The 72,089-nt window shown below is 32.9% G+C and overlaps 5 protein-coding genes across 11 annotated transcripts; 3 read left to right on the top strand and 2 right to left on the bottom strand.

Annotated features, from left to right (window-relative positions):
• The first annotated feature begins 12,758 nt into the window (after positions 1–12,758).
• LOC131606408 (pectinesterase inhibitor 9-like) lies at positions 12,759–13,512 on the top strand. The gene has a single exon (XM_058878639.1). It carries the CDS (start codon positions 12,815–12,817, stop codon positions 13,451–13,453), a length of 639 nt encoding a protein of 212 aa, XP_058734622.1. The 5' UTR covers positions 12,759–12,814; the 3' UTR covers positions 13,454–13,512.
• Positions 13,513–30,290: 16,778 nt separating this feature from the next.
• Positions 30,291–31,152, top strand: LOC131601467 (pectinesterase inhibitor 9-like). The gene has a single exon (XM_058873293.1). The coding sequence runs from the start codon at positions 30,345–30,347 to the stop codon at positions 30,981–30,983; it is 639 nt and encodes a 212-aa protein (XP_058729276.1). The 5' UTR covers positions 30,291–30,344; the 3' UTR covers positions 30,984–31,152.
• A 69-nt stretch (positions 31,153–31,221) lies between these two features.
• Positions 31,222–38,485, bottom strand: LOC131601466 (methionine aminopeptidase 1A-like). Its single transcript, XM_058873292.1, has 16 exons — positions 38,328–38,485; positions 38,104–38,154; positions 36,777–36,947; positions 35,703–35,778; positions 35,478–35,525; positions 35,322–35,366; positions 33,938–34,037; positions 33,541–33,592; positions 33,415–33,456; positions 32,941–33,002; positions 32,659–32,757; positions 32,466–32,539; positions 32,296–32,365; positions 31,874–31,939; positions 31,702–31,790; positions 31,222–31,584 (listed from the first exon to the last, which is right to left on the bottom strand). Exons 1-16 carry the CDS (start codon positions 38,396–38,398, stop codon positions 31,507–31,509), a joined length of 1,194 nt encoding a protein of 397 aa, XP_058729275.1. The 5' UTR covers positions 38,399–38,485; the 3' UTR covers positions 31,222–31,506.
• A 12,569-nt stretch (positions 38,486–51,054) lies between these two features.
• LOC131601464 (uncharacterized) lies at positions 51,055–63,461 on the top strand. 7 transcript variants are annotated; one of them, XM_058873286.1, is made up of 15 exons: positions 51,055–51,293; positions 51,659–51,757; positions 54,768–54,893; positions 55,069–55,141; positions 55,309–55,703; positions 56,214–56,289; positions 56,455–56,897; positions 57,388–57,645; positions 60,096–60,356; positions 60,765–61,009; positions 61,087–61,290; positions 61,377–61,469; positions 61,839–61,946; positions 62,025–62,441; positions 62,995–63,461. In XM_058873286.1, exons 3-15 carry the CDS (start codon positions 54,785–54,787, stop codon positions 63,172–63,174), a joined length of 2,862 nt encoding a protein of 953 aa, XP_058729269.1. In that variant the 5' UTR covers positions 51,055–51,293; positions 51,659–51,757; positions 54,768–54,784; the 3' UTR covers positions 63,175–63,461. The 7 variants fall into 7 exon arrangements, with proteins under 7 accessions (XP_058729269.1, XP_058729267.1, XP_058729268.1 ...); XM_058873284.1 differs by having other exon boundaries at positions 51,637–51,757; XM_058873285.1 differs by having other exon boundaries at positions 51,629–51,757.
• A 258-nt stretch (positions 63,462–63,719) lies between these two features.
• Positions 63,720–68,014, bottom strand: LOC131601465 (probable pectinesterase/pectinesterase inhibitor 36). Its single transcript, XM_058873291.1, has 3 exons — positions 67,522–68,014; positions 65,154–65,486; positions 63,720–64,812 (listed from the first exon to the last, which is right to left on the bottom strand). Exons 1-3 carry the CDS (start codon positions 67,970–67,972, stop codon positions 64,121–64,123), a joined length of 1,476 nt encoding a protein of 491 aa, XP_058729274.1. The 5' UTR covers positions 67,973–68,014; the 3' UTR covers positions 63,720–64,120.
• Positions 68,015–72,089: the final 4,075 nt, after the last annotated feature.

Below are 72,089 nucleotides of genomic sequence, written 5' to 3'. Positions count from 1 at the left end.
AGAAGCAATAAACACTGCGTGTTATATTCAGAATAGAATCTCTATCAGACCTATTCTAAATAAGACTCCTTATGAATTGTGGAAGAACAGAAAGCCCAACATTTCATATTTCCATCCTTTTGGATGTGTATGTTTTATTCTGAATACTAAAGATTATTTTGGTAAGTTTGATTCTAAAGCACAAAAGTGTTTCCTTCTTGGATATTCTGAACGCTCTAAAGGCTACAGAGTATACAATACTGAAACATTGATTGTAGAAGAATCAATCAATATCAGGTTTGATGATAAGCTTGGTCTTGAAAAACCAAAGCAGTTTGAGAATTTTGCAGATTGTGATATTGATATATCAGAAGCAGTAGAACCAAGAAGCAAAGCTGCAGAAGTTGGCAGTCTCAGAAGCAATGGATCAGAAGATCAAGTTGCTGCATCTTTAGAGAATCTCAGGATTTCTGAAGAGCCAACAGTCAGAAGATCACCTAGACTTGCCTCAGCTCATTCAGAAGATGTGATCCTTGGAAAGAAAGACGATCCCATCAGAACAAGGGCATTCCTTAAGAACAATGCAGAATGTCAATTAGGTCTTGTTTCTTTGATCGAGCCAACTTCTGTTGATCAAGCTCTAGAAGATCCAGACTGGATAATTGCCATGCAAGAAGAACTAAATCAGTTTACAAGGAATGATGTATGGGACTTGGTTCCTAGACCAAAAGGATTTAACATCATTGGCACTAAGTGGGTATTCAGAAACAAGCTAAGCGAGAAAGGTGAAGTGGTAAGAAACAAAGCCAGACTGGTGGCTCAGGGTTACAGTCAGCAAGAACAGATTGACTATACAGAAACCTTTGCACCAGTGGCCAGGTTAGAATCTATTCGTCTATTAATTTCTTTTGCCACTCAACACAACATCACTCTTTATCAGATGGATGTTAAGAGTGCCTTCTTAAATGGTTATATAGATGAAGAAGTTTATGTCCATCAACCTCCTGGTTTTGAAGACTCCATGTCTCCAAATCATGTTTTTAAATTAAAGAAATCATTATACGGATTGAAACAAGCTCCTAGAGCTTGGTATGAACGTTTGAGTTCTTTCCTTCTGGAAAATGGTTTCACTAGAGGAAAAGTGGACACTAATCTCTTTTGTAAAACATTTAAAAAGGATATTTTAATTTGTCAAATATATGTTGATGATATTATCTTTGGAACATCTAATGCTACACTTGGAAAGGAGTTTGCTGAGTCCATGCAGGCTGAATTTGAAATGAGCATGATGGGAGAACTCAAGTATTTCCTTGGGATTCAAATCAACCAAACTTCTGATGGAACATATGTTCATCAAACGAAGTATGTGAAAGAACTTCTGAAGAAGTTTAATCTTTCTGAAAGTAAAGAAGCCAAAACTCCTATGCATCCAACATGTGTCCTAGGTAAGGATGAGGTAAGTAAGAAGGTAGATCAGAAGTTGTACAGAGGTATGATAGGATCTCTTCTATACCTAACTGCTTCTAGACCTGACATTCTCTTTAGTGTTTGTTTGTGTGCTAGATTCCAATCAGATCCAAGAGAATCTCATTTAACTGCGGTTAAGAGAATTCTGAGGTATCTGAAAGGTACTACTAATGTTGGTTTAGTTTACAGAAGATCCAAAGATTACAACTTAGTAGGATTCTGTGATGCTGACTATGCTGGAGATAGAATTGAAAGGAAGAGCACTTCTGGAAGTTGTCAATTTCTTGGAAGTCATCTGATCTCATGGTACAACAAGAAGCAAGCTACAATTGCCCTCTCAACAACAGAAGCAGAATATATTGTTGCTGCAGGTTGTAGCACACAAATGCTCTGGATGAGAAGTCAGCTAGAAGATTATCAGATATATGAGAGTAACATTCCTATCTTCTGTGATAATACTTCTGCTATATGTTTATCTAAGAATCCTATCTTACACTCAAAAGCTAAACATATTGAGATTAAACATCATTTCATAAGGGACTATGTTCAGAAGGGTGTTATATCTTTAAACTTTGTGGATACAGACCATCAATGGGCTGATATCTTTACAAAACCCCTTGCTGAAGATAGGTTTAAGTTCATTCTGAAGAATATCAGTATGGATTTATGCCCAGAATGAGAAGATGAGAAGATCTTATGTATGAGTATCTTCTGAAATGAGATTGGATTAGTCTTTTATAATAAGTTCTGATTGTAATCAATTAGAAGTAGTGATTCAGTTATTACTAACGTTTCATTGTCTAAGTTGACTCAGAATCTCTTTAAAAGTAAAACAGATGTAACTGGCTATCCAGATGGTAAACACGTGTTCACTATTTCTGGACAAACGTGCGTGCAGTTGAGGGGACGCCTACTTAGGTAACTGTGCTAATCACTTCTTTTGTCATTATTATCTCTCCTCACGTCATGTAACATTTAATGCCATTCATCATTTCTTTTATTGTCCTTTTCGTTTTTATATCCGTCAAACGTTTCCCTTCCCTAGAACGTTTCCTTCCCCACATTTCTTCTATTTATTTCTCCATTTCTTTGCATTCTTCAATCAATCTTTGCGCTCTCTCTCTCTTTCTCTCACTTTTCTATGAATATTTTTTGCATAAACCTTAGTTTATTCATCTTCAACCTAGCATTCACCATGAATCCGTCTTCAAGTTTCTCTCAAGAGGTTTCTCCATTGAAAACTTGCCTCAGTCCTCCATCAGTAATGGAAGTTTTGTGCAAATCTCATGTGGACGCTGATGATTTGGGTGCTTATGGCTTCAACCAAGATGCAAAGGCAAAGGCTCAAGGGTGGTCGATATATATGAATAGAACAGTTGGAAGGGTTGTCTGGTTCCAGATTGAGAAACAAATCTCGGGGATCGCTGACATTGATCTCAAGACGGATCTCTCAAGATTTCAAGAAGTCTCAAGTCAGATCTCTTCTATGATGCTGTTATCAACATTTATCCAAAGGAAGAAGACTTTCTTGAGATATTGGATGATGTTAAGGATCATGTTCTTGACTTCTATGTTAAGGGAAAGCCCCGTTTGAGACATTAGCTCTCTTCCTGTGAACTGTCTCTCACTTCCTCCTTGAATTCATGCATCTCTCCTACAGTGGAGGTTCTAGTCTGGACAGGCATGCAGAGTTTCAAGCTTTCATGGCTGAACAAACTGAGAAGACCGCAGGGATTCATGATATGTTAGCTAAGATTATGTCTAAGCTAGGGTTGTAGTCCTTAAGTCTTTGTAGTTTTCTTTCCTTGTTGCATCTGCTTTTTCTGCATACATCTTTTGTAATCCTGCTTGTTTAAATCAATGAAAAGTTTGATTCTGTTTCTTTCCTTTGTCGTTTTCTACATCTGAATCTTTTATATTCTTTTTTGATGTTATGACAAAAAGGGGGAGAAAATATATGATAAATGATCTGATTAAATATTATCAGTTACCGGGTAAAAAGGCCCCACATTACTAACAGAACTTGCAAAGTTCTATTCTTTAAGTTGTGTTGTTGCAGGAATTGAAGATTCTCTTTAAAGAGCAACATAAGAAGCAACAAGATGAATCAAGTTCCTGGATTCTTGAAGCAAGCTGAGTGCTATGAAGCTTCAGAATCAGAAGCAAGAAGGAAGAATATTCAGATATTCTGATGATAGAATATGATCTGAAACATTATGTCTATTTGTTCTAATACATTCTATATGGCTTATATGGCTCTGATACATATTATGTGTTCTGAAACATATTTTATGTTCTGATTCATTCATGCTGACTTTTGTCGTTTAGTTTTGTTCTGTAACATTTCAGGATGTAGAGATGCTCTGATGATGCTCTGGTACATTCAACAATGTTCTGATACAATCTAGCATGAAGTAATGTAAGAAGAAATTCAAGCTCTGAAGCTGTCCGCTGGAAGCAAGAGTCAGAAGCTGTGAATGTTCTAAAGATCAAAGGAATTCAAGCTCTGAAGCTGTCCCAATGGAAGCAAGAATCAGAAGCTGTGAATGTTCTGAGGATCTAAAGAAATTCAAGTTCTGAAGCTGTCCGAATGGAAGCATGAATCAGAAGCTGTGAATGTTCTGAGGATCTAAAGAAATTCAATGTTCTGAAGCTGTCCTATGGAAGCAGAAATCAGAAGTCATGAATGTTCTGAAGATCAAGCACTGTGAACGTCTCTACTGAAATACTCAGGGAAGTCTTTTATTATTAAAATTCTTCTAGTATTAATTTCAGGGGGAGATTATTCATCTCAGGGGGAGATTGTTAATCTCAGGGGGAGACATATTCACATGCTTATGCTATAGCTGTGTAAATTGTCTTTAGCCGTCTGCTCTTTCTGATCGCAAATTCATATCATTTATATATGTTTTTGTCATCATCAAAAAGGGGGAGATTGTTAGAACAAGATTTGTTCTGATCAATATTCTTAGTTTTGATGATAACAAGGATATGAATTTTGTGTGAGATAATGTGGTACTCTAATACATTGCAATTTCCCTTTCAGGAAATATATAAAGAGTATGCACAAATCAGCGCTCAGAAGCTTTGTCTCAGAAGGTTCAGCATGCAACATCAGAACATGGTCTGGCAAGACATTAGAAGATGGTCAAGGCAGAATCAGAACATGGGTCTATGGAAGCATCAGAAGAACTTGAGATCAGAAGCAGAAGCACTGAAGTTCTCATGGTATCATGCTCAGAAGCACTTCAAGGTTAGAAGACAAGAAGATGCTATGCACCAAGCTGTTTGACTCTGATGATATTCAAATATTGTATCCACAAACATCAGATCAGAAGAAAGTACAGGTGGCAGGCTACGCTGACTGACAAAAGGAACGTTGGAAGCTATTAAAGGCAACGTCAGTAGACACAGCGTGAACAAGGCTCGAGGTAGTTGACAAAAGCGTGAAACATTAAATGCAATGTTGTACGGAATACGCAAAACATTAAATGCTCCCAACGGTAATCTTCTCAAGTGGCTATAAAAATGAAGTTCTGATGAGAAGCAAGGTTAACGAATCCTGACCGAACCTACTGATAATTAACTTGCTGAAACGCTGTTCAAATCAAAGCTCAGAAACTTCATCTTCATCAAAGCTCACTACATTGTTGTTGTAATATATTAGTGAGATTAAGCTTAAACGTTAAGAGAAATATCGTTGTTGTGATTATAGCTTTTCAGAAGCATTGTAAAACTCTTATTTGATTACATTAATTTGTAAGTAACTAGAGTGATCAAGTGTTGATCAGGATACTCTAGGAAGTCTTAGCTTGTGTCTAAGCAGTTGTAATTAGAGTGATCACGTGGTGGTCAGGATACTCTAAGAAAGTCTTAGCTTGTGTCTAAGCATTTGTTCCTAGAGTGATCAGGTTGTGATCAGGATACTCTAGAAGACTTAGTCGTGGGCTAAGTGGAAAACCATTGTAATCTGTTGCGATTAGTGGATTAAATCCTCAGGTGAGGTAAATCACTCCGTGGGGGTGGACTGGAGTAGCTTAGTTAACAACGAACCAGGATAAAAATAACTGTGCAATTTGTTTTTATCGTTCAAGTTTTTAAGACTACACTTATTCAAACCCCCCTTTTCTAAGTGTTTTTCTATCCTTCATTAGAACCCTCAATCGGACTCCTGGAACTCCAATTATGATCGTTTCCGTGCAGACTGCTAAAGCTGAAAAATAAAGTGCGAAAATTCAATAAAGTTAAAAATAAAATAAATTATAAAAATATATTAAAACATAAAAATAATTAAAATAAATGGAAGAAATGTTTGAGCACAAACATGGAAGGACGTGCATAAAAATGCACTGATCAAGGATCCATATCCTTGTCTGCGATATTTCTCACTATGAGTGAGTAGTCCACTAGAGACTAAGGGTCGTGAGACTTGTCTCGTGACGTATCTAAGAGAAATCTTACAAATTGATTAAAAGAAACCTGTTTACATTTTATTTTAAAATTTGAATTTTAAAACTATATCTCTTACGAAAGTAAAATTATTTAGGTATTGATCATACTCTGAAAGGGTATTAAACAACTAAGTACACATCATGAGAGTGTCCGGGCTCAGTTGAGAAAAGTTTTAGTATTTATATTTGTGTGATAAAAGGTCTCTGATGAATAACTCATGTTAGCAAGAGCAAACAGATTATTCATCCTAGATACGACAACACGGTGACGAAAGTAGGAGTTGTATAAATTTAACTATTTTTCTATAATTGTATCAAATTTCTCTAATTGAAATTAAGGAAAATTTGGATATGTTTGAGCAAGAATCATGAACCATAGGTCTTGTTTGTCTTATAATTTTTATATCTTTTTAATTCAATTTGTTTTTACAAAAACCAATTTTTGTTGCTTTAGATTTAGACTGATAAGATAGGATTCAATATTCAATATTTTGTCTTTGTGGTTCTATAACCTTTTTCTTATACTACTTCACATTGTCGTACACTTGCGACCCTATCAATTTTGTAGCATCGTTGTCGGAGACCAACTATGTTTGATATTGGAATTCTATTTAGTCACCGTATAGACTAGAGTATTATTTTTCTATAGTTTTCTCGTAACCCTTGTATGAAAAGAACTTGTTCTAATGATAATTTAGTCGATCTTGTAAACAAAATTGAGTGTTTCTTACGCTAGAGACGCCGACATCTAAGACAACACCAGATGGCAGAACCAGTAGTTGACACTAAGCCTTTAAAGAACTATGTGATTCATATCGATAAGGAACCTCACAATAGCATTATGCATCCGCTCATAGAGGCAAATAATTTTGAACTCAAACCCTTATTGATAGGCATGGTCCAACATGACCGATTCTCAGGGTTACCTACGGAAAACCCAAATATGCATCTAAATATTTTTATTGATAATTGTGGTAACTTAAAGGTCAATGGAGTTGATCAAAGTTCCATCCACCTCAGGTTGTTCCCTTTCTCGCTAAGAGATTAGGCCCGAGCTTGGCTTCGATATCTGCCTGCAAATTCTATAACTTATTGGGCTCAATTAAAAGCTGCCAAACATGGAGGTTTAATTTCGAAATTGACGTGATCCTTAATCTCAGTATCACTAGGATCCTAGTTGTGTCACAATTCTAGACCTAACAAAATATTGGTCCTTTCTTCGTCTCAGGACACACATTCTACGTGCGATTAAGGTCAGACAAATGGGGGAGAGCGTCCAGTTACTCTACATGAGGCATAGGTACCATTTTTTGTTCGAACACCAGTAAGGGGTTTCCCAGCATTCCCATTAGATAAAGCATGAGAAGACTCATCATAAAAGCTTTTGTCGAAATAAGATTTACTAGAAACACCCTTGGAATCAGAACTATCAAACATAACTATAAAATTCGAGTTAGGGAAATTTTTCATTGAAGATGTAGTATTCAAGTTATTTGGGGTTTCTCCCTCCATAGATGACAAAGAATCGCCACCATTGGAGCTACTCCTTGAACTCGCAGGTTGATCTTCTATGTAGACCATAACAAAGATAAAGAAATAGAAACTATAAAATAAGAGTCAAAGGATGGAAATTGTACCTTGGAGGAAGATGAATCAAAGAAATGGAGGCAGACTAAAGGAGTTATAGGTTCACAATAAATCGGAGGATGCATTACTTCGAAAGAGGAAAGAGACACTGTAATCATAAGTCACCAAAATTTTGAAGAAGAAAGGTTGATTTCACAAAGGAGGAACTTATTCCACTTTGTTATGAGAGCGAAAGTTCACCCAAAAAGCCAAGCGGCCATCATATAGAAGGGGTGAACCAGGTGATTAATAATCTAAATTAAAATAAAATGGCGAGACATAAAGCAACGATCAGATCTTATTTTTAGAACGCGATGGTACTTGAGTGCACTAGAGCATCCTAGAACAAAGAACCAAACCTTAATCTACGAGCCTATGGCCACATATTTGAAATTCCTTGAAATATTCCTATGATGGGAAATGCATTTAATGTGCATGTTCCTCACTCCTCCTATAACCGGAGATGTGACTATTCCACCCTCATCTGCATTCAACTCGATATCAAAATGTCAACACAGATTCTGAAAGACTTCCTGCTCAACACCTTGTGGCAAGCCTTGGGGGAAACTGTTTTGGACCGGCCAAAGGCCCAATAAAGGAAAGGTCAATTCTTGTTCTAAAGCATGATCCGGAGACTACTTAACTTGGAAATTTTTACCCATGTATGTAGGCATGATAATAGGGCGGGTCGAAAACGGTTTTTACCTCCGCCAAATCCAAACCTGAATCCCCGATCAATTCCCGTTCCCCGCCCCAAATTCAAACAGGGATGGAGAATTAAAATTCAAACTCATCCCAAACGGGTTCGAGTTGGGTTCGGATATCCTGCCCCACCGCCATCCATTTAGTAAAATCAATTTTTTAAATAAAAATTTTATTTTTCAAAAAACAAATTACATTATAAATAATAATTAAAACAGTCTCAAAAAATTTCATACATACATTTCAAATATTTTAAATAATAAAGACAAATCAAATTATCAAAACATTAACCACATATTTAATAACATAAATTATCAAATATAAATAATAATGTACATAACGAAATAAACTGGGGGGATTCGGGGTAGGTACTAGTGGCCCTATTATCCAACTTGTTCCCATATTTTATAATTGGGGAAACCACAAACCCAAATCTAGTCAAAACGGATTTTTTCCATCAACATCGGGGCGGATTCGGGTGGGTACCCGTGAGTATGGGTTCTGTTGCCATGCCTACATGTATGCAAGGCTGGAGGTACTCACACGTTTCATACTTCACTCTACCTCTTTTTGGATTGAATTACAGACTTAGGCGTTGAAATGCTAACTTTGCAGATTCACCCCACGTTCAACCGCTATGGGGGCTTGCACCACCACATCAAGTGTCCACCATCTCAATTTACTCATAATTCTTGTTCTAATACGAAACAACTCTAATTGATTTTTAAAAAATATAAAATAAATTATATTAATGGAAGATAATTAATGTTTCGTGAATTTAAAATATATAATTTTTAAAATAAAACAATATTATTACTTTTATTTAAACTATATATTTTGTGAAAAAATTTAATCCAAAATTTAGTTTCAAATTAATATTAATTGAAATTTAAAGTCGAAAATTCAATATTTTAAATTCAAAATAAATTATATTAATCAAAATAAATAATTAATCATCGAATAATTTTAAAACTTTAAATACTATTTACAAGGTAACCATTGTAACAAATGAAATATAGAAGAAAAAATAGCTTAAATGCATCTTTGGTCTCCGTATTTTGGTGTTTTCAATTTTTTGGTCCCCTTATTTTAAAATTCGACTTTTTGATCTCTATACTTTACTTATCTTTAGATTTTCTTGGCCCTCTCCGAAAAAAAAAATGTTAAGTATGAAATCTCATTCTAAACGAAGCTCATTGTTAAGTACTTCTTCATTGTTATCCTATTTAGAATGAGGTTTCATCATCTCAACAATGAGCTTTGGTTGCAGCTGAGCTTTGTGTGGTTGAAGGTCTTGATTGATTGCAAGTTTCAATTAATTACAGGTTTCGAGTGAGCTTAGTTTAGATTGAGGTGATTGAAGGTTTCTAAGCAATTTTCCATTGAAAGAAGAAGACAGACAAGAGAACTAGGGTTCGTGGGAGGTAAAAAGAACTTGGATTTTATATATTAGTTTATTGTTAAATTTCTAAGATTACATTTATTATTATTATTTCAATTATTTCAATTATATATTATTCAGTTAATATTAAAATGTATTAATCAATTTTTAAAAATTTAAAATTCCAAATATGTGACCTGGTAGGCTGGCACCACTATAACACTGCCACGACATAAATGATGATGTCACACGTGTTTTTTTTTTTTTTTTGAGGACCAGGAAAATTCAAAGAGAAGTAAAGTATAGAGACGAAAAATTTGGACTTTTAAATAAGGAAACTAAAGAATTAAAAATACTAAAATAAAAAAAATCAAAAATGCATTTAAGTCCAAAAATTTAATCAGAGAATTTTTAAGAGTAATTTTTAAAAATTGAGGTTTTTATTTAGGTTTATGAAGATAAAGATACAAAACATGAGAATTTGACATGTATACAAGAGATTTCTAGACTTCTAAATTAAATGTAAAAGCAACATCTTATACTACAAATCAAAATAAAAAATCCATATTAATGTAATAGTGGAATTAACGATTAAAACGTACAAAGCCAAAAAGTGTGACCAACAATATTACTTCACACACCATTTCACTTAGGGGTGCTCAAAACCAAACCAACCCAATAGAAAACCGCAAACCAAACCAAACCAAACCGAAACTGCAAAAAACTGCATTTAGTTCGGATTAGTTTGGGTCATCTTTTAATAAAATCGCACGGTTCGGTTCGGTTTGTGGTTTGTATTTTGTAAACCGAACCAAACCGAATCAAACCGCATTATGTTACAATATAACTTTTACTTAACTCACATCCAACCCAAACTTAAATGTATTATACCTTAGCCTTATGATTAAGAACAATTTTCTCGTCCTTACACATATGATTTTAGTCTCGATCTTCTCAAATCTCTAATAGTATTATCGCGCCTTCTTTGCCACATACATCTTCCCTCTTTTTGTATAATCTCTACTCTCTTATATTCTTTCTTTTTTACCTTCTTATTTTTATGCAAATGTTCCCTATTTCAGTTTCATTTTTATCGCACATCTTCTTCTCTAATCTCTTAACTCTTTTGTTTTTTCTTTTTTCACCTTCACTAATCTCTTCTCTCTTCTATTTTTTTTTTCATTTCTAATAATTTTTATATTATTTTATACTATTATTTTATGTTTATTATTTAACTTTTGTCTAATTTAATTTTTACATATTAAATAGAAAGTTGTTGTCAAAACATGACGAGTTTTGTTGTTATTTGATAGTGTATGAATGTCTAAATACAAAGTTATGTTGTCATCTATATGTATGTATTGTTCAATATAATATTTGTAAAAAACCGAACCAACCGAACCGAACCAAACCGTATTAGTTTGGTTTGGTTTGGTTCGGATTTTTTTTAAAAGCCAACCGAACCGAACCAAACCGCACTGAAAATTGAAGTTAAATGTTAAGTAGAAGAGTGAACTAACTACACATGTTTGAAACTCCAAAATTATGCAGATTTTTTTTCCAGAATCTATCAATTTCTCTTGAACATCCTATGCACTTCCATCTCTTTGTCATTATAATTTAAAATAACCACAAAATCATAGATTAATGTACCCCAATGGCGCATATCACTTTTTCACAATCACAACGAAATTTGAAATAACCACAAATACCGACGAACACCGACGAATAAAATCTACACTTTGATTCTAACTACATTTGAAATAACCACAAACACTGACGAACAAAATCTAATAAAAAACACCAAATCAAACTTGAAATTAAGCACCAGAACATCACTCAAAACATAAAATTAAAACAGATCCCACAGTTTGAAGTACACGTCGAACTTGCTCTCGTCCACCAACATCACCGCTGTGTTAGGTTGGAGAGAAAAAAATGAGTTGAGAAAAAATACAAGAACGATAGCCAATGCTACTTGATTCTGGACCAAATAGCTCTTTTACAAAAGACTCATCATTCTAAAGCTAAGAAAATTGATGCAATCACAGTCATTATAGTTTACAAAGCATGAGTTGAAAATAAAATATCAAATCAAGGAATTAATTTAGTTGAGGCATTTTCACAAACACGTTGTGAGTGAGTGAATACAAATACAAGGGATTGTGTATCAGAGGAAGGGTGAAGAAGAGGTGTGGAAAGAAATGGTGGATTTGGAGAATGGGAGGAATGGTGGCGGCCACTGTGATGATGCAGAGAAGATAAGAGAAACACTTGAAGTTAGGGTTCACACTTTGTTCACATATATTTAATAGACTATTGATATATTTAATTTGTAAATTAAAGTAACAAATGCAAAGTGGCCCAGTGGGAGAGTGTCTTATGCAACAACTCCCTTAACCATGGTTCGAATCCGTGGTAAAGATTTTGGGATTATTTTAGGAATTTTGATGACCTTAGTGATCTTGCTAATAAGGATATGCCACATCAGCGCCAAGTGTATGTTATGTGGCCCTTTATTTTGACTTGTGTATGTTATGTGGCCCTTTATTTTGACTTTGACTAACGGATGACTAACAGACTTAACGGAAAGGACTAACGTGACCCTGTTTCAAGATTTAAGGGATCGAATCGGTCTTTTTAAAAATTAAGGGACTAAAATGGACCCCGAGGTAGAGTTAAGGGACTAAAAAGGGTATTTTGCCATTTTTTTCATCAAAATCGCTCAAACCGCAACGCGATCACCGCTAATTTCACTCAAATAACGAAAACAAGCTTCTTAAATTCGGATTTTACTCCATTGTGGTAGTAAGAATTTCTTAGTTTCTCATCAAGGTAGACAATCTTATCTATAAATCTAATATATCTATTATAGTATACACAACATGATCAATAAATTATATGCTTAATCAACATCAATACTAATGCTAATATTCCTCTCCATGCTTGGTGCAAATCAATGCAAGCATTAGTAGTGGACTTCAATAAACGCAACATGAGCCAAACAGCAAAGAAAAGTAACATAACAGCTATGCTTAATATTGCATGTGGGAGTTTGACCAAAAAAATTGCACTTGGGAACGTGTATGGAACTCTATATAAGCAACACACCCCCATTAGACATCTTCATCAATTTTGAGCCTTGGAAGTTTTCTTCTTCCATCATCATATCACACTAGATAACCAAGGTTCATTTGTAACACAAAATATGGCAAAAAAACATATTCTCATATCACTAGCTATTTTTCTCTCATTCCTCTTAGAGTCCTCCTTGGCCAAACATAATTCTCAAACAATAACTTACATAAAGTCCTCTTGCAATGGTACTCTCTATCCTAATCTATGCATTCGTTGCCTTAACAAATTTTCACATTCAACCATAAATGGTCCTCAACACTTAGCCCAACTTGCCTTATCTGTTAGCCTCTCCAAAGCCCTACAAACAAGAGCATACCTTTTGAATGTAGCCAAAGAACTCAAAACAATTGATCATAACAACAAAAGGATGCATCTTACCGTGCAAGATTGTGTGAATCAAATCAATGATAGTGTTGACCAACTTACCCAAGCCATCAAAGAACTTAAAAAGTTGAACCAATTTAACACCATCATAAATGATAAAGTGTTGTGGCACATAAGTAATGTTGAGACATGGGTGAGCACTGCCTTAATTGATGCTAGTAGTTGTGTACAATCGTTCCCCGGTCATAGAATGAGTAAAAGGGTTGCAACGATTAAGGTTAGGGCAAAGAATGTTGCAGAAGTTACTAGTAATGCACTTGCTTTGTTTAACAGTTATGCTTCTAGTTACAAACTAGCAGCAGCTGGAACAACAAAAAAGCCTTGAAATGCTAAAAAGTTTGTCTTTTTTTTTTTACCACCCTCTCTGTTTGTTCATGTATATTGTATACATGTTTTTTCATTGGGTGATTTTATAGTTATTAACAAGTGCAATACTGATGTATCAATCATGAATGTATATTTATGCTAAAAATAGTTATGCTAATTTGATTTAGTTATTGAATATTTTCATTCTTAGTCAGTCACATTTCATATGAAAAAGCTCAATACAATGGAAAAATTGATGTAAATAGAATTTTTTTTTTTAGTGTTTACTGTTTAGTAAAGAAATTTTAGAAGGTTGGTAGAACCAGTGAAAATTGATTTTAACATATTTATAAGGTTGTTAGTAACCGATTTAATATTTCAAGTTTTAGTATGCAACAATTTTGAGACGGTTTAGAAACATAATGGACTCAACATATATTGTGAATACATTTTGTATCAATCTATAAGCCACTTAATGCAACTAATCGGTTTCCTATGTCTTTGCTTAATGCCGGCCGGCATGATTACATACGTGGCTTTAAAATTTTGTCTTCTAAAAAATTTGTCTTATTTGATTTATGTACTGTTCTTAAAAAATTATTATTGGTTTAATAATAAAATTAATATCATTGTTTCTTTAAGCAAGATATATTAAAGGGAGAATTAAGGATTCTTTAACCCAATTACACAAAGAGATAGAAAAACTCGACAAAAAATGAGAAAATTACAACCAATTACAATTACGAGAGAAAGAACAACGGGTCCTTACAAAATTCGTAAAACGAAAAATTGGAATGTAATTTTCCCACAAAAGCTTTATGTTTCAAACCGTGTCGTTGAAGTTCCAACCCTCCTCCCGGAAGCAAACCTCATTCCTAACCAACCATAAAGATCAAGTGGTAGCGAGCCAAACAACATCAACCTTCCTATTTTTAACCTTTTTTTTTCCGAAAGAACAAATGTCAATCCATAAAATTCGACAAACAATCATCCTCCAAAGTGTGCTCTTTACCTACCCAAAGAGCTATAGCACTCCAAAAAAATATTCACCAACCCACAATCAAAAAAAGAGTGATTCTTATTCTCTACTACATATCCACAAAAAATAAACTTTAATTTATCTACCGGAAAAGAAATACCTCTATGCTCCAAAAGATTCTTAGTTGGTAGTCTATCAAGAAGAAGTCTCCAACCAAACACCTTGATTTTAAAGGGCACCTCCGCCATCCACGCGAGCCCGAAAGCCTCATCAAACTTATTTGGAGGCCCAAAAGGAATAAAATCTTTAGCATAAAACGCGTAACACGAAGCAACCGTAAAATCCACTTCGGAATTAAAAGCCCAAGAAACCGAAACTCTCCCTTCCTCCGTACCCCCGAAATCGGCCAATCTCTCCCCAAACTGCATGACACCTTCCGAAATGCCTAACTCCTCCTCAATGGCCACGGAAATCCCAAAATCATCCCACTTCCAACTACCATCTTTCCACCCTCCCATGGCCGCAACCGACACCCCTTTCAACTTAGAAGCCATGTAAATATCTGGATAAAAATCCTTTAAAAAAAGCCCTTCGAACCAATTAGCTTCCCAAAAAGGAGTATTGTATCCATTATGGACTATAAAACTACAACAATTAACACTAGGATCCTTATGAGAACACCTGCCAATATTCAAAATATTCCTCCACCACGAAGAAGAAAGAGAAGAAATAGAAGAATTATTCGAGCCACTTTTACCAAACACTAAAGATGATATGTCACCATACTGAGACTTCAACACATTAAACCAAAGCGAGTCTTTCCCTTGAAGAATTCTCCATCTCCACTTATTAAGGGGAGCTAAATTAAAATCCGTAATGTTTTTCACCCCTCCCCCAACACACACGAACAAATCAAATAGATCCTTTGCAATCGACTGGTCTGGGAACTCCGAGATGTAAAATGAAGATACCTTGGAATCATGGTTGTTATAGTTTTGATTTCTTCCTACCAACGGGAACGTATCCCACCTAGGCTTCAAGTTCCTGAACAGACGGTTGTTTCTGACTTCCTTTCAGCCTTCGCCGCTCCATGACTCCCACTTTCGGCCGCTCATCAGAGTACCGTTGATCGAATCCCTAACCCTTATTATATAAACTAATATCATTGTTAATAAACAAGATTATAGTAATTAAAAATAATAATAAACATTGCATTAAAGGGACAATTATTTGAAGATATTAGGTATTCTCTTTTGTAGATTTTATATGTTTATTTGTGTGTGAGAAAATCTGTGGTGACAACTTTTGTCATGCTAGAGAGTTATGACCAATATTCAACAAATTCTTTGATAAGTGGTTTTCGCATCGTTTATGTTAGTTTTTTTTTATTTTTGTCCGATTTACCTTTGTTTTTATCATGTTTTATGTTGGATAGTTTGTTTTTGGTGTTCCAGACCTAAATAAGTGTCTTAGTGAAAGAGGAACGCGAAAGGAGAAAAATGCGGGAAAACAATAAAATTTTAAGATTTCTCCATACATTTTCTAGAGGGTTGTTATGAGCGGCCGTAACACCTGTTACGGGTCTTAGCAATCAAGTTGTCAATCCCCATATGTTTTCCAGCGGTCGTAACAACTATTATAGGTCGTAGCTAGTGTGCGCATCTTCCCGATTTTCCTTTCCTTTTCCAGTTGTCTATCAACCACTTTTAGGACTTCTTCTATTTTTATTTTATAGACCTTCTTGATGGGTATTGAACATGAATTAAAGCCATCCACATTTAGAATTCTCTATAAAAACTCTGGATTGTATGATCTTTGGATTATCTCTTATTGTAGTCTTTACATATTTTTTTTCTATTTGTGACAATAGATGTACTCAAGTCTCCTAGGCGCATCTCATTATTATTACTATTATTATTATTATTGTTGTTATTATTTGAGTTACGTTATCTTCAATCACGTTTTATTTACTTCATTGCTATAGTTATCAATTTTCATTGTTAATCATGATTGCTAGTCTGATGCATGCTTTGTCTGTGATATTTCTCACTATGAGTGAGTAGTCTACTAGAGACTAAGGGTCATGAAACTTGTCTTGTGACGTATCCAAGATAACTCTTACAAATTGAATAAAAGAAACTTGTTTACATTTTACTTTAAAATTTGAATTTTAAAACTATATCTCTTACGAAAGTAAAGATTATTTAGGTATTGATCATACACTGAAAGGGTATTAAACAACTAAGTACATATCATGTGAATGTCTGGGCTCAGTTGAGAAAAGTTTCAATATTTATATTTGTGTGATAAAAGGTCTTTGATGAATAACTTAGGCTAGCGAGAGCAGACGAATTATTCATCCTAGATAGGATAACACGCTGACGAAAGTAAGAGTTGTCTAAATTTAACTATTTTTCTATAATTGTATTGAATTTCTCGTAATTGAAATTAAGGAAATTTTGGATATGTGTGAGCAAGAATCATGAACCCTGGGTCTTGTTTGTCTTATAATTTTTATCTCGTTTTAATTCAATTTGTTTTTACAAAAATCAATTTTTGTTGCTCTAGATTTAGACTAATAAAATAGGATTTAGTTTCAATATTTTGTCTATGTGGTTCTATAACCTTTTTCTTATACTACTTCACATTGTCGTACACTTGCGACTCTATCAAGTTTTTGGCGTCGTTGTCGGAGACCAGCTGTGTTTGAGATTGAAATTCTATTTAGTCACCGTATAGACTAGAGTATTACTTGTCTATAGTTTTCTCGCAATCGTTGTATGAAATGATCTCGTTCTAATGATAATTTAGTCGATCCTGTAAACAAAGTTGAGTGTTTCTTACGCTAGAGACGCCGACGTCTAAGACAGCACTAGATGGCTGAACTAGTAGTTGACACTAAGCCTTTAACGTACTATGTGATTCCTACCGATAAGGAATCGCACAATAGCACTATGCATCCACTCATAGAGGCAAATAATTTTGAACTCAAACCCTCATTGATAGGCATGGTCCAACATGACCAATTTTTAGGGTTTACCAATGGAAAACCCGAATATGCATCTATCTATTTTTATTGATAATTGTGGTACCTTAAAGACCAATGGCGTTAATCAAAACGCCATTCACCCCAGGTTGTTCCCTTTCTTGCTAAGAGATTGGGCTCGGGCTTGGCTTCGATCTTTGCCCGTAAATTCTATAACTTATTGGGCTCAATTAAAAGTTGTCAAGCATGGAGGTTTGATTTCGAAGTTGATGTAATCTTTAATCTCGGTATCACTAGGATCTTAATTGTGCCACGATTTTATACCTAACAAAATATTTAGTCCTTTCCTCGTCTCAGGACATAATTTCTACGTGTGATTAAGGTCATAAGGGGGAGAGCGTCCAGTTACTCCCATCAGGCATAGGTATCATTTTCGGTTCAAACACCACTAGGGGTTTCCCAGCATTCTCATTAGATAGAGCATGAGAATACTCATCATAAAAGCTTTCGTCAAAATAAGATTTACTAGAAACACCCTTGGAATCAGAACTATAAAAAATAACTATAAGATTCGAGTTAGGGAAATTTTTCATTGAAGAGGTAGTATTCAAGTTATTTGGGGTTTTTACCTTCATAGATGACAAAGAATCTCCACCACTGGATCTACTATTTGAACTCGCAGGTTGATCTTCTATATAGACCATAACAAAGATAAAGAAATAGAAACTATAAAATAAGATTCAAAGGATAGAAATGGTACCTTGGAGGAAGATGAATCAAAGAAACAGTGGCAGGCGAAAGGAGTGATAGGTTCAAAATAAATCGAAGGACGCATTACTTCAAAAGAGGAAACAGACACTATAATCACAAGTCACAAAAAGTTTGAAGAAGAAAGGTTGATTTTACAAAGGCGAAACTTATTCCACTTTGTTATGAGAGTGAAAGTTCGCCCAGAAAGCTAAGTGGCCATCATATAGAAGGGGTGAACCAGATGATCAATAATCTAGATTAAAAGAAAATAGGGATACATAACGCAACGATCAGATCTTATTTTGCGAACGTAATATTGTACTTGAGTGCACTAGAGCATCCTAGAACAAAGAACCAAACCTTAATCTACGAGCCTATAGCCACATATTTAAAATTCCTTTAAATATTCCAATGATGGGAAATGAATTTAATATGCATGTTCCTTACTCCTCCTATAACTGGAGATGTGACTATTCTACCCTCATCTGCATTCAACCCGATATCAAAAGGCCAACCCAGATTCTAAAAGACTTCCTGCTCAACACCTTATGGCAAGCCTTGAGGGAAACTGTTATGGACGGGCCAAAGGCCCAATAAAGGAAAGGCCAATTCTTGTTCTAAAGCATGATCCAAATACTACTTAACTCGAAATTTTTTACCCATGTTGAAGGTTGAGAAAACACTTAGAAGGGGGTTGAATAAGTGGTTCTTTAAAACTTGATGAAGGAAAGATAGACTGAACACAGTTATTTTTATCCTGGTTCACCTTCTAAATAAGGCTACCTCCAGTCCACCCTCAACAAGGTGATTTTCCTCTCTCAACGAGGACTTAATCCACTATAATCAGAACCTGATTACACTTGCACGACTAACTGTCGTGACTCACAATACAATGCATGAGTGAAACTGCTGGTGACTAACAATCCTGCACAAACCAAATGTTTGTGACTAACCAACTTCTAAGACTCAACTAGTCCTATACTTCTTGAGACTTCTGACCCAACTGGTCTCTCAAGGACACAATTACCATGTAACTTCTGATGACAATGTATATTATTGCTTCTAGAAAGTTGTAATCACAACTGTGATATTTCACTAAGATTAAGTACAAAATAATGAACTCAGAATATGGATAAGAGAATTTTTTGTTTCAAGGAGTTTTTCTTCACACTTGATGATTTCTCAGAGTTGCAGCGTTCTTGTGTGTTCTTTCTTGTTTTCTTATTTTTCACTCGTTGTTGTATTTTTCCTTCAAACGATCATGAGTATATATAGCTTCAGAATTATTGAATGTTATCTTCAAAGCTTGTATTCAGCATTAAATGGTTTGCGTGTTGTCTTTGCTTTTGTTGTCTCCAAGGATTTGCATGTGGATAGCTTCTTCAATCAACCTTGGGAATTTTGCGTTTGGAGTGTTGCATCCATTTTGCTAATGATTATGTCTTCAATGGTTTTATTTTAATCAATCTTCGTAATCTTCTGTTCATCCTTTGTTCTTCAACTTCTGTTGTGGATGTGTTCACGGTGTTCAGGTGCAATATCAGAGGTTGCTTTCAAGGATATTAATTTGAATCATTCCTTATGATCTCCTGTCAAGCCTTGTTCTTCAACTTCTGTTGTAGATATGTTTGCAGCGTTCTGGTGCAATATCAGAAGTTGTTTTATAACTTGCGTTGCATTTCTCCAGCTTCTCATAAGTGCCAAGTTCTGATTGCTGGTACTGGTACATCTTCTGAAATTAGAACCATGTGATTAGAGTACCAAGTTTGCTTTATACAAAATTTGTTTGCTTGTTATCATCAAAACACTAAAATATGATTAGAACCAAATTATGTTCTAACAATCTCCCCCTTTTTGATGATGACAAAACATTTACGTTCTGGAAAAAAAATTGTATAAGAAAATTGATCTCCCCCTGAAATAAATATTTAGAGAGAAATATGATGAATAACTTCCCTGAATAGTTTCCTTCTTGACTTGATTCTTCAGAAGATTGATGGATGTGGCTATATATACGCGCATCTTCACAGAAGTTTTAAATATATTCATGCATTCCTTTTAACAATAGAAACTTTTGGAACACAAGTTAAAGAGGTTTTATCTTTGATTTATAGAACTTGTTCTGTTCAGGTTACTTAAAAAAATTAGGAGATGTATATTATTTTCTTTTACACATAATTCTCCCCCTTTTGTCATAATCAAAAAGAAATGATGCTAAATAAGAATGTATGAGTTTAGTCAGGTAGGACCATTATAGGCCTTAAATTTTTATGTTATCCCAGAAATAAACAATTGATAAAGAGAAGAAATATTCATTGATACTTGAAACAAGGACTCCTAGTAGATGGGTTCATAATATCCTCCATGAAAGAAGAAACGATTATAGTTCTCTTCATACAGTGCTTCCCTCTTGTTCGGAAGCTCTGAAGTACGGAATGTGTTCACGATTCCTGCAGATTCAAACATGCTGACAGGACTCTTCCATGTGGAATGAAGAATTCTTGACCACACTTGAAATCTATTAGAGACTCTCTGATGTGTCCAAAGATAATCGCAGCAAGGTTTATTGGTTTACCCAATTCCAAGCGATTGAACAAGAACCTGTCTCTAGCACTCAGGATTTTATGGAATTTTCCTCTAGGAATGAGATTTGAAAGAATCTTCCTGAACCAGACTTATTTGGATGAGGAGAGGTAGTAAAGGTTGTTTTTTAGACGACGAGCGAGTCTGCTCAAATTGTTTAGGATGAAAAATGCATTGGCATAGTCGAAGACAGAGAGACATGCAGCATCATGCTTGACTGGACACCCAATAACTTCAGCAATTGATGCTTCAGAAATTGCGAATTGAATTCCATAAATTGAGGAAGTGATACTGAGGTTATCTTCACTGACTGAAGCATTGACCTAAAAATTGTTGACAAGGTTTGGAAGGACAGAACCATTTAGAAGAGAAATGTAGGATTCTCATCCTTGCTTATGGCAGAGGTTTATGTAACAGTTGTCTCTTTTGGCTAGCCATAGATTTTGTTCTTTTATGACAGTGAGGGCTATTTGGGACGACATGATGGAAGGAAGTATCGATGATAGAACAAAACTGACACTAATTGAATAGATGGATGTTAGAAGAGGAATGCTTTTTATAGAGGATTGATGACAAGAGAAAACGTTTGGACTAGGCAATCAATATATGAACTCGCATGCATTATGGAATGAAGAGAAGCGGAGAAATATTGCAATGACCAAGGAAATAGTTGTGTTATGACTAAGGACATGTTAGGGATAATGTAGAGAAATTAATGCAACAGTTACCAAGACTTATTATTCATTTTGCTTTACATGCGCGACCTTTAAGATTTTGAACATGTGCTCAACAATCTCAGGTTTACGTGGATTGGCAGTTTTATATGCTGAACTTCTGACTCATCTTAGAAAACAAACTTCTGATCCAAGAAGGTCAGATATTTCTAGATGATAATCTTGTAGATAGTTCAACTTGCACTTCAGAATTTAACCATGATTTCATTCAGGACACAAATCCATACTAATATTCTTTAGAATGAACTTGAATCTATCTTCAAAAAGAGGTTTTGTGAAGATATCAGCCCATTGATGGTCTGTGTCCGTAAAGTTTAAGCATAATATCCCTTTCTGAATATAGTCTCTAATGAAATGATGCTTAATTTCTATGTGTTTAGCTTTAGAATGAAGAATAGAATTTTTGGAAAGGCATATGGCAGAAGTTTTATCACAGAAAATGTGAATCTTACGCTCATAGATGTGATAATCTTCTTACTGAATCTTCATCCAAAGCATTTGAGTGCTACATCCTGCAGCAGCAACATACTCTACTTCTGTAGTTGATAGTGAAATGGTAGCTTGCTTTTTGCTATACCTGGAGATCGGATTATTTCCTAGAAACTGACAGCTTCCAGATGTACTTTTATGTTCAATTCTATCTCTAGCAAAGTCAGCATCACAGTAACCTACTAAGTTAAACTCTCTGGATTTTCTGTAACATAGTCCAACATTAGTAGTACCTTTCAGATACCTTAGAATTCTCTTGACAGCAGTCAAGTGTGATTCTCTAGGATTTGATTGGAATCTTGCACATAAACACACACTAAACAGAATATCAGGCCTAGATGCAGTTAGGTAGAGTAATGATCCGATCATACCTCTGTAGAGCTTCTAATCTACCTTCTTACTTACCTCTTCTTTCCCTAAAATGCAAGTAGGATGCATTGGGGTTTTTGCTTCTTTACTTTCTTATAAATTGAATTTCTTCAGAAGTTCTTTGACATATTTTGCTTGATGAATGTAAGTGCCTTCAGAAGTTTGGTTTATTTGAATTCCCAGAAAGAATTTAAGTTCACCCATCATGCTCATTTCAAATTCTTCCTACATAGACTTAGCAAATTCTTTTCCAAGAGAGATATTAGAAGTTTCAAAGATAATATCATCCACATATATTTGACAAATTAAGATATCATTTTTGAATGATTTGCGAAAGAGTATTGTATCAACTTTCCCTCTTGTGAAACCTTTATTTAGGAGAAATGAACTAAGTCGTTCATACCAAGCTCTGGGAGCTTGTTTTAAACCATATAAAGATTTCTTTAATTTAAAAACATGTTCAGGATAGATAGAATCTTCAAACCCAGGGGGTTGATGAACATACATCTCTTCTTCAATGTAACCATTTAAAAATGCGCTTTTAACATCCATTTGATATAGAGTTATGTTAAATTGAGCAGCATAGGCAATTAATAGTCTAATTGATTCTAACATGGAGACTAGAGCAAAGGTTTCATTATAGTCAATACCTTATTGCTGACTATAACCTTGAGCAACCAGTCGTGCCTTGTTTCTGATGACTTCTCCTTTCTCGTTCATTTTGTTTCTGAATACCCACTTAGTTCCGATAGTGTTGAATCCTTCAGGTCTTGGAACTAGATCCCATACATCATTCCTGGTTAATTGATTCAGTTCTTCTTGCATAGCAATAATCCAATCTGTGTCTTGAAGAGATTCATCTACAGAAGTTGGCTCAATCATTGACACTAATCAAAATAACGAATTTTCATTATTTCTTAGGAATGCTCTAGTTCTAATAGGATCATCTTTCTTGCCAAGGATAACATCTTCTGAATGATGTGTAGTTAGTCTTGGAAATCTTTTATGAGAGTTTTCTTAAGATATTCTCATGTTCTCTATGGTTGATGTGATTATTGATGCATCTTTATCTTCTGAATCATCAGGATTTGAGAGTTGTTCTTCTGTATCTGCAAAATTTTCAGTCTGCTTTGGCTTTTGATGGCCAAGCTTATCAACCAATCTGATATTGATTGATTCTTCAATTATTAATGTTTATGTATTATATACTATGTAGCCTTTTGAGCGTTCGGAATATCCTAGTAGAAAACACTTTTGAGCCTTAGAATCAAACTTATGTTCTTTAGGGTTAAGAATAAAACAAGTACAACCAAATGGAAGAAAATATGAAATGTTAGGTTTCCTATTCTTCCATAGTTCATAATGGGTCTTTTCAAGAAAAGGTCTTATGGACACTCTGTTTTGAATATAGTATGCAGTGTTTACTGCTTCTGCCCAGAAGTTCTTAGCCACATTGGCTCCATTGATCAATGTCCTAGCCATTTCTTGTAATGTTCTGTTTTTACGTTCTACAATCCCATTCTGCTGAGGTGTTCTAGGACAGGAGAAGTTGTGAGAGACTCCATTTTCTTTAAAGAACTTCTCAAAGAGATGATTCTCAAATTCTCCTCCATGATCACTTCTGACCTTAATGATTTTAGATTCTTTTTTACTTTGTATTTGATTGCAGAAGTCAAAAAATACAGTATGTGTTTCATCTTTATGTTTTAAGAATTTTACCCATGTCCATCTGTTGTAGTCATCTACAATGACCAATTCATATTTCTTACCTCTTATTGATGCAGTTTTCACTGGACTAAATAAGTCAATATGTAGAAGTTCTAAAGGTCTTGAGGAAGAAATAACATTTTTAGATTTGAAAGAGGATTTTGAGAACTTTCCCTTCTGACATGCTTCACAAAGAGCATCTGAGTTGAACTTTAAATTGGGCAGTCCTCTTACTAAATTGAGTTTGTTGAGTTGAGATAATCTCCTCAAGCTAACATGTCCCAATCTTATGTGCCAAACCCATTGCTCATCATTTACAGACAGAAGACAAGTCACTTTTTGAGATTTTAGATCAGAAAGATCAATCTTATAAATGTTATTCTTTCTCTTACTAGTAAAAAGAATTGATTTGTCTTTCTGACTTACTGCCTTGCAAGACTTTTGATTAAAGACTATATCATAACCATTATCACTTAGTTGACTAATAGACAACAAATTATGAGTTAATCCTTCAACAAGTAAAACATTAGTTATAGAGGGAGAGTTACCATTACCAATAGTTCGTGATCCAATGATCTTTCCCTTTTGGTTCTCTCCAAATCTGACGTCTTCGTCGGATTTAAGTTCCAAGCTTTGGAACATAGACCTTCTTCCTGTCATGTGACGTGAGCATCCAGAGTCCAGGTACCATGACTGGTGTTTTGACTTCACTACTAAGGGCATCTGCAACATAGATCATTTTCTTCTTAGGTACCATATCTTTTTGGATCCTTTGATGTTAGGGTGCCTGAAGCTTTTTCTTAGCTTAGGTTTAGCACAATAAATTTTAGAATAGGATGTATATTTAATATCATGAGTGTGACCATAGTTAAAATGTGTGTGCAGTGGTTTATATTTTATTTCCATATCATCATCCGGCTTAGGTAGATATGGTTCCTTACCCTGAGGTGTTTTGTTGCCAATTCCATTTCGATTGCTTCTACTAACACATAAATCATTGAGGCTATTTTGCTTCTGTTTATGCTTTTAACAAGAAATTTTTGAAAACTATTATCATATTCTTTCAGAATATCAGGTTTTAAGGTGTTGTCTGAGTTCAGGGTTTTTGTTTCCCTTTCCTCTATTAGTTGTGTATTGTTATCTTTAAGTTCAGAGTTTGCTTGTTTAAGTTTCTTTGTTTCAGTTAACAGTTTAATCTTTAGCCTTTTAAATTTTGTTCTTAATCTATTGTGTCTTTCTAAGAGTTCTGCTAAACTTTCTTCAATCTCTTTCTAGAGAGTTCAGAAAATACCTCATTTGTTTCAGCTTCTGAGTCTGAGTCATTTTCTGTGGTGGCCATGTATGCTATGTTGGCATGTTCATCTTTTGAGTTGTATTCGTCTTCAGATGATTCAGAGTCATCCCAAGTAGCCATCAGACTTTTCTTCCTCTCAAATCTTTTCTTAGGCCTTTCTTGTTGCAGTTTAGGACATTCACTTTTGAAGTGTCCTGGTTCATTGCATTCATAGCACACATTGCTTCTTCTACTTGTTCTTCTGTATTCAGAAGTTTCTCCTTTGTATTATGGTCTTTTAAAGTTTCTGAACTTCCTTTTCTTGCTCCTCCAGAGTTGATTTACTCTTCTGGATAGAAGCGACAGCTCATCTTCTTCCTCTAATCCGGACTCACTTGAGCATTCTTCCTTAGCCTGCAAAACATTAGTTTCAGATTTTTTAACAGATTTAAGAGCTATAGTCTTACCTTTCTTTTGAGGCTCATTTGCGTCGAGCTCAATCTCATGACTTCTTAGCGCACTGATGAGTTCTTCAAGGGATACTTCGTCAAGATTCTTTGCAACTTTGAACGCAGTAACCATTGGCCCCCATCTTCTTAGTAGACATCTGATAATTTTCTTTACATGATCAGCTTTGGTGTATCCTTTGTTTAGAACTCTTAGACCATCAGTTAAGGTTTGAAATCTTGAGAACATGGCTTCAATAGTCTCGTCCTCCTCCATCTTGAAGGCTTCATACTTCTGGGTTAAGGCTAGAGCTTTTGTTTCTTTGACTTGAGTGTTGCCTTTATGAGTCATCTTGAGTGACTCAAATATATCATGTGTTGTATCTTTGTTAGTGATTTTCTCATATTTCGCCTGTGAGATGGTACTTAGCAATATATTTATGGCTTTGTGATGACTTTTGAATTCCTTCTTTTGTTTGTCAATCATGTTCTTCCTTGCTATCTTTTCACCTGCGTCTTCTAGATGATTGTAACCATCTTCCATAATATCCCATAGATCAGGATCTTGTCCTAGAAAGAAACTTTATATCCTATCTTTCCAATATTTAAAATTCTCTCATCAAACACAGGAGGTTTTGTGTAGCCATTGTTGTAAGTCATTCGCCATAGTGTTTTCCTTCTGGATCTTTTTCTGACACGATTAAGTGTTTGCACCCAAAACTAGGCGCTCTGATACCAATTGAAGGTTGAGAAAACACTTAGAAGGGGGGTTGAATAAGTGGTTCTTTAAAACTTGATGAAGGAAAGATAGACTGAACACAGTTATTTTTATCCTGGTACACCTTCTCAATAAGGCTACCTCCATTCCACCCTCAACAAGGTGATTTGCCTCTCTCAACGAGGACTTAATCCACTATAATCAGAACCTAATTACACTTGCACGACCAACTATCGTGACTCACAATACAATGCATGAGCGAAACTGCTGGTGACTAACAATCCTGCACAAACCAACTGTTTGTGACTAACCAACTTCTAAGACTCAACTAGTCCTAGACTTCTTGAGACTTCTGACCCAACTGGTCTCTCAAGGACACAGTTACCACGTAACTTCTAATGATAGTGTATAGTGTTGCTTCTAGAAATTTGTGATCACAACTGTGATATTTCACTAAGATTAAGTACAAAATAATGAACTCAGAATATGGATAAGAGAATTTTTTGCTTCAGAGAGTTTTTCTTCACACTTGATGATTTTTTAGAGTTGCAGCGTTCTTGTGTGTTCTTTCTTGTTTTCTTCTTTTTCACTCGTTGTTGTATTTTTCCTTCAAACGATCATGAGTATATATAGCTTCGGAATTTTTTATCGTTATCTTCAAAGCTTGTATTCAGCATTAAATGGTTTACGTGTTGTCTTTGCTTTTGTTGTCTCCAAGGATTTGCATGTGGATAGCTTCTTCAATCAACCTTGGGAATTTTGCTTTTGGAGTGTTGCAGCCGTTTTGCTAATGATTATGTCTTCAACGGTTTTATTTGAATCAATCTTCGTAATCTTCTGATCAGCCTTTGTTCTTCAACTTCTGTTGTGGATGTGTTCACGATGTTCGGGTGCAATATCAGAGGTTGCTTTCAACGATATTAATTTGAATCATTCCTTATGATCTTCTGTCAAGCCTTGTTCTTCAACTTTTGTTGTAGATATGTTTGCAGCGTTCTGGTGCAATATCAGAAGTTGCTTTATGACTTGCGTTGTGTTTCTCCAACTTCTCATAAGTTTCAAGTTCTGATTGCTGGTACTGGTACATCTTCTGAAATTAGAACCATATGATTAGAGTACCATGTTTGCTTTATACAAAATTTGTTTGCTTGTTATCACTAAAATACAAAAATATGATTAGAACCAAATTATGTTCTAACACATGTATGTAGGCATGGCAACGGGGCGGGGACGATTTTTATCTTCCCCAAACCCAAACCCGAATCCCCAATCAATTTCTGTTTCCTGCCCCAAACCCAAACGGGGATGGAGAATTAAAATTCAAACCCGGCCCAAACGGGTTCGGGTTGGGTTCGGATATTCCCGCCCCACCACCATCCATTTAGTTAAATCAATATTTTTAATAAAAATATTTATTTTCTTCAAAAATCAAATTACATTATAAATTATAAAATAAAATAATCTCAAAAAATTACATACATACATTTCAAATATTTTAAATAATAAATACAATTCAAATTATCAAAACATTAGCCACATATTTAAAAATATAAATTATCAAATTAAATAATAATGTACATAATGAAATAAACTGGGCGAATTCGGGATAGTGTCCCCATTACCCGACTCGTTCCCATATTTTATAATCGGGGAAAACTCAAATCTGAACCCAAACCTAGTCAAAATGGGTTTCCCCCGTCAACTTCGGGGCGGATTCGGGTGAATACCCACGAGTATGGGTTTTGTTTTCATGCCTACATGTATGCAAGGCTGAAGGTACTCACACTTTTCATACTTCATTCTACCTCTTTTTGGACTGAATTACTGACTTAGACGTTTGAATGCTAATCTTGTAGGTTCGCCCCACGTTCAATCGCTCTAGGGACTTGCACCACCACATCAAGTGTCCACCATCTCAATTTACTCAGTTTTTTTAATAGAGTGGTATCCTTCCTTCCGTGCCGACTAATCCACCTGAGAGGAGTTTTTTAAACTCCCCCACGTAGCCTCCGAAAGTTGGTCTCGTGCTCCTTCGAACTCAGGACCTCAAGGGAAGCACGCCCTTGAGGCGCAAGCTCCACCGCTTGACCAACCATCTCGGGTTATCTCAATCTCAATTTACTCATAATCCTTGTTCTGATACGAAACAACTCTAATTAATGTTTTAAAAAATATAATGAATTATATTAATGGGAGATAATTATTGTTTCGTGAATTTAAAAAATTTAATTTTTAAAATAAAATAATATTTTTATTTTTATTTAAACTATATATTTTGTTAAAAAATTTAATCCAAATTTAGTTTCAAATTAATATTAATTGAAATTTAAAGTCAAAATTTCAAAAATTCAATATTTTAAATTCAAAAAATAATTAATCATCGAATAATTTTGAAGTTTTAAATACTATTTACAAGGTAACCATTGTAACAAATGAAATACAGCAAAAAAATAGCTTAAATGCACTTTTGATTTTCGTATTTTGGTGTTTTTAATCTTTTGGTTGCTCTATTTTAAAATTCGGCTTTTTAATCTTTATACTTTACTTCTCTTTAGATTTTCTTGGCCCCCTTCCAAAAAAACAATGTTAAGTACTGAGACGATAAAATCTCATTTTAAACGAAGCTCATTGTTAAGTACTTATTCATTGTTATCCCATTTAGAATAAAGTTTCATCATCTCAACAATGAGCTTCGGTTGTAGCTGAGCTTCGTGTAGTTCGAGGTTTCGATTGATTGGAAGTTTCAATTGATTACAGGTTTCGAGTTAGCTTAGTTTAGATTGAGGCGATTGAAAGTTTCGAAGCAATTTTCAATAGAAAGAAGATGACAGACAAGAGAATTAGGGATCGTAGGAGATAAAAGGGAACTTGGATTTTATATATTTGTTTATTGTTGAATTTCCGAGATTACATTTATTATTATTTCAATTATGTATTATCCAGTTAATGTTAAAAAAGTATTAAATTTTTAAAATTTGTGACTTGGCACCACTCTGACAGTGTCACGACATAAATGATGATGCCACATGTGTTTTTTTGGAGGAGGTCCAGGAAAATCTAAAGAGAAGTAAAGTGTAGAGACGAAAAAATTGAATTTTAAAATGAGGGATCCAAAAAATTAAAAATACCAAAATAAAGAGATCAAAAGTACATTTAAGTCCAAAAAAAATTTAATCATAGAATTTTTAAGAGTAATTTTTAAAAGTTGAGGTTTTAATTTAGGTTTGTGAAGATAAAGATACAAAACATGAGAAATTGACATGTATACAAGAGATTTCTAGACTTTTAAATTAAATGTAGAAGCAACATCTTATACTACAAATCAAAATAAAAAATCCATATTAATGTAATAGTGGAATTAACGATTAAAACGTACAAAGCCAAAAAGTGTGACCAACAATATTACTTCACACACCATTTCACTCAAATAACGAAAACAAGCTTCTTAAATTGGGATTTTACTCCATTTTGGTATTAAGAATTTCTTAGTTTCTCATTAAGGTAGATAATCTTATCTATGAATCTAATATATCTATTATAGTATACACAACATGATCAATAAATTATATGCTTAATCAACATCAATACTAATGCTAATATTCCTCTCCATGCTTGGTGCAAATCAATGCAAGCATTAGTTGTGGAATTCAATAAACGCAACATGAGCCAAACAGCAAAGAAAAGTAACATAACAGCTATCCTTAATATTGCATGTGGGAGTTTGACCCAAAAAATTGCACTTGGGAACATGTATGGAACTCTCTATATAAGCAACACACCCCCATTAGACATCTTCATCAATTTTGAGCCTTGGAAGTTTTCTTCTTCCATCATCATATCACATTAGCTAACCAAGGTTCATTTGTAACACAAAATATGGCACAAAAACATATCCTCATATCACTAGCTATTTTTCTCTCGCTCCTCTTAGAGTCCTCCTTGGCCAAACATAATTCTCAAACAATAACCTACATAAAGTCCTCTTGCAATGGTACTCTCTATCCTAATCTATGCATTCGTTGCCTTAACAAATTTTCACATTCAACCATAAATGGCCCTCAACATTTAGCCCAACTCGCCTTGTCCGTAAGTCTCTCTAGAGCCCTTCAAACAAGAGTGTACCTTTTAGACGCAGCCAAGGAACTCGAGACAATTGATCATAACAACAAAAGGATGTATCTAACCGTTCAAGATTGTGTGAATCAAATCAATGATAGTGTTGACCAACTTACCCAGGCCATCAAAGAACTTAAAAAGTTGAACCAATTTAACACCATCATCAATGATAAAGTGTTGTGGCACATAAGTAATGTTGAGACATGGGTTAGTACTGCCTTAACAGATGCTAGTAGCTGTGTGCAATCATTTCCTGGTCACAGGATGAGTAAAAGGGTTGCAACGATTAAGGTTAGGGCGAAGAATGTTGCAGAAGTTACAAGTAATGCACTTGCTTTGTTTAATAGTTATGCTTCCAGGTACAAACTTGCAGCAACTGGAACCACCAAGAAGCCTTGAAAAGCTAAAAAGTTTGTTTCTTTTTTTTCACCACCCTCTGTTTGTTCATGTATATATTGTATACATGTTTTTTCTTTGGGTGGTTTTATATTACTATTAATCAAGTTTCATACAAAACAATTATTGTAACTGCATATTATAAAGCTAATTAAATTCACATGCAAAACAATGACACATTTCATATAATTTTGATGTTATTTCCTATTGAAACATTATAGAGCACTTGTATTCAAAAACATCAAAACAAGGGGTATGTCACATATATCATAAAGCCTGATATTCAAAAATTAGGCTCAAACATCATTATCGAGCAGAAGAAAGAAAATACAACAAAATTACAAAAAGCAAATAATCTGCAATAACAAACAATTTATTGCTAATCATACTCTTGACCAAAAAGTTACAAATACACCAAGATATAATAGACAACCTGAGAGAGCAGAGCAATGAAATATGGTTGGTTGTCCATTAACTATATAGTATTATAGAAAATGGCAGCATATGTTTTTCTGGATTCACCCAATTATGAATTTAACCAAGGAAAAACATTGGGTGATGTCTGCAACCTCCCTGTTAAAACTTCAACACCAGTTTCTGTCACCTAATAATCGAAAGAATAAATCATATTAAAATAAAACGGTACCAACTAAAGCATGCACAATCTGCACTTCTAAATATGAACCTAAGAAAAATATCAAGAAAATAGAAATGTTCTTACCAAAAGAGTATGCTCAAATTGGGCACTTCGTTTACCATCTGCTGTAACAGCAGTCCATCCATCTGGCCACAATCGATCTCGCCAGACACCTATTAGAAACAATCATTCATAAGTATTTGCTAGATTACATATATAATCAAAGTTATCTGATTAAGTTTTTTTACATATATACCTGCATTGATCATTGGTTCAATTGTAAAAGTCTGACCAGCCTTCATCACACCAACTGCTTTATTTCCTGCCAGTGGTTAAGGTGTATTGCAAGTGTTCTCTTCCATGTAATTTTTTTTTAAATACGAATTAACAGAGTGAATGCTAATATCGATAAAACTGATTCAACTTTTGAAAATATTGAATTTATATCCAACAAAAAGTGTTTTCGCATACTCTGTAGTGGTGTTGTCAATAGTAGATATCAGAAAATGGCATTTTATTCAAATTCTGCTTCACTGTAATGCTATAGCAACTATTTGACAACACTTTATATTATTGCCTGTCGCAGCGTTTTTGTTGAAATTTTGCTACACTAAAGCATTGTTTTGGCATCTATTTGACAACACTGCCATGCAATGCTTTTAAACAAGGAAAGGATACTTCCATAATGAGGAATGTTTGGTGCACAATGGAAAAGCTCTCCAATTCCATGACCACAATATGATTTTACCTATAAGAACAAGGGAAAAAATGAGTGAGGAACAAATAGATAAACCACCCAAAAGTGTGAACAAAAAACACTATAGGTAAGAAAGAATTGAGCTGTGTACCACTGAGAAGCCTGACATTGAAGCATGACGATTAATAACTTCGCCAACCTCACGGAATCGTACCCCAGGTTTAACTGAATTTGATGGAAAATAATGAAAAAGGAACATATGGTCAATTTCTTAAAAATAAATGTAATCTTTAGTTAGAGAAATTACATTCAAATTATATTCAAATAAACATGATTGTACATACCAATGGATATTGCCTTATCCAGGCACTCATATGTGCATTTGACCAACTGCCGCGACTCTTCGTCCACATTTCCGACAAAGTATGTTTCATTGAGATCACCTGCATAACAACTCACATGATTAACCAAGTGTCGAATTTTATGATCTTACAGTACAAAAGTTCAATTCATATAAATGTTATCAACTTATCATGGACACCTTTATAAAACACAGTGAAACCAAGTGTCGATTCTATGATCTTATAGTGCAAAAGTTCAATTCATAGAAATGTTAATCAACTTACCATGAACGCCTTTATAGTACACAGTGACATCAACATTTACAATGTCCCCATCCTCAAGCTTCCTGCGGAATGACTAAATTTCTGAGAAGTTCTGAATTTGAAAAGGATATAATTGTCTACTTTTTGACACTAAAGTAGCACTTCCTTTTCACTAATCAAGTATAAAGTTATCATATAAAGGATTAACTGAGAACATTAGGGCCTGTTTGGTTTTAAAAACAGTTTTTGGTTTAAATTTTTGCATCTTTTCACTATTTTTGTATTAATCTTTAGCAACAGAAAACAAAGTTAAACTTAAACAGCATTTGTAGTTTAAAATGAAAATAGAAAATAAAAACACAATATTTCCTCAAACCAAACAGGCTCTTATTTTCTGTAATTATAGTCAGAAAATCTACAAGTAAAATTGAGTATTAGAAACAAAGAAAAATGATAGGAAGAAGAAAGAAGGAAAAAAAACTCTGATCATTCTACCTTGCATCAGGAATTCCATGGCAGATCACTTCATTAACTGACCTGTTAGAGAGAGCAAAGTTTGTTCTTGATAAACACCAATACAGTCTATGAACAATAAATTATGTACAGAAAGAAAGTACCTACGTGCAGCAAGATTTTGGAAAGAAATGGTAATTGAGAGGTGAAGGGTATCCTCCTGCGAAGTTAAAATTATAAAAAAATATTACATCACTACCAATGGATCAATTTAGATCTTTTAAAAATAATGTTTCATATCTTATCAAATAAATAAGTAAATATATATGTATCAGTGCCCAATGTTTTAGACATTAACGGTGTCGATGTATCCATGTCGTGTCAAGTATCTATGCCGGAGCCTCATTGGCTTTTGTAATTGCCAAATGACAATGACATCAAGAAAGCCAGGGAGCATATTATAGAATATAAAATTTTCAAAATTTAATATTATGTAAACTTACTAAACTGAATAAAAGTAAAAGCTGAAAAGGGTTTCAAAAGTGAAACTTATTAAAATTAGCACCTGCAGCAATAGTTGCCTCGTGAACTACTCTATCAATCTCATCAGTTGTCACGCCGGGCTGAATAATCCGAGCAGCAGCATCCAACACCTCTCTTCCAATCTACGAATCAATTTGTGAAATGAGAGTCTAAAGTCTGCCATTTTACTTAATTATAACAGACAAAAAATAAACAATGTCTGAAGAACATCTTACCAAAACCATAGTTTTTCTTTTAATTTTTTTTATAATTGTTTGAAATACTTTATTCTCTTACTAATTGAAATTAGTACAGGAACCAAATTTAATGTGAGCAATTTTATGTTGCAGCAGTTTGTTTTAATTAACAGAGTGGGTTTTGTAGTAACTTCTGGTGCAATTACCAGCCGAATAAAAGTCAGAATAGGTAGGCGGTTATTGAGTAGGAAAAAGGACATGGATAGGCCAAGTTCGCAAACCCTTGAAGAGGGAATTCTTGTAACCCTTGCAGTGGGAAAAAGGACGTGAATAGGCCAAGCTCTCAAACCCTTGGAGAGCGAATTCTTGTAACCAGTCATATCCATTTGTGTTTCTGTTAGTTTGTAATCAATCACTAACTCAGTTAAAAATTTATTTCTAGAGACATGAATCAATAAGTTAGTGTTAGAAAACTGTCAGTGATGAATAACACATGACCAAACTGTATTGATGTTCTCTAGAGATAACTTTCAACACTTAGTGATTACAGACAAACAGAAACACAAATGGTGGATAATGTAGAATTGATAAGACAGGTTACGAGAGTTCTCACTCTCCAAGAGTTTCAAAGTTTGGCCTCTCCCTTTCCTTTTCAACACTCAATAACTGACTACCTATCCCCATTTTCTTTCCTACTTTTATTCGGATGGTAATTGCACCAATAGCAGATACTACAAGTCCACTTGTGCTAAATAAAAGTAAACGGCTACTAATTAAAAAAAAACTACAACATAAAACTGCCTACATCAAATTCAGTCTATATACTAATTTTTAGCCCTAGATCCTCCTCTTATAATCTATATTAAAAAAACTACAACATACTAATTTTTAGCCCTAGATCCTCCTCTTATAATGTATACTAGTTAAAAAAACTACAACATACTAATTTTTAGCCCTAGATCCTCCTCTTATAATGTATATTAATAAGAGGTCTAACACAATTCGTAGCAGAATTTGAAAAAAAATGTTGTTGTTCTACGATACACTATTAAGTGAAAATACGCTAATAGCACTTTTGTGCAGTGGAATTTGAATAACCGTTATTTGCTGCGATCAACGATTTACAGCACAAGAATACATAAACCAGTTTTGCATTAGGTTACTAATTGAAACAGCATAGAGTTCAAAACTTCTCCCTGACAATCTACAAGGCAAAATGGCAGAACTCACCCGACAAGTTTCTCTCATTCTTTCAATTTGATCTGGTGACTTGATCTACAAATTAATATATTAGTTAGAAAGTGGAATAAAACAATTCATAAAATATGCAACTTGATCTTGAAAGATTAACATCAATTGAGTACGCGGGAATTCTAAACAACCTACCTCAACAGTATGCTGCAGATCACTATTGGGCTCAATTATGGGAATTCCCTAAGAAAAGATAAAAACAAATTAGAATCCAATGAATCTTCGGTATATCATGAAAAGATAACTTCAAATTGTATTGGCGTAAAATTATTAAATACTTTTTTAAAAGAGAAATAAATCAAACACTTAAAATTAGATAAAATGTTAAGCATCTAAATAGGAAGAAGTCAGATTACTCACATCATCAGCCCAATCAGGTATAACAACATGAGCTGGGACAATCCGTTTAGGAGATATGGGATATGGCCGCAGCGCACTTGCAAGAGCAGAAATAAAATTAGATTTCAGCAAAATAATTGGAAAAAAATTGCAAATTAAAAAAAAAAAAAAAACAGAGAACATGGCGGAGAATAGGGCTGGCAATGAACCAAACTAACTCGAAAATAGTTCGAAACTCGATTCGAAAATTAAATTGTTGAACTAGGTTCATGAACCAAATGAGCTGAGTATGAGCTAAAAACTAAGTTCGTTAACTAAATGAGCTGAACTTGAACTATACATAGTTCGACTCGTTAGGTTCACGAGTCAACTCGATTATATATAAGATAGATTATATTGTCTTTAAGAGTAGGTTTAAATATTTGCTCTAAACCTTAGTATCATATTTTATTTTAATCTAACGGTTTTAATTAATAATTTATATTCTCTAGTGAGTAAAATATTTCTATAAATAAAAGTAACATCGTATAAATTCCAATCTTATAACTTTTATTTTGTTTCTATATTTTTTATTTAAAAAATATTAATTTAAAATGTCAAATATATATATATATATATATATATATATATATATATATATATATATATATAAAATAGACTTTAAAAAATTACTTTTAAGTCCGTAAAATAAGCGAGTTGAACCTAATAAGATAAACCTAACTAGCTGAGTCGAGATGTTCGTAAACTTCTAACAGGTCGAGTTTGACCTGGAAAAAAAAGTTCGAGATAAACTCGAACTCGAACTCAAACTCGGCCAATTCTTAACGAGTCGAGTTTGAGCTGAAAAAAAAGTTCGTCATGAACTCGAACTCGAACTCGACCAATTCTTAACGAGTCAAACTGAGTTGAGGTGAGTTCGACTCGACTCGGCTCATTTCCAGCCCTAGCGGAGAATGAATTTAAAAAGGACTATGAACGAATTGCAAAAACATGAACATATTGTTACTGATAATATAATCTTCTGCTATTAATTTAAAAAATTGGGATACTTATAAGTTTTGAAACGAGAAAGGTTTAGAAATGCTGGAAATTTACCCAGTCCAGTCATAGTAAGGAAGCTTTGGAGTTCGACCCTGCCCTCTCTTCACGCAATATAGCCATCCTTCACCAAGTGAGTCTGAATTCTGTGTACCACCTGAAGATAGTTTTGCCTTCAGATGCACTGATTTGTGCGAACTCCATGAAGATTTAAAACATTCTTGGGAGCTGTTACAAGATACCAAAATTGATTTCAAATATATGAAAGATATTCATACAATGAGAAATAAAATTCTGTGTGATTCAACAGTTGTAAGAAGTAACAGTAAGTATTTAGTAGAAATTCACTGTTCTCTCGTCACAATTAGCAACATTGCTCAACTTCACCTTTTATACGGTGCCCTTCGGAGCAACAATGTCATCCCTTTCACCATAATGCTAATCCCTAATAACTACCAATCTGTTATAAATATTTAGTTAGATCAATCACAGCTTACTTCTTATTTTTTTACAATAACTAGAACAGTATTACTAGTCAGAACCATATCCGTGTTGTCTATCGCAGATTCCAGAAAATAATGGGCTATTCAAATTCTACTACAGCATTATAGCCTCTATTTGGCAACACTTTATACTAAATTGTGTATCGCAGAAAAATAGAAGTTTTTTCAAATCCGATGCACTGTAAAGCCACTATATCCGTTATTTAACAACACTGAAACAAAAATGACCCTTTGTCTCTTAGGCAATAGTTGAAGAACTAAAGACTCACATTACATAGAATCACTGCCTAAAAAGAAACACAAAAATCATCTACACAGCTTATGTGAATCACTGAAGCCTGTTTTGTTTGCTTAGAAAAACAGCTATTTAGTCTTATGACGGACTGCTTCCATTTGTAATTGCAGAACGGCGCCTTATTTTCACCTTGTTTATTGATCTGTTTGGACGGACTTTTCGGAGCTTTATCTACTAACTGAGACATAAGCACTCATTTCGGGAGAGCTTATGGAAACAACTTGTGACGTGTGATGTGTATGTAAGCTTTTTTAACTTACGAAACAGCTTATAGCTTATTTAAAAACAGTTTGACTTCATTTAATCTTTTGTTTCAGAAATAGCTTATACACAAGCACTTATATGGTAAGTACTTGATTGCTTGAATCTTGATTAGTTGTTTATCAAACCAACCAATTTAACAAATACAAATGACAAAGAAACCAGAAAAAAAGATTCTCAAATCAAACACTCCCTAAATATTCTAAAAGATCGTATTCATATACAATCTATCCTCGTGGCTATTTCATTTCATTATTACCTATAAAGATTCAATAACCGAAATAACGGAACTTCAAACAACTAACAGTAGAACACAATCACATACCAGAATGCAGAACCTTCGCGAGGAAGCTTCAATTCCATGCATTTCGGACACCTAATAAAACAAAAACAAAATAAAATACATAGCAAAGTTAAAATCAATTTGATCAGAGCTAGAAACTAAGTCATAACCACACATCAAATGAAAAAAGAAAACGAATTTCAAAAATGGTTGAAACTTGCTTATGCAACTGTAGAACACAGGGAGAAAGAGGGAATAATACATACTGAAGATTTGCAGGTTTGGAACAGTTAGCGCAAGAGAGTTTGTTTACGGATGCATCGGATTCACTGGACATCGTTGGAAGCAACTGGTTACTAGGGTTTTGAGGATTTTGAGAGTGGAAATGTAGAAATGGGAAGGAAAGGTTTTTCAAGCAGAGAAGAGGAATTTTATAACTTCGTGATGAGGGAGGTGAGTCATGCTTTGGATTTGGGCCTGGTTAGTTGTTTTTCTCGAGGATTCTGTACGCCACCCCCTAAATTTTATATGGCACCCCTCTTATTTATTTTAATTACACAAATATCCCTTCTCAAAAAAAAAAAACAATTTTCGAAACAAATTTTTAGTGCAGTTACAAAATTTTCGGTATCACATAAATTTCTGGTAGTTCATTTGAAATTTCCGGTACCTTTCAAAAAAATTTGAAAATTTTAAAATTTACAAGTCTATACTAGAAATTTAGTTGATAACTGGAATTTCCGATAGTGTGTTTTGTCAAATTTTTTGGACAATCATGATTTTGCCCACAGTTTTGTTGGGTTATGATTTCACCGACAATCTTGTGTAGTCTACAATAAATCAAATATCCTATAGATAAATGGCATATGTTGTAGAGAAAGACATCTTTTAAAATGTCTCTTCCTCAATTTCTGATTAAGACAGAAGTGTATTTCAATGGAAATAATCCTCCTGTTGAGTTAAAGTTTCCAGATGGCGCCTCATCTCTCGACAGCTTGACAACTAAGTTGAATGAATTGTTGTCGGGTACTAAAAACAAAAGGGTGAGAACAATTGAGACGCTCCTGATCATCTGAGCCTGGTGATGGAGGCGCGTCATCACCAGGTACCTCTGTATCATAAACCCTAACAACAGAAGGTCCTACAGCATTGGAAGACCCGACAGTAGGTGGTATAAGGCGAGGATGTAATATAGTGAGATACCATTCTAGATAACCATCCTCACACTATGAAGGATGTTGAACAGTCACTGCCTTAGACCTTATGTCACGAGCAGAGCTGATGATGTGGCTCCGAAACCATTTAGCAATGCCTCCTTCAGAAGCATTCAGAACTGGTCGAAGGATGCCCTGGACATAGCCATACTACCTGAGACACCTCTCAGGTAAGTGTCTAGCCATCGAGACCTCCCACCTCATATGCCCAAAAAATAATGCAACATCTCCGAATGGACGATGGGCCCAGTGAGCTGTGTATGGTGTCCATACGACATCATGTACTGTTAGATCATCCATTCTCATCATGTACTCTGCAATCCCACCTTGAATCGCTTGTTTGGTCTTCCATCTACTAGCTCGTATAGCGTCTTCTACGACACGCTGCACCCTTTTATCATAGATGTTGGTGAAATGCTCGTATGTCCAAAACTGAAGAAATAAAAAACTAATTAATGTCACAAACAACAATAAAATAAAATAGAGTAAGTGCCATCAGATGTAGCATGTACGCCCTAGCGGCAACGTCATGCCTATAAGCCTCTATGATATTGAGTAAATTAAAATATAAGTATCGTGTTTTATCGTATCCACAGGGACTGGAGCGATATTAAAATCATTCAATAATTTTTGTAATTTTAAGCAGAAGTTTCAAGAGGTTTGATTTATAAGTTACGAAAAGTAAACGCATATAGTAAATAAAGAGAGTTTCTAGAGGAATTGGCTTGTTAGGAATTAGTGTTCATTCATCCATTTAATATGCACATCACGAATCAGTTATACACAAAATTAAGCATGTTTCAATATCATAACGTAGGACACAAGGACACTCAAGGAGCTCCCACCGTCGAAGCAAGTTTCCTAGTTTCTCCATCCCACTCACAAACTACCTAGTTTTCGCCCTGCCTCTTCTCTTTAGCCATGGGGAAAGCCTCCCAATTAATATTAAGAAACAATTGCTGGTTGATGTTCATACTGCACTTGGATAAAGCGCTCTTTCCTGCAAAACAAAGACACAATGTAAGTCACATAGTAAACGGAAGGAAGAGAAACTAAAGTTAATTCCCTCAGCCACGAAGCTTACTTAAGCACTAATCTACCCCGCCATTACCTCCTTTATCTAGAGAGATTATGGTATAAGAACTCATAAGTTTGAAGCAACTTAACACTTGAATCATCTCTTTTTCAATAAGATGAAGGCCACAAGAATCCATTCATTTGATAAGCTAGGGGTCATTCGTCCATGATAAGGGAAAGCGAGGAGCGTTAGTGGCATCATTAGGGGTGTTCGCGGTGCGGTTTGGGCAGTTTTGACTTAAAAAATCATCTAAAACGCAATAGAAAAGAACGTGCGATTCAGTTTGGTTCGATTGGCTTTTGGGAATAAAACCAAACCAAACCAATGCGGTTTGGATTGGTTCGGTTTTTTACAAAAAAATTATTGAGCCATACATACACATGTATATATGACAATATAGCTTTGTCTTTATTCATTTATGCTTATCAAATAACAACAAAATTCATCATATTTGGACAAAACTTTTCATGTAATATACAAAAATAAGATTAAAGAAAAGTGGAATAAAAAACATAATATAGTAGCATAAAACAATAAAAGAGATTTGAGAAGACTTAAATTGAAACGTTAAGTGTGAGGAAGAGAAAATAATTTGTAATCCGAATGCAAAGTCATAATAGATTTGAGTTTGGGTTGGATTTGGGATAAATGAAGTTTGAGTTGTAACATAATGTAGTTTAGTTCGATTAGGTTCAGTTTGTAAAATTCAAACCGTAAACCGAACCATGCAGTTTTGTTATAAAATGGCCCAAACAAATTCAAACCAAATGTGGTTTTTGCGGTTTCGGTTTGGTATGCATTTTTCTATTGGGCCGGTTTGATTTTGAATACCCCTAGGCATCATTAGCCACCATAAAGGCACCATCATGCCCTATAACCCTCACAAATATATCTCTCAAATCCTCATAAGGCGCCACATAGAGTTCCAATAGGCCTTTACCCGGTAGAAGGTGTAGAGTTATCCATCCACTAGCAGGGAGGGTCTCTACATTGTGAAAAGAAAAGAATACTTGACGGTAGGAAGGACGCCCAAGCGTTGGTAGATAACCTCAAAGGCCCTGATGATGCTCCAAATGTTAGGTGTGGTATGGGATGGAGCAACATTGGCAATCTCCAAAATATATGTCTCGTATGGAGTAAATGGTATGAAAACCCATAACTCATGAATAACATGAAGCTGCAAGCAAAAAAACAGAGTACTTATCATAACTGTTTTAGCCATTTCTACTTCTAAACAAGGTTCTAGGATCACATTGTTCTCATGATCTATGCTTGAGAACCTGATGTTCTGATAGAAACATGTGATCATATCCATGCCGAAATATAAAGACACAAAATCTTTGACACGAACGCATTGGAATTCTTCTTGGACATTGGTCCCTGGTGAAAGAGGTTAGGAAGCCACCATCGAGGGCACCCGAATTGTTAAAGCTCTAGAGGTTTAGTTCACCTCGAGACTTCTCCCTCTCCCTGAGTTTGAATACGTAAATAAACATACCTAAGAGGCTTCTCTAATCAAACAATGGAAGTTTTGAAATGGCAAGGAAATATTTTTCAAAAAATTAGTCAAGGCCCTTTATAGGAGAAAAACTACGGGTATAAGCGAACTTGCTTATCTGGCGACATAATAGTTGCAAAGAAGTGGAAAAGGTTTCACACATCAGGAATGCTCGCAACAGAAAAACCAAACTGGGCTTCCCTAGGAAATCATCATGAGCAGCATTAAATGTCATGCACACTTTTCCCATTAGATGATTTCCTTTCCATAACTAATTGATGTTTTGACGTCTATAAATTGATTGATTAATGACATGATACTCGCATAACACCTAACATCATAACTAAGGTATTCTCTTCATGGTTTTCCCCTTAACTGAGGGACTCACCCATAACCAAGGGACTCACCCTAACTACGAGATTCACCTTGGCTAGGGGCCTCGTGTGTAGGGGTGTGCATGGATGATTATTTTTAAAAACCAAACCATAACCACTTTAAATCATTTAAATGGTTTGGATTTATAATCATAACCACATTTCAATAAAAACTGGTTATTAAATCGGTTATAAATTTGGTTATGATTATATAACCGATTTAAAAAAAAACCCAATTTTAAAATATTTTTATTTAAAAAATAAAAAGTTTATAATTGAATTAAAATATTTGGATTAATTTTGGATTTTGGGTAATAACCGAATTATAACCGAATTCAAAAATAATTTAACCCATTAATAACCATTTAATTATGAGTAATGCTATTGAGTACGAAAGAATTTGAACAAGAAACACAAGAATGTACATGTGTCATTAATTTAGTGGATAATTTTTAATTTATTATAAATTAAATTTCCTTTTTAATAGGGATCACGGGATGGTTGTGATAAAGAATGGTTGAGATTTATTCTTGCTTTTCTTGTTTTCATTTTTTCTTACTAATAAGCATTTTCCTTTAATTATATCTGAATTATATAGATGGACAACCAACCCATTAATAATTAAACTGGTTGATAACCATTTAATTATATTGGAATATTTAAAATGGATTTGGACCTCACAACCGGATATTTTGCACACCCCTACTCGTGTGGAAGGGATAAGTGGATTTAGATTCGCGGGACAAACTTAATCATTTTGCTCTTTACAAGTCCTCATGCTTGAGAGATTGTGTAGAAGACTTTCATGGGGTGATATAAGGACACACCCTCATCAAACACCTTGATGAAGGAGCACCGCTTAAACGCAATCCCCACTTAATAATCTCACATTCACAACAAACTAGTAACAAACTCGTGCGTTTGCACAGGTTCTAGTACGGGACACGCATTTGTTTCAGATGTATATTTTTTAATAAAAGAATATCCGATTACTTATGAAAAAATAATAATTGAAGGTATAATTAATAAAAAAATATTTTGGTCAGTAACTTCATGTCCCGTTAATAATTAATATTTTGATGAATAACTTCATGTCCTGTTAATAATCAATATAATAAGACCAGTATTTTTAGATTCTTTTGTTTTCTCAAATAATAATACTTTCTATTTTACCTACAAATTATTTTATTGTTGTTGACAATGAAGGAAGTTAGAAACTCATAGATCAGACCTAAAGACCAAGAAAAAAAAGAGTGAAGTTAAAAACGCAATGGATCTTCTTTGATATCACATATTTGAAAAACATCATTGATATTTTTCACAAATAAATCAAAATATTCATTGATCAGTAAACATCTTAACTACAGAAACCAATAAAAATCACATCTTTGTCATGGAACTAACACTAAAACATACAATGAAAACTGAAAAAAAAAAAATTTAAACCAAAATCTATTTTTTCGAAGAAAAGGCAAATCAAGAGTGTTAGTTAAAAAACATGTCTAAAATTATGGAAAAACATGTAAATAATATTGTTAACCAATAACAAAATATTAATGCAATGTTGTTTAAAAATGAAACACGGAAAACGAAAAAACCATAAAAAGTTTGTATCTTTTACCTTTTATAGATCTAAATTTGAATCGTTGAAACTTTCTTCTATCTATTTTACTTACAAATCATTTGTTCTTGTTGATGACGAAAGAAGTTAGAACCTCCGAGGCTAAACATGAAGAATCTGAAGAAAGAAAGAAAAAAAAGAGTGAAATTAAAAATCAAATGGATCTTATGAAATAGAGAAAAGAAAGTAGAAAGAATAAAAACAGAAAGAAGGGGAAGAGTTAGAAGAAGGGAGAAGAAAAGAAAGATGATTGGTGAGAGAGAGAAAGAGAAAGAAAAAATAATCGTTAAAGAGAAAGAAAGAGAGAATCTGTGAGAGAGAAAAAGAGAAAAAATAAATGGCAAAACCTAAAAGAAGGAAGGCTGGGGAAGCTATCCACGTGAAACATTAGTGAGCAAGCAGGACATTTTGATCTTTTCCAGACCATTCAATTTTCTTATATGATATTAGATATCATACATATAGAGCTTCTCATAAATGTGAGTAGGGGTGGCAAAACGGGCCGTGGCCCGCCGGGCCAGTCCGCGCACCCGCCAAAAAATGTCGGGTTGGGTTGGGATTTTAGGCCTGCCGCTCGCCAAAGCCCGCCCCGCCAAAACTCGCCGCCCGTCATAGCTCGCCCTGTCAATGCCCGCCGCTCGTCAAAGCCCGCCGCTCCTCCAAAATCCCCTCTTTTTTAGTTAATTTTAGTAATTTCAATTCTTGATAGTTTATTTTATATATTTATTTGTAAATATATGTAATATTTTTTAAAGTAAAATTTGTTAAAAAGTTGCTTTTATAAAAAATTGTTTCAAAAAATAAGTGAAAAATTTAATTAAAAGGTAAAAAAATCTATTAATCTATTAAAAAAATGCAGAAAAAAATATAAATAAAAATAGGCGGGCAAGCCCGCCGCCCGCCAATCCGCCATCTTGGCGGGACATACATGATTTTTTATGCCCATTTCACTTGACGGGCATGCCCGCCCCGCTCGTTTTTTGGCGGGTTTAAGGCGGGCGGGCAGCGGGCGGGGCGGACGACCCGTTTTGCCACCACTTAAATGTGAGTTTGTTCTAACCACCATGAATAAGCTAAAAGTATCTAAAAATCCTTATTAGTTATAGACTGCTATTTATATTAACTTTTTAACAAGTACAAATATTTTTATTTTGTTATTGTTTATTTTTTAATTGTGATTCAAAAATCATTATTAAAATTCTAAAAGAAAGAGAGTATATCATAATTCATATTTCATACTAAGTATTAAAAAAACTAGATTGTCGACCCGTGCTCCGCACGAGGAACACGGATATATTAGAAACAAAACTATATTTTTTATAATTACATTTTTTATAATAATTGATATTTAACTTTTATTTATATATAAAATTGTCTTGTAGGATATTTAAAGTATTTTGCAATTATATTATTAAATTTTTAATGTGAAACAATAATACAAAAAGTATTTATAATATTATTTTTTAGGTTATTAGAAGATTTATTATGGTTTCATTTATATATTAAAATAAGTAAGTTATTTCTTATAAAATATGACTACTTGAACTATATTGAGTTTAACATTTAACTCATAATATAAATTAATTTTTTTTACTTATTATTTAAATTTAAATATGAAATATAGAAGAGAGAGATTCTTTAGCTTATATTTTAGAAATGATAAATACATATTAAAATTATATTTTTATTTTTATTTATCCTCTATTTTAAATTATTTATATAAAAGTTATTTTTTAATCATGGAAGTAATTTCAAAAGTCAAGTAATTGTAATAAAGTTTAGACAATAATTGGTAATAAATTGAAAGAAAGAAAAACTTTATGAGTGTTAAAGCCAAATATATTTAGTGAATATGATTTTCCTTTAATGAGTTGTTTTAAATATCAATACATAATTGCAAATAAATGGAAATGAAGGAAAATTTATAAGTGTATAATTGAAAATAAAGTAAAATTCATGCTAATATTTATTATTTATTAATAAAAAATCATGGCTAATATCTTTTATTTATTAATAAAATATTTGACTGTTATTACATAAATAAAAAAGCCGTAAAACAAATCAAATTGAAAAAGAGTATCAATCATCAAATCGAAAAGAGAGTGAATCATTCTGTTTCTTTTATTTTCAAACATAGCAATTTTGACTCTTTAGTGATGGATGCATTGTCACCTTCGAGAGCAATTGTTTCTAAAGATTCCAAACTCATAGGCCATAGCTTTCGCTCTCCAAGTGAGTTGCTAGTTGGAGTCTGACAAGTATTAGCAACAACCACTTCATCTTTGAAATTTGAATCACCACCTTCAATAACTTCCTAAATTACATTTTAAAAGGTAATTATTAGAGATAAACACTAATAAAAGTATTCATATATTTTTATTAATTTTAAATACATAATATAAAAGTAATAAACCAAAAAAAAAAAACATAATATAGATAAAAAGAATTACCTTTAATTAGGTATATTTGAGATATGATGAAGAGGAATTGGAAGGTTAGTATTCTGTATTGTTATCGGGAGGTAAATCGGTGTGCTAATGTGTTAGCTCAGTCGAGACGTACTTTTAATGCTTCTTTAACAGTTTTTGAGAATTGTCTTCCGCACGTTAGAGAGTCGTGTGAGGTTGATCTTAGGGGACATGCTACCCCGAGGCATATTGTTGTGTAATGTTTTTTTTGTCGGGTTTAGACCCTCACTCTTACCAAAGAAATACTTTATCCCAATTGATCATGAATTTGTCTCTTACCAAAGAAATACTTTATCCCAATTGATCATGAATTTGTGCGATTAGGTGTAATCCATATAACAACAAAACAACAACAAAGCATAAAGTTAATCATGTAAAATAAAATACAAAATATGATATACTGATGATATGTTTACAATACTAACCATTGATAGTAATTTTGACATCTTGCCACTCAAAATCTCAAATGTTAGAGTTATCATAGAAGAAATATAAACAAACAACAAAACAACACTAATCACTGATTTTAAAAAATTTCGTGTGTGATGAGAGGCCCGTGTGTGATGAGATGATCAAAGAGAGATAATAAAAGAGGTATTTATAATGAATAATAAAAATATTAATATTAATATGAATTAATATCTATATGAAAGTTACAAAATATTAAGTAATATAAATATGAATTATATTATATGAATGCTAACGTAAATATGAGTACTATGTATCAGTTTTTTTATTGAAATAAATGTATCAGCTTTGTTAACGTAGAATTCTAATAGAGAGGTGAATTAATTAAATGGTGATTATATTTCAATTATGCATTGATATTCAAAACGGTCTATTAAAACAACATTATATTCACTAAAATATTATAATTAAATTTATAATATAATTACATTGATATCCATTACATTTATTATAATTAATTCAAAAATTATAATATTAATTAATTAATGAATGAAAAAATAAATGAAATAAGTAAGATTTTTAATATTTGGATACAATATAAAAAATTTACTATATTAGAATTAGATCTTTTTATAAAAGTAATTAATTAATGATTGAAAAAATGAATGAAATAAGTAAGGTTTAGATATAAAAAAATTGATTTTTAATACTCAATTTTTTTTTATTTCATTTGTATACCAACGATTAATTAAATTACTTACAACCATTTTATTATATAATTTAAATAAAATATGGGGACAACTTCTCTACCCATCACAAAAAGTTGGGTAGTGTACCTCCAACCAATCACATGATACCATTTAATTTTAACATATTTAATTATTTATTAAATACTACAATTGTTTGTTGTTTTCAATGCATTTTATAAAGGAGGTAACCTTACCCAACTTTTTGAGTTGGGTAAATAAGAATTCACCATAAAATATTATTAATCATTAATAACAATAGTTTGAATTTTTTTAAATTAATAAAATATGAACTTATATTAAATTTATTTTTATTTTAAATCTAAAATAAATTAAATAATAAGGACTTTTAATTTTTTGGTACAAATTACATACAAATTACATACAATCATTTTATTTTTTAATTTAATTAAAATATTATTAATCATTTATAACAATAGTTTGAATTTTATAAAATATTATTTTTATTTTTAAATATAAAATATATTAAATAATAAGCATTAGGATTAAGTTTGTGTCTAGGGTTGTCAAAATGACATTCTTAGATTTATATTAAGGAGATTATTAATATTATTATTATTATTATTATTATTATTATTATTATTATTATTATTATTATTAATATTATTATTATTATTATTATTATTATTATTATTATCTCTTACTATTATTAGTTAAACATTATGTTATTATACATTATTTATATAATTATTATTATTATTAGTTATATTTAATATAATATCAAATAATAAAAGTTAGAATTAGGGGATTGTATAAATTATATTACTTATATAAATAAAGTAATTTTATATAAATAATTTTAACATTTTTTGTTACAAATTACATACAAATTACATACAATCATTTTATTTTTTAATTTAATTAAAATATTATTAATCATTTATAACAATAGTTGGAATTTTTTTAACAAAATTAATTAAATATAAAATTATAAAAATTTATTTTTATTTTTAAATCTAAAATATATTAAATAATAAGCATTACGATTAGGTTTGTGTCTAGGGTTGTCATGATGACATTCTTAGATTTATATTAAGGAGATTATTATTATTATTATTATTATTATTATTATTATTATTATTATTATTATTATTATTATTATTATTATTATTATTATTATTATTATCTCTTACTATTATTAGTTAAACATTATGTTATTATACATTATTTATATAATAATAATTATTATTAGTTATATTCAATATAATATCAAATAATAAAATTTAGAATTAGGGGATTGTATAAATTATATTTCTTATATAAATAAAGTAATTTTATATAAATTATTTTAACACATAATTTTATAAGTATAAAAAAATGAATTCTTAAACTATATTAATATAAAAATTTAAGTTAAATATTATATATTACATATTTATATAATTATTAATATTTGTGACTGAATATTATATTATATTATTATGATGATTATTATATTTTTAATGTAGGGTTAAATTAGTAAAAGTTAAAATTAAGTAGAGAAAAATATTTTCCAATTTACTTCCTTCAATTTTTATGCGATTTCTTTGCCTGTGACACTCTTAATTCGAGTTGTTACACCGGTATTTCATTTTAGATTGTTGTTCTTGTTACAACAATTATCTTCATGTCATTTTAAAAATCTACAAAACACATGAATCTTTAACAAAAATTTAAAGTTGTACGTGAACGTTAACATAGGATTGAATTAGCAAAGTATAAACAATAGATCAACCCTAAAGAGAGAGAAATATTTACCAATTTACTCTCTTTAATGTATATGACATTTATTTTGTATGATACTCTTGATTTTAGTTGTTTAAACTCATATTTCATTGCCAATTGTTCTTGTCATAACAACTATCTTTGTTTCATTTTACAAATCTGCAAAACATACGAATCTTAAACAAAAATTTAAAATTGTATGTGTACATCCACATCAGATTGAAATAGCAAATTATAAAAAAAAAAAAAGATCAATCCTATAAATTGAAATTAAAATTAAAATCATAGAAAATAGAAAGAAACAATATGAAATCAAATAAAAATAATAATATAAATAACTCTCATAATTTCTTAAATAATGAAGATACATTTTATTTGATGGAAAGACTTGTGTTTTTTGTGACAACAGTGAAGATGGTTTTTTTTCTTCATGTCCTTGATGGAGAGACTTGTTGCAGTTTACTATGAATTTCTTTCTTTTTTTAAATTGAGAACAATATTATGATTTAACTGAGCTATATAAATAGAGATAAATAAAAGATATTGTGATTTAGTAACCGAAAACTAATAACTAATTATTACGTATAAAACTTAATAACGTTTTTATTGAATGCGTTATTTATTTTGTAACATAGAAATTTTGACATTAAAAGAAAAGTGATTTGATTGAATACTATTAATTATTGATAATTGATTTTAATTGATTGTTATACAACAACTGACTTTAAAATTTTGAGAGGTTATCAAATTTAATGATTTTCAATAAATTTGCTGTTTGGCATCCCTATGTTATATCTTGCATCGATTTTTTTTTATTTCAATGGTTCTGTATAATTTAAATCCTAATATTATCATTTTTTTATTTTTCATAGTGTTGGCTCAATATTATATTATTATTATTATTTATTTTCATTATGATTATTATAATTAATTTTTTTAAAAACAATTATTATTTTGAGATTTTTAATAGTTGTAATTGAATATTATATAATAATTATTATTATTATTCATAACAGTGGTAGTTGGATATTATCTTATTATTAATATTATTATTATAATAATAATAATAATAATTATCATTATTATTATTATATTTTATTATTATAACTGAATACTATAATATTATATATTATTTATATTATTATTAATTGTGGTGAATGAATATTACATTATTATTATTATTATTATTATTATTATTATTATTATTATTATTATTCTGAATTTATTATATTTTAAAAAAATTATAGCCGTGGCTCAATATAATATTATTGTTTTTGTTTTTATAGTTATTATGATTATAATTATTATGATTAATTATTTTCCATAATAGTTTTTATTTATATATTTTTTAATAGTGGTAATTAAATATTATATTATTATTATTTATAATAGTTGTAGATGGATATTATATGATTATTATTATTATTTATTATTTATTATTATTAGATAAATATTATATTATTATTATATATTATTTATATTATTTTATTATTATTTATATATTATCAAATTTAATCGAATTTTCAATAGTTTTGTTGTTTGGTATCCCCATGTTATACATTGCATCAAATTATTATATATTATTTATATTATTATTATTATTATTAATAGTGCTAGTTGTTTATTATTATTATTATTATTATTATTATTATTATTATTTATTTTTAATGTAGAGATAAATTAATGGTTAGAACAATGGTTTTAATAATATTATTAAAAAAAAATGGGATATAAAAATTGAAAATTTTAAAATCATGCCACATAGCTTAGAGTTGTGTTCAAAGTTGCTAAAACCATGCCACATAAGCATTAGGGTTTCAAGGTTGCCATCATGACAACCTTGCATTTAGATTAAGTAGATTGAAACAGCACAAGTACAATGTGTTTGTGTTCGGCATTGGCGCACAAAATATATTTACTCTAATTTTCTCGCGCGTCATCTAACCAATCGTAACAAAATCGCAGAACCCTAAACCTAACATAAGATCGCAGAATCTCTCGCACATTTCTTCATCGAGCATTCACGCGTTGCTGACCTTCCGCTACTCTCGCATTTTTCACTGAGCGCTTTTCAATTCGATTTCAGAATCGATTGTTGAGGTATGTGATGATATCACTGATGCTGTTATCTAGTAGTTCCTTTTCGGTTATTTTTCAGGTTCAGTTCAAGTCAATTTCACTGTTTCTGAACACATGTTTTCTGATTCAATTGATTTTATGTATTGATGAAGTAGATTTTAACATTGCTTAGGGTTTTGATTTTAGTTTAACTTTGTTAGATTTTCTATTTGTTGTTACTTAGGTTCTTGGTAGTTTATTATGTATTGTGATGCCTTTCAACTTTAATTTCATACTCATTCCATCCACTTTTAGTTTTTGTTGCAATACAACCTTCGTCCTTCACCAAAGACAGTGTAATTGGATTTAATTCTAAGATTTGTAGATGAATCCTATGTTGTCAATAGCACACAACAGCGGAATAGCGTAGCGGTTGGGGTGATAGCGTTTAACGTGACACCATTAGCAATAGTGGGTGTAGCGGCAGCTAATTGCGCCCGAAACCGGTAAGCAACAGTTATTAGAATTTTAGGGCGAAATTTCTTAAAACCTTAATTTAAAAAACCATGTCTTTACTAGGGATATTTTCCAAATTTAGACACTTTTAAGAGTTAAGTTATGTTCTTCATTCTGTTATGTTCTTGCTCACAAAGACACAAACAATTGTTATGTTCTTCCAACTTTTGGTTCAGTTATGTTATGTTTTTCTTCTCTGTTTTATTTTTATTGCTTTTTACTTTAAGTTCTTTAATTATTAAGTATATGAAGGTCTCTATAATTTTATTTATTTTTTCTATTTTTGAGTATTTATGTTTACTTTGCACACTGGTTTTTAGTCTTTGTAATAGCGGCTATCCCGCTATCCGCCATACTTGTATAGCATTTTAGGGGGTTGGTGCTATTTGGCATTGACAAAATAGATATCGGTGCATTTTGATACATTGAATATTACCGGTACAGTACGTAATAAATAGTGATGTTGTACTTTTAGTGGTGACCAAAATTTTAAAACCTTAAAAAAATTACATAACCTGAAATGGTGGCCAAACTTTTAAATCATTAAAAAAAATACAAAAATACAAAATATGAAGTGGTTGAGCGGTTAGTGGTGTTATATATAATACCTAAAGCAATAAAACCTCGCTACCTTTACTTAGTTAAAGACACAACTCACCGCCTCTGTTAGGAATCCAATATTCAAAAGAAAATGAATTGTATTATTAATGGAAAAACAGTAACTATTACAGAAGATAAACCCCTGCAATCCCAGAGCAAAGCTCCTCAGAAAAGAGACAATTCTCTCTCCGCCACCATATATTCCAGCCACCATATCACCTTACCACCTCTCTTGGGTTTCAATTGAGGACTGCATATTTTGTCATAGTATAATTGTCTTATTGTAAATTTGCACATTTAACTATAATTGCCTTATTGTATATTTGCACATTTAATTTAGGCTTAATACCCTTTTTAGTCCCGTACTTATACCTCTAGGTCCAATTTGATCATCTTTCTTTTAAAACGTTCAAGTTGGTCCCTTACATTGTCAAACAGTATCAAACTAATCCTTTCCGTCAAATATTGTCAAACGGCGTTAGTGAAAATGACGTGTCAGCTGAGGTGGATTGTCCTATTCATCATCTTCTTCTTCGTTGATGCAGACTCCCCACCAAACAAACACTAACAATTTCCCAATTTTTTATTTATAAAAAATCTTAAACAAATAAAATTAAATTAATAAAAGATGATCCACTTCAAACTGTAGTTGAAATCTGGTGTCTAGTGGCCACACGACCTTTACCATTAATCCTTATGGCTATATGCAATTCATCACAATGCTTCGTTCTCGCCACTTTTTCTTCACAACGGTAAGCCATAATCTTTACTTCAAAAATTATTGCTTACTTTCATAATTACGGTTCTTCCATTTTTATTGCTGCATCAAGTTTATGAAATTAATTCAATAAAGTTTAGATTTTTTTGGAATATTCTGTGACCCAGATGGTGTTTTGAGTCTGACTTTTTAGGGTTGTATAATTTCATATGATAACTATGGATACTTTGCTCAAAACACCAAACAAGCTTCAATTTTTACACCTACTTCATGGTTATTCAGAAAAATTGGCTAATTATTCAGGTTCATTTAACTTACAAAGCCATGAAGTTAGATTTGGTTCAAAGAAAAAACCTATTTTGAGGGCTAGTAGCAGTGCCCTTTTGGAGCTTGTTCCTGAATTTAAGAAAGAGATTTTGGATTTTGGACTTCCTTTGTTTGATTCAACAAAGGGAACTGTTGTGGATCTTGTAGTTGTGGGAGGTGGTCATGCGGTAGCACAACAGGTTTTTGAGGCAGGGCTTTCGGTTTGTGCTATTGATCTGAATCTTAGATTGATTTGGCCGAATAATTATGGTGTTTTGGTGGATGAATTTCAAGCGATGGATTTATTTGATTGACTTGACAAAACTTGGTCCAGGAGCCTGACTTAATATAAAATTAGATGTAATTTAAATCATCAATGATTAATTGGCCTAGTGGTACTTCATATTGTCATGCAAGTATAATGTTCTTGGTTTGATTCTAGGCTAAGGTAAATTTTTCAGAATTTTGCTTGGATTTTTTATGAACTATATGCCACGTCAGCATCAACGAAGAAGGTGATGAAAAGGACAATCCACCTCAGTGTTAGATAACGTAAGGGACTAGGACGTTTTAAAAGAAAGAGGACCAAAATGGACCCAGAGGTATAGATACGGGACTAAAAAGGGTATTAAGCCTTTAATTTAACTATTGGCATAGACAGTATAAAGACTTATCAGCTTATCTATTCTATAGGAGAGGCAATAGGAAATAGGAATCATTTGTCCATGAATAGGACATGAATAATAGATTGGAACATAATAAACATATCCAATATTCATTCACCAAAAACTACTGAAGACTTAACATCGCAATAATCTTGTGCTAGCGTGTATTATTTTCTCTCATGTATTTGTATTTTCTTTTCATTTCTAGCTTGTATGTGTAGGAAGAGAAAATAAATTAGCTGTTACTTTTTGCTCAGTATTGTCTCACTTGCTCAGTATTGTCTCACTTGCTCAGTATTGTCTCACTTTTAAAATTCCGAGAATTTGAGAGATTGATGTGTCCGTTATTTGAAATAGTGTCGTATCCTTGTCCGTTACATTTTAATTATTTTTTTCCGTTGGACACTTCAAAAAAGTGTCTGATACGTGTCAGTGTCCGATACGTGTCCGGTGCAGGGACACACCTTCTGGTTGGCGTGTCGGCGCTTCCTAGGTTACCATATTCTGTTGCATAATATTATCTGCCACAGAGGTGACGGTAATTGGATATTCCTTTTTATTTTAACTTGTTTCCTTTAAGTAAGCTCGATGGGCAAAAAATGTATGAAATTTCCAAGAGAAAGCCCAAAGTATAATGTATGTGTGTATTAAATTAAATCAATATATGTATTTATGTTTATATGTGTGTATTGCGTTTGTGTTGATTCACAGATTGGATTTTCGTCATAATGAAAGTAAATAAGAGAAAGAAAGGTGTACAACTTGGTGCAAAGAAGAAACAAAGTAATAGGGAACAAAAGGCTGATGTTGAGACACATGTTAAACTGAACAGTGATGGTATATAAATGTTTTATGTCTGTACTTTTCATACTTTATTGAACTGTAAGTTTGTTTTTCCGGTGATTTAATATATGTAAGTTTATTGAACTGTTAGTTTTTTCCATCATTTGTATAGGTATCTAGTATATACATTTATCTCTACAACTCAGAACCATTTTTTTGTTCCTGACAGAGAAGATGTCCAGAGATGATGTTAACGTTAGTTCACAGCTCAAACGACCCATACTATCTTCTAGTGGAGAACCGTAAGTTCAGTTTCTTGTTTCAGGAGCACTATTGCTCCAGCATAGCTGAGTTGAATTATCAAAATAAGGAACTTATTGCAATCTTTTTCAGCTATTAGAACATATTATGCTTACTTCAGTCAGTTATCAAAATTTCTACTAGTAATTACATATTTCAATTGATGAAGGGTACTAGATGTTCCAGAAATTATAAAGATGTTTTTCAATGGATGTTCTTCAAAGCAGGGGATTGAGCAAAGTTCCACCTTAAAGCAAGCTGAAAATCAGAAAACAACAATGACTACTATGGACACCGCTGGCAGAACCATTCTCAAGCATGGTCAACGGAAACAACGATCGTTGACAACTGGAAGTCCAATCCCAGTGGGAGGATCTGCTCAAATACAACATTCAACTTTAAAGAAAGCAAAAAATCAAAAAACAACAGTGACTACTACAGACACTGTGGAGAGATCCATTCTCCAGCATGGCAAAAGGAAACAACAACCATTTACAACTGGAAGTTCAATTCAAGTGGCAGGATCTGCTCAAATACAACATAAAAAGCAAGATCACAGGCCAGGTTTTCAAACATGCTTTGCCAATCATTACTATTCAATTATTATTGTTCATCCTTTTCATCACTGCAATCTTCATGTGTGAGGCCATTGTGATTTTCTTGGTTGCTACATACTGGTTGCACATAACCCACTCTTCTTCCTGTACTAACTGAGAAGTTCAAATTATTACAGTAAAGAGAAGCTTGAGAGTATAATAAAACTAGAAATTAAAGAGAGTGTGTGTGTTTGAAAATTGAGCATGTTTTTAGAATAGGAATAAGTGATCCCGGTTTTCATTGATAGCCCTATTGTCTTACTGTTAATGCTGACTTACCGAGCTTATTAATGTTTTCCCCATGTTTCGGGGTATATAATGTTTCATGTTTCTGTACTTTTCATACTTTGTTGAACTTGAAGTTTTTTTTTGGTGATTTAATGTATGTATTTTAGTGTTTCCATCATTTTTTCTCTTTTTTGGCATCTATTGTATACATTTCTCTCTTCAGCTGAAAACCATTTTTTGTTCTTGATAGAGATAAAGAAGTCAAGAGATGATGTTTTCATTAGTCCACAACTCAAACGCCCCATGCTATCTACTACTGGAGAACCGTAAGTGCAATGTCTTTTTTCAGGAATACCATTGCTCCAACAGTTGGCTGAGTTGAATTATCAAAAGAAGGAACTTATTGCAATCCTTTTCAGCTATTAGAACACATTATACTTCAGTCAGTCATCACAATTTCAACTAATTATTATACTTTTCAATTGATAAAGGTTAGTAGATGTTCCAGACAGTATAAAGTCCAATGCTGAATTGTATCGAGGCAAGTTGAGAAGTTTTAAAACAACGAAGAGAAGCATACAATGTTCTCCAAAGCAGGGGATGGAGCAAAGTTCTACTTTAGAGCAAGCAAAAAATCAGAAAACAATGAGGAATACTATAGACACTGCCGGGAGATCCATTCTCAAACAGGATAAAAGGAAACAACAATCATTGACAACTGGAAGTTCAATCCCAGTGGCAGGATCTGCTCAAATACAGCATTCTACTTTAAAGCAAGCAAAAACTCAGAAAACAATGAAGACTACTATAGAAACTGCTGGTAGATCCATTCCTAATCATGGTAAAAGGAAACAACAATCATTTACAACTGGAAGTTCAATCCAAGTGGAAGGATCTACTCAAATACAACATAAAAAGCATGATCGCAGGCCAGGTTTTCAAACATGCTTTGCTAATCTTTACTTGTCCTTCATTATTGCCCCTTTCATCACTGCAATCTTCATCTGTGAGGCCATTGTGATTTTCTTGGTTGCTACATTCTGGTTGTTAACTACCATCACTCTACCATTGCAAAATGGTTCAAAACCTGGCCTGTGACTTGGAGGCTTTTTAATGCACTGCACACAACCCATCCTTCTTCGTGCACTAACAAACAAGTTCAAATTATTACAGTAAAGAAAAGCTTGATTATAATAAACTTAGAAATTAAAGAGAGTGTGCATGTTTGAAAATGGAGAAAGTTTGTAGAATAGAAAGAAGTGATTTGATTTTACACATGACAAACTTTGTCTACTCTAAAATTTTTTTACCCCTTATTTTATGTATTGGGGTATTAACTCTTATATTATGCTACTGACTTACTGTTATTAGTGATTTACTGAACTAATTAATTGTTTGTTTCATGTGTTGAAAAACCAAACTAGTGGGCCGCTCTATGTTCGGTGGAAGCACCAGTTCTTCTGCTCAACTCCAAAAGAACCTTGTTGATCATGGATCATCTACTAAGCAGAAGACTACTCGAAAGAGGCCATCAATGTCTCTGGATGATTATTTTAAATGGAATAAGCAACAACTTGAAGTCGAGGGGGGTATTAACTGTGAAAATAATGATGGTGATGTTCAGGATGACATTAACTATGAAAGTGATGATGGCAAGGAAACTAATGATGATCCAATAGAAGGTAGCACCCCCCCTACTTGTCAACTCGTTTCATCATCATCACTTACATTTCATCATTATCACTTACATTTCATCATTGTCATCACAAATGATAAATATGATATACATATTCATATGATGCAAGATAAATAAGGAAACATAATTAAAACTCATATTCCATCAAAAGCCCTATAAATTGAGGAATGTCCCTTAGTAATAATAATAAAAATGACTTCATTTTGACACTCACCCTCAAGCCCGTGAATTGGTGTTTTCCATTCCGAGCTTGGAAACAATAATTTAAACGTTGTTACTATTCAGCTCATTTGTTAGAGGATCTTCATGTCAACAATTCTTGGCTTCCTCCCTCTCTCAATGTTATTCTATATATAGATGTTACAGGGCTATACAGGTAATTACATGGAGTGCATGTTAGGCCACTGGCTGTCAGCTTCAATATACTTGGTTCTGTCTGGCAGTACTGATTAGGGGCTATGATAATAGTAGACCTGTTATCAATTTTCACAGTAGTGTTTCATACGTTCATCCCATCTTATCTTCAAGTCCTCCAAAATGATCTTCAACCATAGTAATTCACACATCCCTTGTGTCATTGCCTTAAATTCTACTTCAACACTAGACTTGGATACCACACTTGGTTTCTTACTCACATAGGAAAGTGCAATATCATGTAGTTGATCTCCTATTCACCACTGACCCTGCATAGTCATCGTCAGTATATGCTTTAAGACCCACACTCCATTTCCCTTAAACAAAATTTCAATTCCAGGGGTTCCTTTCAATTATTGCACGATTTTGAGTGCTGCTTGGGACTTGGGAGTGAACCTCCTCTGGTTGGTGCAGAACTTGCTTAACTAGGCTTACAACAAATTAACATTAGATCCAGTATGTGATGGATATACTCCCTCCGTCCCATATTATAAGCAAATTTTACCTTTTTAGATTCATTCAATAATTAATGTACCTAGACTATATATAGACCCGATACATTAGTTATTCAATTAATCTAAAAAGGTAAAATTTGCTTATAATATGGGACAGAGGGAGTACGAGCCTTTCAACAACAAACAATATTTTCTTCTGCGTTCCGTAACTTCAAATTTTGATCTATTGGTGTACTTGTAAACTTGCATGCTGTCTTGCTCGAAGATCAATGATGTATTTTTGTTGGGATATGAAATGAAAGTCCCTTTCTTGGAGTGGGCCAATTAAATTTTTTAAGAAATACTTCAATTTTCCCAAGGTCTTGATCTCAAATTCATTGGCTAGATGTTATCCTAATCCTAACAAGTATTGCTCATTTTCATCATCACCCTTCACTATAATGTCATCCACATATAATGACAACATCGTTACTCCCCCATGACTTTGTTCGAAGCCTAGACCTATCATGATTCAAGTAAACCTCTAAAACCACTTAAGCTCATATAAAGCCTTTTTCAACAGACTTACAAGTTACATCGTGTTGTCAACACTCTGTTCATCGTTAGATCCATCAATCTTGCCTTGTACTTCACTATAATGTCATCCACATATAATGTCTACATTGTTACTCCCCCATGACTTTGTCTACTAATCTTGCCTTGTACCTCTCAATAGATCCATCAATCTTGTATTTTTTAGTGTATACCCATTCGTACCCTACACAGTGTTTTCCTTCCGTTTGATAGAAGACCCAATTCCCAAGTATTGTTCTTATCCACGGGGTAGAGTAGCTTGTTGGTACAGGTTCTGGTATCTTTTCTAAGGGCAATTGAAAGATGTAAATCTTCATAGTGTGTAGGGGTGGTGTTATTGAGTTGAATTTTTTTATGCTGTATGGGACTGGATTCTGGTTTCCTATGTAAGGTTGGGTTAGACTCTGGTTTGTGTGCATGAGAAAAATCAGAAATTAGTTTGAAAGGCCTAGTGGCAGGATCTACTCAAATACAACATAAAAGCTAGACCACAGGCCAGGTTTTCAAACATGTTTTTTCCAATCATTACTCGTCCATTATTATTATTGCTCCTTTCATCACTGCAATCGTCATTTGTGAGGCAATTGTTATGCTGGCTGCTTCATGCTGGTTGTTGACCACTATTACTATAACAATGGTTCAAAACCTGGCCTATGATTTGGACTAGCCTTTTTAATTGCCCTACACACAACCCATTCTACTCCCTGCATTAACCAACAAGTTCAAATTATTACACTGCACTAAAGAGAAGCTTGAGAGTATAATACAATTGGAAATTAGAGATATGTGCATGTTTGAAATGGAGGAAGTAGTGATATTGCTTTTTGTATGGTAAACTAATTGACTTACTGCTAATACTGTTCTTTCCCTTATTTTATTCTATATTTTGGGGTATTGTCTCTCATGTTACTCGACTGTCTTACTGTTAATACTGTTAATACTGACTTACTGAACTTTGTTATTCTTTGATTCATGTGTTGAAAAACTAAACTAGAGGACCACAGTCTTTTTGGTGGATTAAGCAATCGATCTTCTGCTCAGTTCCAAAAGGACCATATTGATCATGGACCATTCAAGAAGCAAAAGACTACCCGAATGTGTCCATCAATGTCACTAGATGATTATTTAAAAATATACAAGCCACAACTTGAAGTTGAAGGTGATATTAACTATGAAAATAATGATGGTGATGTTGAGGGTGATATTGACTATGGAAATGACGACGGTGGGAAAACTAATAACAATCCCATGGAAGGTAACACCCCTACTATGTTTCATCTTCATCACTTATACCTTCCCTTAGTTGTTCACTTTTTCTGTGTTAGTTCTTGGTTAGCTATCTGTTAGTTTTTAGTTGTTTCAGCTGTACATTCATATAGGGTTCTATTGTTAGGCTCCTCCTCTCTATATTAAGGTAGCCCCTTTGTTACAGTTTGTTAATTCATATATGAAATCAGATGATTTTATACTTTATATAGGGTTTGCTTTTAGTTTTTCTGCTATATTCTATACTGCATTGTATCATAGAGGTGGTCGAGCCTTATATATCTTATGCTGTCCGAATCAAAAAATGCTGTACAAACGACGTGTATGCATATGATCATAGTTAACTCAATTTACTTTTTTTGTCTTACATATAACTTGTTATTATACTGTTAACTAGGCGAAACATCAAAAAGAGGGAAAAGAGGAAGGACACGGTGCTTGGAAATTCATGCCCGATCACTTGCTGAAAGACAAAAAATCACCTTAAATGAAGAAGGAGAGCCCATTGGACCAACTCAAAAGATAGTTTCTGAATTCAGCAATTTTTTGGGATCAGTAGCACGGATGTCAGATTTATGTCCTCTTACTTACACTAATTGGAAGGCTATACCAAACAAGGAGAATATATGGGCTTATGTCAATGTATCAACTCATGTAGTATGTGTGTTTGAGTACTCTGATAAAAAATATTTGTCTAATCACCGTCCTTTTCTTTGCAGAAAAAATACATTGTTCCAGAAAAAGGAGAGAAGGTTGTATATGCCATCGTAAATGATGCTTGGAGGCGGTACAAATATTCTATTAAGAGAAATCATTTCACTAAGTATGAAAACTTGCATGATCGGCTGAAAAGCCGTCCAAATAACATACCAGAAGCTCACTTTAGGAAATTAATGAATTATTGGAGTTGTGAAGTTGTTCAAGTAAGATAAATTTAATTTGAATTGTGAATTGTTCTACATTATTATTTTCAGATTTTATGAATTGAGTTTCTCATTGATGAGTGCAGAAAATTAGTCGTCAAAATGCTAACATTACAGCTCAACAAAAATGTAGACATCGAGCGGGTCCCATAAGCTTTGCTATCATAAGGGAAAAACTGGTATCTCATTTTTACTACTATTAGCGAACAAGTTAATTCTATTAGGTGTTTGGTTATGGCTTGATTTTTTGCTATCCCGGGCAAGCTTCATATTGGATTTAAGTCCCCACTGAATAGACTTCTTTCTGAAAATGTCTCACACTTGAAGAAATGGAACCACCTACACCAACTACTAGGGGAAAATTCTGATGTTGAAGAAGAAATGGATGTGAATGACTAATATTATTGTCACTTTAAACCAACAACCTCAGTGGAATAAGTTTACATATTTTGGTCTTGTGAAGCTTGCCTCGGATGTCAAATATTTAAATTGTACTGTCAGTGATGATTTTTAACTACTATTAATAAATCATATTTTGCTTTATGTAGCGTGCAGCCAAGGATGGTAGAGAGGCTCCTACTCAAGCTGAGGTTTTTATTGAAACACGACAAAGCAAGAGAGGAAGTGAGCTAGACCAAGTTACAAGTAACATAATCGTAAGTTTTTTTTCATAATTTTATCTAGTCAAATATAATTATCTATTTGCTTAACTAATGTTGCTTTGATTTTGCTAGACAAATCTTAAAGATTTGATTATAAATTCTGGTCAGTCTTCGGACGAGGCATTTCAAACTGTCTTTGGCAAAGAAAAACCAGGAAGAATGCGGTGCCATGGAAGAGTTACAACACCTTCTCTCTTGAAAAGAAATAAAGAAATAGCAGAAATTGAAATGAAGCATGCTGCTGAAGTTAAACATTTAAATGAAAAGATTCAAGAAATGAGGGTAAAACATGAAATGTTGGAGACTAAACACAGTGAAGAGATGGCAGCAATAGAGAGAAAATTGGAAGTTCTTCTAAGGGTCATGCTAATAAACCAAAGCAACTCAGGACATGATATGGGGGATTTGGTAGCTTTGTTATCAACCCCAAATGAAAATAACAATGCTCTGCATTCATCTGCATCTGCCCATGCCCTAAATAATCATGCGGTACGCTTTCCTTACAGTTGAAACAATAATTTGTCTCAATAGTTTCAACCTTTCATTTCTTACCACAATTCCTCCACTGTTGTGAAGCATGGACACCTCTGAGATGAGGCGTGTCCCAGTGTCCAACACCTGTATGACACTTGCGAGTGTCAGACAAGTGTCCCATTTTTTTCTTTTGCTTTGACACAATTTAGACTCTCATTGGACTCTAAAGATACTCAAATGTCCCAAATCTATTTCCCTTGTTGGTTGGTTCCTTATAAAGAATCTATTATGTATTTTTTTTTATGAGTATGACATTTATCAGAAAACAAAAGAATATTTTTTTTGGATGCTACTCGCGGGGTCTTGTTTCGCCCGCTTAGGAATGGATTACATTTATTATCATTCTTTTGTCCGTATAAATCATTACCGCATGGAATGCTGGTTACCCTCATTGAGAGCTAAAGTGTTGATTTAAGAGCGCTGTATACACTTACTAGTAGTAAAATCTGATTGATGACTAATTCTAAGCTGTTTTTTGCTTGCTGATTTTAGTATTTTTATCTTGTAGGTAAATCATATCGCTATGCGGGAAGAACAATCGAATGATGACTTGGAAGATGATGATGAACAATTGTACGATGACTTGGAAGAGGAAGATGAAGAACAGTTGTACGATGACTTAGAAGAAGAAGAAGATGAAGAACAATTATACAATGACTCGGAAGAAGATGAAGACTATACAGACTGATTCATCAATGCTGGGGCTTTTCATTTTCTTTTGTGATAAGAACGGAAACACTGTCCTTTCTACTTTGGGCTGATAATAGAATCTGCAAGTTATATAGATCTTTTTGTAGTAGTTTTGGCTGTCATCACTTAAAAGAGAAGCTAACATTATGGTCTATTTTTTTGCCAAAGTTACTCCAGCTTAACAAAGCCGTTTGGTTATTATAAGTAGTTCTCAATAATTCAGTTACTTATCTAATAATAGTAGTTCAAAGTTGCTTATCGATTTAATAGTAGTTTGTTTTGACATTTAATTTGGTTCATGCTACATAAGAATACTTTATCTGATAAAACTGTTCTCCAAAGTTAGTGACAACAGTTTTTGTTTGTTCTTTTTACAATACTCACACCGGTTTAGACAGACTGTTGCCGTAGGTAAAAATAAATGTACAAGTAAAAAAAAAAGAAGACTTTTTAGACTATATATTAGATATATTTATTTAATTTGAAAAGCGAATATTTTATTTAAAATATTGGCTGGAGAGAGGATATATGATAAACTTTGAATTTCTAAAATAGGAATTTTATGCAGAACTTCAAAGACTCCAAACATTTTTGACACAATAATCAGCAAAAGTTGATGTCGATCAACTTAAATATTGTTTGTTGGTGTGGTATAAATCAAAATTCTTAAATTTACTCTGATTTGAAAGTTTGATAATCCTTACTTTACCTCATCACGCGTCAACTTTCATATAGCTTCTTGTGTTGATCACTTATTTTACATTTCAACCTAGGAAATGCTTGTCTTTTACCAGCATCAGACTTCCCGGGTTTTTTAGTGAGAATATAATGGCTTTCGCACGAATCCATTTAATCATAAAATGAAGATTTGAAACTAACATTCACATTATTAAACTAACTCCTATATAGCATATTATTATTAATACATAAGTTCTTTTCCCAATTCAAATTCCAGAATCAAATGGCACCCCAGAAGCTGAAATCCAATTCCCACCTTGCAAAAACCTACTAACTGTAAAAGGAGAAGCTTCCTCAACACTCTTCAACACATGAAAACCAGGCCAACTAACCCTATTTCCAGTAGCAGCACCATTTCCAGTATTCATATACTCCCCATAAAACAAAGTCGAAATCGCGAAACTCCCCTCCCATTCACCCCACCCTTTAGGATGAACCAAACCATCCAAATCACTTTTCATAAACACTGTCCTTGAATACTTCTTCCAAGGCCTACCTAAATAAGTCTCCACAGAACCCTTCACCGTAGCAAACTCCGAATCCGGCCTAACCCGACAGTTTTGTATCGAAAATCCGGTCGGTTCGTTGGGATTGTCGCGTCCTTGAGCTGTGATGAAGTTTGATTGGTAACTCATTGGTTTTCGGACGACAATGTCGCAGTTTTGGAGTACGGCGGCCGCGTCCCCGAATATGAAGTCGATTGTGCCGTAGATGTGACAGTCGCGGTAGAATTGTCGATTCGAGAATAGGTAGAGTGTGTCTTGATAGGCTTTGAAGCTGCATCTGTAGAAGACTGATAAGTCTGAACTTACCTTCAGGGCTACTGCTTGGTGGTTTTGTGGTCCGGCTGTGTTCTCAAATGTCATGTCTCGTGCCCAAAATCCATCCCCTGATACATCTGTTTCATGCATATTCGTAACCAAATCATGTTAGCATATTCAACTGACACCTGACACATGATACTTAGTCTGGTGTCTGGTGTCTGATACGTATCAGACAATATATATGATATGTGTCAGTTAAATAAATATGTCACGTATCAGACAATATATATGATATGTGTCAGTTATGTCTGGTGTCTGTGTCTGATACGTGTCAGACAATACGTGTCAGGTAAATAAAGATTAAATATTATTCATGTATGTAGAAGTGTGAACGTCAATTTTTATATTTTATACATTAATAATGTTAGAGTGTCAGATCTGCTTTAGAGATGAGAAGTAATTTAAAATAACGTACCAAATGTGGCAGAGTTAAGAGTGCTGGAACCACTCTTAAAATTCCTATTTCCAGTGACAACAGTTTTGTCAATTCCATCTCCAACAAACATAACATTATGCAACTTACTTCCAATCTCAACTTTTTCATGGTACACTCCTGCTTTCACATGTATAACAACTCTTGAAGGACGACTATGCCCCCTTGAAGCAAGTGCATCCACTGCTTCTTTTATTGTTCTATAATTTCCAGAACCATCTTGTGCCACTGTGAAATCTGCTTCATGGTTTGCAACACTCCATGATTCTAAAAGTCCATTGTTTTCTTCTAATATTGTAATTCTTTGAGATTGCTCTGAAAAAACAAAACAAGAACTAATAAGGTATATAGTAATAATCTAAGAAGCATAAAACACGAGTCAATCACTAATAATAATTAAGAAAAATAATAAATTAAACGTCACAGTGTTATAATAATTTAAAAAAATAATAAATTAAACATAATCATAAATATTACTGTCAGAGCCATGTTAATGCATATTCGTAATCACAAGTATTAGTGTCAGTTTCAAAAATAACATGACATTTACAGAACTACAGAGGTGTCAGTGCCACCGGGCTAATACATTTTCTCAATCACAAATAGAGTATCGGTTTCAAACATATGACATGAAGAACTATCCATTAGGGTAATGCATATTCTAGTCAGCTTTTTTTGATTAATGGATAATGCATATTCTAGTCAGCTTTTTTTGATTTCTTATGTTTGTTTGATATAGTAAAAGGACAATATTCTGACTTTTGATAAACATGTTGAGATTTTTGAAAATTGTTATGCTATATACATAAGTAGAAGCAATTTGAGACACGTAGTTAATAGAAAATGACAAATCTGAAAAAGATTGAAGGACAAGTACGTTTTGATAAGCACTTCTATACGCCGCACCGCTTATGGATATAATCCATTTAAGTTTTGTTTTTTAATAATGTTTTTTTTTGAGAGATTAAATATGTTGTTAGTTTATAAAAAATAATAATATGTTAAGTAATTACGTAGAAATAGGAAGATAATCATTTAAAAAAATGTAAACATATAATAGCTGTAGTAACTATGAACATTTAAAATAGTATAATAGAGAAATATACAGGGAAAAAATATTTTGTATGCTGCTTATGAGATGTATGTATTTTTTTAAAAATTATAAAAACTTTAAGGTTGTGAAATTGTTGAAATTACGTGAATAAAGTTTTAAGTGAATATTCTATATTTTTGAATTTAAACGAAAGTCCATGTATTTTAAATATTTATAAAATTATTCTCAGTAGATAAGAATGATATTTAAATATATAAATAATTATACATATATAGAGAATGTAGAATGGATAGCTCAAATAGTATTTATTTATAAAATTATATTTTTGTTTTAAATAATTTTGACTATGATATAATATTGTATTGTTGTTTATAAAAAGATATTTTTAAATCTTCTTAATATTACATATAAAGAAAGGTAGGATAAATAACTCAACTAATATGAATTAGTTGAAATTAAAGTTAAAGAAATTGAAAATCAACAATATAATCTCTAACAAAAGGGAAAATATAGTTTGTCATTGATGTAACATTTAGTGCACTGACAAGTAGATGAAGCTTAGTTAATATAAAATTATACTAGTATTTATCCATTATACGACCTTTCCATATTTCTTAAGAAAGATATATCTGTATTTTTTTTATGGATTTAATTAATGTATAAATATCTAATTAGTATTAGTACTTCTATTTTTATTTTTATTTTTATAATAACCGTTCCATTTCTTTTAAAGAAATATAAATTATACATATGAGAAATTTCTTCTAAGTCTAATTGATTTTATATTTGAATCAATTAAAATTGATTATAAATATTTATATTAATTTTGACTTATTTATTTGTTTATTGAGTAAAACTAATTTTGTCTCTAGTTTGAAGTTTAGTTTTATAGATTTGAAAATTAAATTTCACACTTAAATTGTTGAATTCATTTTTTGTAAAATGTATTTAAATTTAATTTATTTTAAATTCAATTGAAAATTTTAAGTAAAATCAAATTTATAAATTAATTTTTGTGACAAAGAACCAAACAGATTGAATAAAAAATAATTTGAAAATGTAAGAAAGGACAATAGTTTTGGACTACAATAAACAAAATTGACTACTTCCTCTACTTCTTCTCTATATTTTTTTAGGTTTATTAAATATTTAATATATAAAGAAATAAAATATATTAATTATTTAATGAACCTAACTTTTTTAGTGAGTTGTTTCTTTTATAAAGAAAAAAAGGTAGTATTAAGTTATAATATATTTTTTTAATAAAATAAATAAGTTATAATAATAACTTATTACCTTTGCCTTTGACTTTGTTATTTGAATACAAAACAAGCATTTGGCCAAGCAAACTTGTCAAGTTTCTACCCAAAACATGATTATCTCCAACATACCCTTTTTCCTTCAACCCATCCAAACAAGTCCTATGATTTGTCATCAAAGCACTCACCCAAATAAGAGCATCATCTCTACTATAACCCCTTCTTCCAACCATCATATCCCTAAGTCTAAACTCACTCTCCTCATAAAGTTTAGCACAATCTCTCAAACCCAAACCACTTGTTTGATTCAATGATGAGACCATACTCACACTCTCCAAGCCATGCAACTTCAAAGAGTTATCAACCCAATTCATGGCTTGTGAAACTTGTGTTTTGGCCATTTGGAGAATCTCCATTTCTTGGAGACAAAAGGAAGTGGTTATGAACATGACAAAGAGGAGAAACAAAACGGTGGCATAGGTTGTCATTTTTTATTGTTTGTTTATATTTGAGAAGTTTGATGAGTGATGAGTTACTTGCATTGCATGGCTTGATTTATAGCCAGCTGAGGAAGCATAAACACATGGATTACTAGCCATGTGTCACTCAAACTTGTTGCCTAACCTAGGTGACATTTGTAGTATCTTGGTACATCGAAATTACTTTCAAGTAAATAAAATTTCTGAAAATTGTTTTTTCTTTATATGAAAGAAGAATGTTTCTTTTGTTAAGATGATAAAGTCGATTGTATAAGGAATATTTGTCATTATATGAATATCATAAATTGTAGTACCATAAGTAGAATTCTATTACATTTTTTAAAGCAATAAATATCAACCAACGGTTAGCACATATTTTTGATAGGGAAAAAAAAATAATACTAGAAAGAAGATTTGTATTGTAGTTAAAGCTATTTTTTTTCTTTCAAATTTTTATAGTTTTATTTTTTTTAAAAGTTAAGTGTAAAACATATTTAATATAAATTAAAGAATTGTAAGAATTTTTTCTTTAAAATAAAATCTTTTGGAAGAACTTCGACCAATGAGTTACTTAAACATAGGCGTTTTGAATACAAGCAAATATTGTAAGAACGAAATATTTTGGTTTTATACAACCAATTACAACTTTATTATTAATTAAAAAAAGTTTTCTCTTTTTCAATATCACAACTAGGGATGTTATCGGTCCGGTCCAGTCCGGATATTTGCTATCCCGAGAGTCGGATCGAAAAAGTATCGGGTAGATTCGGACCGGACCGAAACAGTGATGGACCAATTTTTTGGATCGAAATCAGACCGTTATTTCGGATATCCGACAAAAGTATCCAATAAATATTCAATATAGTATCCATTTTTGGTATCGGATAAAAAATTATCTATTCCCGTACTGAGTAACATTTCGGCCGGTCCATTTGTCTGATTCCACCGATCCGATTTCCGGTCCGGTTCTCGAATCCAGAAGCCAATAACAGCCCTAATTACAACTATCATATGAATTCAACTAAAACAAAAATTAAATTTTAAATAAATTTTAATTTTTCTCTCCTTTTATTAGTTATTGATAAGAATATGAATTTATGTTTATTTTCATGCAAATATTTCTAATATATTTCTCATAATATAATGTAATGTCAAAACAAGAGTAAATAACAGACTAGTTGATCAGATAGATACATATATATTTTTTAACTATGAGTCGATTTTGCTTAATTTATTTTAACTATTCACTTATTGATTTGGGGTTGGTGTCAAGTTGAATTTCAATCACCCTAAATACACAAGTTTATGAGTAACTCCCACCACACCAAAAGTTTGTGGTTGCGGTTGTTTTTGTGTTAACATATTTTAATTTTTTTAATTCAATTTTCTTATATATATATATATATATATATATATATATATATATATATATATATATATATATATATTTTTTTTTTTTTGTGTTGATACTTTTCAAGAGGAGTGAGTCTTTCGAAAAATTAAAGTTGGTCAGATTTGAGCGATTTTAAAAAAGAAAATAAATTTTAAGCATGATTTAACACCATAGGGAAAAGGTGGTACTTACATGCACTTCAATGTTCAAATAAGGAAACCAGACATATAATATATAGATATATAATATATGTAAAAATGTGTGACTCTGTTTATAGGATGATTGTATGGTTTATGAGGGGTTTAGAATCTTCTTGTGTAAGATAACTGTCAAATTGCATAAATTTTATGGTATAATTCATTCTGTCATTTGACGATCTTCATTCCATCATTTTCCGGGATCATGTGTTTTCTTAGAACAAGTCTGTGCTTGTTCCCGAGGTCTTAGAATCTTCTTTGTGTTCTTAGATTGTCGAACGATGCCTTCATGTGATGTCACTACATGGTGTCATGGCGATATCCCCACCTCTGATCAGATGGTCCTTTGGACTTTGACAAATGATGGGCCTAATACATAGGCCAACTACAATATTGGTCCCTCTAGATATATCCTTGACCTATAGCTGTTGGGCCTTAAGCATACCCTCGGTCTAGACGGAAACAATTACTCCCCAAGGGTGTGTGTGCCCGGTCTAGTGGCGGTTTGAGTCTTGAGAGTATGCTCCTTTCAAGGTATCAGGTTCAAATCCTGTTAAGTGCTGATTGCTTATCAAAAAAAAATCTCCCCAAGGCAAGTCCGACATAACATGAATGTGCCTAGTTATCTCAGACCATATTTGCATTCACCCGTGTGGTTTCATGCCTTTCAACCTTTGACGAGCCTTTCTGATCCTTGTATGTTTGATTGAGTTTGAGTTTTGGTTACACTCCCTCTCCCTCGCCGAGTTTTAAAGGGATGCTCCTTGTCATTTGGTGTCAGAACCAACTGTACATGTGTTAATTAGCTGTATATTTTATATTTAAATAGGATTAAAATCCCATAAAGAGGATTTGATTAGCTGCATAATGTGTATGTATTTATAGAAATGATTGACCCTTAATTATAGAATTGACTGAGAGCAATAATGAGTATTTATTAGGAATTTTCTTCTCTAAGTACATTGTATTCTATTTAAGAGCACAAGCTGCTCTATCATAATAAAAGAAAAATTATCCCTGTCATGGCATCAAAGCTCCAAAATCCATAGGAGCATATTAAAAATTGTGGTATGCATTGCCATTGTTTCTGCAGTACGGCCTGCATTGCTGAATTTATTTTACAGTTACCGTTTTCCCTAACAAAACTCAGAATGACTGAACTAGTTAATACCCCTGCCCCAAACACTATTAGAACATAGTTTGGTTCTAATCATATTATTAGTGTTTTGATGATAACAAGCAAATAAATTTTGTATAAGCAAATGTGGTACTCTAATTATATGTTTCTGATTTTAGAAGATGATTCAATACAAGTACCATCAGAACTTGATGCGCAAAGATGAACACATGCAAAAATGCTCAAGTCTTAAGGCAACTTCTGATAAAGCACCAAAACCGCAGCAAACATACTGATACAGAAGATATATTCCAAGCTGAACAGAAGATCATGAAATCTGATTTAAAAAGAAAGATACCGTTAAAAACATAATCATTAGCAAGGCGGCTGCAACACTAAAAAAGCGCAACTCCCAAGGTTGATTGAAGAAGCTATCCACATGCAGCTCATTGGAGAAAACAAAACGAAAAGCAACACGCAAGCATTAAATGTTTTGTTCAAGAATCAAGTTAACAAACAAAAAATCTTGAGCTATATATTCATGTTCGTTTGAAACAACAAACAACGATTGCACACACGAACCTCATTATTCTGAAAATTATCAAACTATGAAGAAACATCAAAACTCACTGAAGAAAAGTTCTCATATTCATATTCTGAGTTCAAACTCTCTGTACCAAATATTAGTGAAATGTCATAGTTGTGATTAACGCTTTATAGAAGCAATCTTAAACACTGTCATTTGAGGTTACTCAGTAACAGATCCTTGAGAGACCAGTTGGGTCAGAAGTCTCAAGAAGTCTAGGACTAGTTGAGTCTTAGAAGTTGGTTAGTCACAAACATTTGGTTTGTGCAGGTTGTTAGTCACCAGCAGTTTGGCTCGTGCATTGTATTGTTAGTCACACCAATTGGCTGTACATTTGTAATCAAGTTCTGATTATACTGGATTAAGTCCTCGTTTAGAGAGGCAAATCACCTGAGGAGGGTGGACTGGAGTAGTTTGAGTTGCAAATGAACCAGGATAAAAATAACTGTGTTCTGTTTATCTTTCCTCCAAAACAAAAAGAATCACTTATTCAACTCCCCCTTCTAAGTGTTTTCTCAACCTTCAATTGGCATCAGAGCGCTTGGTTCTGGGTGCAAACACTTAGCCGTGTCAGAAAAAGATCCAGAAGGAAAACACTATGGCGAATGATTTAAACAACAATGGGTATACAAAACCCCCTGTGTTTGATGGAGAAAATTTTGAATATTGGAAAGATAGAATAGAAAGTTTCTTTCTAGGACAAGATCCTGATCTATGGGATATTGTGGTAGATGGCTACAATCATCCTGAAGATGCGGGTGAAAAGATAGCTAGGAAGAACATGACAGATAAACAAAAGAAAGAATTCAAGAGTCATCACAAAGCCAGAACTA

Source organism: Vicia villosa, linkage group LG5 (genome assembly GCF_029867415.1).
Source record: "Vicia villosa cultivar HV-30 ecotype Madison, WI linkage group LG5, Vvil1.0, whole genome shotgun sequence".
Lineage (NCBI taxonomy): Eukaryota > Viridiplantae > Streptophyta > Magnoliopsida > Fabales > Fabaceae > Vicia > Vicia villosa.
Note: the sequence above shows the minus strand (reverse complement) of the source record. Positions and strands in the feature narration are given on the sequence as shown.

Bases quoted from the DNA above. Each gene is read 5' to 3' on its own strand.
- LOC131606408 (XM_058878639.1), top strand. From the start codon at position 12,815: ATGGCAAAAAAACATATTCTCATATCACTAGCTATTTTTCTCTCATTC.
- LOC131601467 (XM_058873293.1), top strand. From the start codon at position 30,345: ATGGCACAAAAACATATCCTCATATCACTAGCTATTTTTCTCTCGCTC.
- LOC131601466 (XM_058873292.1), bottom strand. From the start codon at position 38,398: ATGTCCAGTGAATCCGATGCATCCGTAAACAAACTCTCTTGCGCTAAC. The intron at 35,526-35,702 runs GTGAGTAATCTG...ATCTTTTCTTAG, and splicing joins TACCTGATTGGGCTGATGAT to GGAATTCCCATAATTGAGCC. The intron at 33,593-33,937 runs GTGCTAATTTTA...TTAACTTCGCAG, and splicing joins CGAGGCAACTATTGCTGCAG to GAGGATACCCTTCACCTCTC.
- LOC131601464 (XM_058873286.1), top strand. From the start codon at position 54,785: ATGAAAGTAAATAAGAGAAAGAAAGGTGTACAACTTGGTGCAAAGAAG. The intron at 56,898-57,387 runs GTTTTCAAACAT...AAACCAAACTAG, and splicing joins AAAGCATGATCGCAGGCCAG to TGGGCCGCTCTATGTTCGGT. The intron at 60,357-60,764 runs GTAACACCCCTA...ACTGTTAACTAG, and splicing joins TAATAACAATCCCATGGAAG to GCGAAACATCAAAAAGAGGG.
- LOC131601465 (XM_058873291.1), bottom strand. From the start codon at position 67,972: ATGACAACCTATGCCACCGTTTTGTTTCTCCTCTTTGTCATGTTCATA. The intron at 65,487-67,521 runs GTAATAAGTTAT...TTGTTTTTTCAG, and splicing joins TAACAAAGTCAAAGGCAAAG to AGCAATCTCAAAGAATTACA. The intron at 64,813-65,153 runs GTACGTTATTTT...TGCATGAAACAG, and splicing joins TCTTAACTCTGCCACATTTG to ATGTATCAGGGGATGGATTT.